Source organism: Notamacropus eugenii, chromosome Y, assembly GCF_028372415.1.
Source record: "Notamacropus eugenii isolate mMacEug1 chromosome Y, mMacEug1.pri_v2, whole genome shotgun sequence".
Lineage (NCBI taxonomy): Eukaryota > Metazoa > Chordata > Mammalia > Diprotodontia > Macropodidae > Notamacropus > Notamacropus eugenii.
Window position 1 is genome coordinate 7,797,748 of NC_092880.1, and position 59,072 is coordinate 7,856,819.

The window sequence follows — 59,072 nt, forward strand, 5'->3', positions numbered from 1 at the left end:
GAGCGGTAAAGAGCTGAGTCATACAGCTATTATAGGAGATGGATTTTTGCTTGGCAATTAAGTCCCTGAGCAGCCTGGGAACCACGGTGGAAGTATAAGCAAGATCCATGTAGGATAAATGACAGAGAAAATAGTACATAGGTTGTTGGATTAAATGACTGCATAAAATAGTGATGAAGATAATAATGTTCCCAAAGAAGATGGCAAAATAACAGAGCAAGAAGATTATAAAACATATCATCTTAACTTTTGGCTTCTTGAACAGTCCCAAGAGAACAAATTCTGTGACATTGTTCTGATTTTCCATGTATTTCAAGTAGCGGGCAGTTTTCTAGAAGAATTTTAATTCACCTGGAATTAAATCAAATGTAACAAATCAGTAACAGTATTGAGTTTGTAGATATTTTTGAATGGATGTCTCATTAGCTGATTATGAATACAATTTTAATCCTACTATTTGGCTTCTTTTCCACACATTTAAATGAAAATTTTAAAAAAAATGTTTGTCTTAAATCCATACAGAAGATGGGTATCCTAAAAATTAAATATCTATCCAGTAGAATTTATCGTGCTATGAAAATCTATTTATGCCTATAAATTAAAAATATATCATAACTTTAAAAGATCTGATAAGATCTCAAAATCCATTTTAATGGACTTCTTAATCATGAAGAAAATCTTTTCTGTGAGGACTCATCCTGTATCATGTACTTCTCAACATAATTAAATTGAGTTGTTTAAACAAAGGAAATTTCAAACTTTTTTATAAAAATACAGTAAATGATACAGTTTTAGGGAAATTTAAAAAATACTAAATATAGATAATAATGTCAGTTAAAAAAAACTTTTAAATTTCTTTTGGAAATCTAGGATAAAAAATAATACTGAAAAAATATTTTTCCACTCTCTTGATTCATTTTACTTAGCCAATTAGCAGTCACTGAGAAATCATAGACCTTCAAAAAATAGATTCAATGACTAAACAAGGAGAACATGACAGATGAGGTTCAGCTCCCCAACTGAATGAATTAAAAATATAATGAGGAATATTTGACAATGGACTAAGAAACTACTGATATGGATTTTATTTCCATTCCTGAAAGAAAAGTGTGTCTTAATGACTCAGTGAGTAGGTCCCTTTGATTATCACAACTACAAAGATTAAAGCAACAAGTAGTACAAAGGAGGAAAGAAAGAGATTAAGTGGAGTAATGATATTTACTGTGACAGTTTTAAAAGATCATGGTGTTTTTTATTTTTACAACTTTTGTGGCAGCTGAAGATGTAATAAAGGCTTAATATTGATCTTAGATTTGGGGGAAACATTGAACTCTCTTTATTTCTCTCTCCCTTTGTTTTCTGAATGTATCACCATGTTTCTGATTTTCTTGAATGAAAATATCTCACTCCCCTTACTCCTTCTCCCTTTCTTCATTTTCCCTTCTCTTGTCCCCCATCATGTCTTCCTCCTTCTGCTTTTGATCTCCAATCTTCAAAAATGACTTACAGTACTCCTTGGATAAAAGTCATAGATTGTCATCTGTCCCTTCAATCAAATCCTCAAGCTTGGAAGCATGTACCAGAATTTTCCCCACCACACTTCCTTTCTGGCACAAACTTGTAGAACCCAGGGCCACTGTCATTGTTGTGTGTTTTAAATAAATCTGTATGCTTGTTTAGTTTTGGAGAAGGATGGGAGGGACCATATATGCAATAGCGATGACAACAAACTTTCCAGTATCAATTAATCTGGACCAATTATACTCGCATTCTAATATTTATTTCCCAGATGTTCTAAAAGAATATGCATGCATAAGAGAACAGTGAACAGATATTAAAAACAAAGATAGATGTTAAAAACAAAGATAGATATTTAAAAAACAACTGAATCAGATGAATAATTAACATAATTATAAGGGAAATCAGGCATTAATTTATAAGGTATCTGAGAATAAGAAAGAATGTTCAATCATTTCAATTGTGTCTGTATCTTTGTGAATAAATTTGGAGTTTTCTTGGCAAAGATACTAGAGTGTTTTGTCATTTCCTTCACTAGAAGAAACACACTAGACACATTTAAAAAAACACTATTTGTGCAAAGGAGAGGAACAGGAAATATAATGTTTTTGCTGTATGGAACTTCCAAGTGAGAAAATTCCCTCTGCAAGTTGAGGTTAGCATCTTTTGTTTGAATAGCATTTTTGGAGAGTTTCCTAGAATACTGAGAAGTTAAGTGAATTTCCAAGATTTAGAGAAACAACATATATATTTTTTTCAGATAGAGGACCTTGGCAAATATAAGAATATCAACAGTTACTGATCTATATGCCTAATTTCACACACACACACACACAGTGATTAATTATAATTTACGCTTTAAGGACATTCTTCATACTTTCATTCATAAACAACAGGCAGGTTCACATGTGTTATACAACAGTCATTTTCTTTTGCTGTCATATAGGTTACTGAAAAGTATAGAATGTCCAACTATTTCATGTTTGCTGCAAAAAAAACCCAAAGCAATCAAAAGGCATTTGTTAAGTACCTAGTATACTGCTTGGCAATTGGATAGCTTTTGATGTGGTACAGCTAGCTTCTAACTTAATGGTCTCCCAGCAGTGTCTATCATGCATACATCCAAATTATTCAAGGCTACTTGATGAATAAAACTTCCAAGATGCCCTCTGATCATTAATATCAAGTAAGCCATAAAATAAGGAGACATACACTCATCCATTTCTGGTCACCATTTTGTTGAAGGATAACCAGAATTGAAACCAAGGTGCACCTTTTAGGTGCCGAGGTCTTACCCATGTTCTTTTTGCTGACTGGCAAAGCATTCCTTGCATCAACCCCCACAGCACTTTAAAACTTTCTGGGTAAGATACGTAATCAACTTTTAAAATTTATCTAACCATATAAATAGAATTGGAAATAAGCAAGGAAGCACACAAACAACAATAACAGCAACAAAGAAGGTGCATAGGAAAATGTTTCTTTTAGACTATGACATGAATTGAAAAGAATTTCCTGGACAATGTAAACATCTTCCTATCTACTTACATTTTTCACTGTATTTAGATTAATCTTTATTGTCAACACAAATGCACACATACACTGGAAAGCACTGCATTGCCTTTTGGAAATTTAATGCCTTTAATTTCTTCAAACTTCTACAAACAAAGATCTATCTTATTAATATTATTTTCAAAATGCAGTTTATCACTGGCTTTATTGCCCCTTTGACATAAGCTTCATCTTTGTAATCCAAACGGGAAAAGAAAAAAAAGTTAAATGTCATAAAGAATACCACATTTGATTAAGGAGAATCATTGAACATGTTGCCTAGAACCAAAAGGAATGTCAGTTAGCATCTAGTGTAAACCTTCGCCCCCACCCCCTATTTTACTGAGAGAAAATGATGGTCAAAACCAAAATGGCCTACTTAATGTCACACAGAAAACAAAACAGCACAAAAACAAACACAGAAAACTGAATAGGAATTAAAATCTTAGTTTGGTCATTAAGAGTCCCTTCACCAGAAGTTTGGATTTAAACTTAAGAGGAAACAGTTCAGTGTGCCTAAGGTCACAATTTAGGGAGTGGGTAAGCTGGTAAAAAGAAGATGTTTGAATTCCTAGGATTGACTCTGTATAGAACAGAAAATTAAACATGGATATACATAGAAGGAAAGTGACAGTAACAAATATGGAGGGACAAAGAAAAGTGACAGTGACAAAAACAGGGAGAAATAGACATAGAGAACCAGACAGAGACAGATTAAAACAGACATGGCAAGAGAAAGAGAAATTCAGCTAAGGAAATCTAAGGCATATGAGGTATCAAATAACACATACCTAAAAGCAAAAACAACTTATTAAACAATTCAGTTAAATCCAAACCAATTTATTTCGTCTACCCTCTTGATAGGAAATATAATACAATGAAAATTGTGGAGAATTTATGTTATAACCCACATAAACTTGAATACAAACTGTCACAATTACTATTTGTGTATCCATTAAAATACACTTTGTCTCTAACTCTATTTTCTCATCTATAAAATTGAAATAATAAACCTGTTTCCTTTATCTCACTGGATGGGCATAAGAAGCAAAGAATATCACGTATGTAAATGATTTCAACAAAACACTTAAAATTATTTTCAAAGTATAAGGAATTATTAGTCTTTCAATGCCCAACTTAGTTGCTCCCTTCTCCTTGAAGTCTTGACAAAATATCTTAGGCTTTACTTATTTAGACATATATGGTATTTCCTTACATACCCCAAGGCTTCCAATAGAATGTAAGCTTAGTCATTCCTTGAATGCCTGAGTTGAAGGGAACATTAAAAGTAATTTATTCTAACTTGTATCTGAAAAAGGATCCCTCCTAAAATATATCTAGGAATCCATTCATCATTTCTTCAAATGTCCTTCTCCTTCCCAAGGCAACTCAGTTACAACACCTTTTGAACTATTTGGTAATTTTTCCTTATATTGACAATAAATCTGTTTACAATATCCACCACAAACCTCTACATCAATGCTATGCTTCAGAGCCAAATGAAAGGAGTGCAATATATCTTCCATGAGAAACTTACAATTACTTTAAGAAGGCTATTGGCTTACTTCCCTGCGAAAAAATGTCACATGTTATTTAAATGGCTTTTTTAGGTAATACAGTAGTGAAGACATCAGCTCTCCTAGTTATCCTTCTTGGGGCATTCTGTGATCAATTGCACCCCATATGAAACCTAGCATAGAGGACAATACTCTGAATAGGATCTAAACAAGAAAGAGTATAGTAGGACAGTTCCTTTTATAGTCCTAGATTCACGGGTGGGGAACCTGCATCCTTGAGGCTATGGCCCTTTAGGTCCTCAAATGTGACCCTTTGACTGAATCCAAGCTTCACAATACAAATCCCTTTAATAAAATGATTTATTCTGGCAAAGTAGGACTCAATGATAAGGCTGCACTTGTGGACCTAGAGGGCCACACGTGGTCTCAAGGCCACAGGTTTTCCTCCCCATAGAAACTCTACTTCCTTTAAATAAGTGTGAGAATACTTATCCTTTTTTGTCACGTAATATTTTTTATTTACATTTAATTTTCAGTTTGTGGACTGAGCCTGTCTCTTATTTTTTCCTGCCAAGTGAATATCGACATGCCCATTTTGTGTTTGTGAAGTACATTGATTTAAAAACAAATAAAAAGAAAAAAGAAGAGAAACTGATTTTTAAAAAATACTGTGGTCCAAGTGTTTTCAGTCATACTTACTTTGGTTGTTGGTTGAGTCTATAATTCATTGTTGTGGGGAATTCTCAGTGATGATCACTCATTTCCAGTGCATATAGGTAACTGCATTAGACATAGTTTTAGAATTGTCTGATCACCTGAAAGCTCTAGTGAATTCATGGCCCATATCTGCACAATTTGTCACCATTGAGGCTTGATCCCATGTTTTCCTTGTTCTGAGTCCTCCCCCCTCCCCACTTCAGCCCGTTGCCTTTCATCTTGTATACAGTAGGTACTTAATGCAGTGTATACTTAAATATAGTTAGTATCTAATGTTCGATTATCTATACTAACAACTTGGATAAAAAAAGATGATCTGTGGTTTTAAAGATCTTGTATGCTAGTACCAAGAAACTACTCATAGAGTAGTGTTACTAGGAAAACACACTTTAGCTTGGAGATTTATAGGAATAATGAGGAAATCACAGGCTAGTAGAGTGATATCCTTTTTCAATATCAGCGGTTGTATTCATTTTATAATCATTCCAATATCAAGGGGAGAGATCAATACAAATAGATAATAATACTAATAACAATAAATGTTGAAAGGAACGCTTATTTTTGGGTGTTTTTTTGGTGGTTCTAGTTAAAGTACAAGGACTATGCAGTTTAGATAAAACTCCTTGCTTTCCCTCATGATTCAATAACCTGTGTTGTGCTGGAGCCAAGACTGAACTCGGCCTGTTGCCATTTGAGAAAAAGGGTCTAGAAGTCACTTGGAAAGGGCATATCCATAAGTGCTTGAGTTACCACTCGGAATCAATATCTTGCATAATTGTTTTCCACCTTATTTTCAGAGCTTGAAAGCTTTTCCAAATCCTCAGAAAACCTCAGATGGATGGTAGTTGAGGAATAAATTTTAGTGAGTGAAGGCTGTGTTTAGGGCTCTAGCAGTTACAACAAGAATGGACCATTAAATTTTTATATCTTCAAAAATGAATTAAAAATACTGAATGCTTTCCTATGTATCATTTCTGATAGTTTTAGGCATTTCATAAAGGAACAATCTCACAATTGAGAAGCTAATGTCTCTCTCTTTATCTTGCTAGAAACCTGAATTTTGATTCATCGAAATGTGTTGAAATTAAAATTACAAGAGATTTGATGTTTAGCAGAGAATTCAGAAATGATGGTGGATAATCTCCAAATTTTACAAATCTGGAAATGATATTTCCCAGTAAGAAGTGACTTCTTCAGTGTCATACACCTACCAAATGACAGTTGGATTCAATCTCAGGGTTTTAGAGTCCATATACAATGATCTATACTCTGAACAAAAAATGGAATTTATCAAATGCTCTATAGAAAGCAATTAATAAAAATTGTCTTTGTTTTAAATTATGAGGTGCTGTTATTTTTTAATGGATTATGTCTGAGATGTGATTAGTTTTCTTAATAGCATGTTCTCTTTATGTAGACTGTTTAATTGGATACAAATTAAAAATTCCAAAGTACCATGTGTATAAAAATTATGGAGATGTCTAAAAGCTCATTAGGCTAAATACATTTTCCCCTGTAGTTTAGGATTTCTTCGTCTTTTTATGGGCCACGTATTTCCCTGGCCATCTACTATAAATTATGGAACTTTTTGAGGATGCTGTTTGGAAATAATTGAAGGAATTTTTAAAATTGAAGATTAGTTGATATAAAGATGCCTTTTCCCATCCAAGTTTATGGATTCCATGATATTGATCCAATGCCTTTTTTCACTGTATATAGATTCGAGGTTACAAACACCTGCTCCAGTACAATGCCTCTTCAGGGTAGGTAGAAGGAATTGCCACAAATGGAAAAATCTTGAATTCAGGAAGATATCAAAATAATCCTGACTATTGTAAAAGTTCTTTTGTGATCTAACATAACTCTCAATCTCTCTGTGTCTCATTTTCATATCTAAAAATTAGGGGATAAAAATCTTCTCTAAAAAAAAGACAAGATAATCTGGTCAGACAATATATGAGGAAGGGGTTTGAAAAGTGCCAAGTGCTATGTCAAAGTAATCACCCTAACTGAAATCTTGTCAAACAAAAGTCAATCAGTCAATTCCAAGTTTACCCCATAGTTGTTGATGTTAGGGGAGTGGGAATAAATAGAAAAAGTATTTTGGTATATTTTCTGGTTTTAATAGTCAGATATGTGACAGAGGGATAAAATATGGAAGAAAGAAGTGAACAGAATTATAAAATGTGGAGTAAAGGTGAGTGTAGCAGGTAGGATAAAGGGAAATTAAAATAAACTAAAAAGACCTTACATTGCCACAGATAACTAGGTAGATTCATCCCTGATTTGTATTCACTCACGAAAACCAAACTTGGAGTCTGAAAACTTGACTTCTCCGTGGACAGCCACAACACAAGGATGTGAAGTTGTGTGGCGAATCAAAAGATGATCTCATTTCTGTCTTTTATCCCAAGTCATCCCAAGTCTGTTTCTTGTATCACTCGAGGGGCAGTGGTCTTATTCAGGGTGATACTAATTTATTTGAGTTGAAACAGGACTTATCATCTTGAAATCTACCTTCACTCCCAGATGGGATCACAGAGCAACACAAACAGGTACTGAAAGTCCCTAACTCCACATTAAATTTTTAAGCTGGTAAAAAAAGAATCTTCTAAGAAAGTTTGTGTCTAGTACTCTCTGATTTTAAAGGTACATGTGGAACCAGGGAATGTATCCTCCAAGGCATTTTGAAACAGCCAAGCTTTTAGACTACTTACAGCACGGTAGCAAACTTTGGTGTAGGGGGAATTTTTTTCCCCTTTTGCTTCTTGGCTCCTGTCAGGTTTCATTATTATTGTGTATGTCAGAACTCAGACTTTGGACATTCAAACTCCTTGTCTCAAAAATATACTTAACATATTACTTAATATGAACTTATATAATATACTATAATGTTGCACATATATGCAAATATACATATGTGTATATATACATACAGACATATGTATACACACACTATATACATATATGTATGTATGTATATCTCCTAGTTAATAGATTATTTAAAGAATATTTGGACATTCCATGTCACCAGACAAAGCTTTTAATGACATATTATAAAACATACAGAAAATTACAGATCTTGATTTTCTTCTATTTTTTCACAAGTTGTCAATTACAATAACACCTAGGGAGGGACACTCAGTTTTAAAGAAAAATTCATTACAAAATTCATTGTCATTTAGTTTCATTCTCAGTATTCTAAAATTGCTGCTGTCTTGGATACTGTCCATTGTACACTTGTCACAAACCATTCCTCGCATGTCTTCTGCAGCATTTGACAAAAATTGAATTTTTTTCTCCCTCAATATATCTCTGATTTTCTTTCTTTATTCTGTGATACATTAAATTGTCTTGGCTTTCATTCATCTCTTACCACTGTTTGTAACTTTTATTATCTCAGCCAGTCTTCCAGTTCCTGATGCCTTACCATAGATCTCTCTTTCTTTTACCCACTAATAGCCTTTTCTTCCTTGACTTCTTCTTTATTTTCTTCTGTCTAAAATTAAGAATCCCACTTCTGTACATGCTTAGCACAATTTATCTCCAAGACTTACCTATCTCCTGAAGTTCAGATACTCATTTTCAATTGTTCCATATGCATCTCCCTCTGTATGTCTTATGTTTACCTTAAAGAAAACATGTCTCAAACTGAATTTCTATTTATTTTATTTTTGCTTCTGACTTACTTATTTTAGTCAGCTGTGCTCCCATTATCCTTATCTAGAAAGATTAGTGTTAATTGTTGATGTTTCCTAGAGCACTACACTTGAATTCAGAAAGACCTAAGTTCTAATTCCTATTTATATGTTTGCTAGTTGTGTGTTTCAATAAGGTTATAGAAAGATAATTATCTCAAACATGTCTAACCTTCCATTATCCCGTTACGCCCAGGATTCCATCTAATCCAGATGTACCCCCACGTAAACCTAATGAATAGGCATCTACCTGGGTGCCCTAGGAATTCAAATTGTCTCCAGTCCCACTGCAAAGATACTGCTGATCCTGTTGCTTCACCCTGGTTAGGAGAATATGTGTTTAGCATCAAACCTGAATTGAATTGAACTGACTTTAAAATTCCTTACCACCACTATTACTTGTTATCCACATATGGACATATTTATTATTTTTACATGGTGTTCAGAAATAATATTGCAGAATATACTAATACATGCACATATTTTGCGTGTACCAAAATTCAAAGTCTGCACTAAGACTTTTTTTGTTCTTCCTTAGTTGCCAAAGAAGAACATGCCATTAGAGAAATGATGACATGACTTGCACTTGACTTTGTTTTGAGTGAGTGAGGGTTGTGAGAGGTTACCAGCCTCACTTCTCCTCCAGAGCCATCTGAATCTGGTGACCAGATATTCATCTGGATGACCGGAGATGATCCAGGATGCACTAGGAGTGAATACCTATACAGGTACTAGCTTAGGGTGAGGTAACTCCCATTCATTGAATAGGTCTGTTTAAGAAGTAGTCAGAGTATGGCCCCTTTATCCTGCCCTCTGGTGACTGTTTGAAGAAATGGTGTATTCTTTTTTTCTGTAGAAAAGAAAACTTGGGGACGAGCATAATTAGTGTCTTCAAGAATTTGGATGTTTTCTCTTTTTTGTAAATAGCATTTACTTTTTTATAATTACATGCAAATCAATTATCAACATTCATTTTTATAAGATTTTGCGTTCCTTTTTTTCTCTCTCCCTCCCTCTTCTCCCCAATCCGTAAGACAGCAAGCAATCTAAGTTACACTTGTGTAATAATTTTAAAAATATTTCCTCATTAGTCATGTTGTGAAAGAAGAATCAGACCAAAAAGGAAAACCACGAGAAAGAAAAAAAAAAAGAAACAATCAAAGAAACCAAATGTGATAATAGTATACTTCAATCTGCATTCAGACCCCATAGTTCTTTCTCTGGTTATGGATAGCATTTTCCATCATGAGTCTTCTAAAATTGACTTGGATAATTGTATTGCTGAGAAGAGTTAAGTCTATCATAGGTAATCAGAGCACCATCTTGCTTTTACTACGTACGATGTTCCTCTGGTTCTGCTCATTTCATTGAGTATCACTTCATATAAGTCTTTTCAGGGTTTTTTTTCCCCTTAAATCTGCTGGCTCATGATTTCTTCTAGCTGTAATGACAAGGAAAGTAGAATATTTTGTTGTTTTACTTGATTGAGTTTTAACCAGTCAAGTGACTTTGATGGAGTCTTGTCTTTTTTTGGAAACAATATAGAATGGGAGAGACAGTGAGAGAGAGACAGAGACAGAGGCAGGGACAGAGAGAGACAGAGAGAGATAGAAAGAGATGTATATCGTGTGTGTATACATATACATATATACACACGGTATTGTTTGGAGGGAGAAGAGAGAGTAGAGAGAGAAGCAGAGATAAGAGAGAGAGAGAAGTGAGTATGAGTGGAGTAGGGGAACTTGCTTGTGAGGAGGCCTAACAGAAAGAATGTTTTTGATGTAGGTGCTCTTTCTGTTGATCTGTCTTAATTTCTCAGACAATAGTCCTGTCTTGATGGCACTGGTAATCTGTGTAAATATTGTTATAGCCCTGCTAAACTTTTTTTCCAAGAAAAAGAAGCTGTGTGCAGGAACTCCTGGAGCCTGCTTGTCAGGCAGAAGCAGGAAGAATCTGGAGCAGTCCCCATGAGCTGAGACAAGCAGCAGCAGCAGATAGCTTCCTGTGTGGGAGTCCAGACAAGATTTGGGAGTGGTTGGGCCTATGGAGGAGGAAATGTGGGGTTTGGAAATCAGCCTTGAGTAAAGATGAGATAGAACCAATACATAAATAAATCAATAAACTGTGTATTGATTACAGATATTGTTCTTACAGTGACTTAGGAGTGGGTGGTGTGAAATTTACTGCTACTGTTAAAGGATGTGTAATGTTAGGGAAGACCCTAGCCTGGGATCCCCTGACTTTAGGGGTGCAATGGTATATGTTATGCACCGTAACTTATAAGTTATAACCCTAATAAATGAGGGTTATGAGACCCAAATATTTATTATATGATTTAAGGATGTTGCTATGAATGTTATTATTACATTATTGAACCATGTTTATCTTAGTGCTGAATAGAAAATTCAGTATACCATGCTATTAGACCCTTGAAATTATTCATAGCAGGAGTCCTAAGGTGTGCTGCTGTGACTGTAATTACAATAGCACAATAGCATTCCATTATATTCATACACCACAACTTGTTCAGCCATTTCCCAATTAATGAACATTTCCTCAATTTCCAATTCCTTGCGAGCACAAAAACAGCTAATGCAAATATTGTTGCGCGTGAGGGTCATTTTCCCTTTTTTGTGATCTTTTTAGGATACAGAGCTATTAGTATCATTTTTCTCTCAAAAGGAATGTACAGTGTCATACACTTTGTGCATTGTTCCAAATTGCTCTCTAGATGGTTGGATAAGTCCACAAGTCCACCCAACAATGCATTAATGTTGCAATTTTTCCACATATTCTCCAACATTTATCATTTTGGGTTTTTTGGCTCGTTATTCGATCTGAGAAGACCTACGAGATACCTCAGAGTTATTTTAATATTTCTCTAATCAATTGTGATTTACAGCAATTTTTCATTTGACTATAGATTGCTTTAATTTCATCTGAAAACTATCTGTTCATATCATTTGACCACTGATCAATTGAGGAATGACTTTTATTCTTACAAATATGACTCAGTTCTCCATATATTTGAGAAACGAGATCTTTTTGGAGATGTCTGCAAAAATTTTCACAGTTTTGAGAACATTTTCTTAATTAAAAATTTAGACTTTAGTCAAATACTGTAGAACTAGAAAAATGAGCATAAGTTCCAAAGATACAAATTTGGGTTTTCATGACATGAATAAATCCTAATTGAATATAATTAACCGGATATTGAATCTATTACTTGCAGATATAGTGATTTCCTTCTACCCTAAAGTAGGTGTTTAAAGAAAGGCTGAACAATTATTTGTCATGGATATTGTTGAAACCATGATGAATCAAGAATGGACTGAACTAGATTGGACTTTTATTCTCCCTTCTTTATTTGTAATTCTGTGATTCCAATCACCAGGGATCATTGATGTAGCACAACTATTTAACATTTTCCTAGTCTTTGTCCATAATCCAATCAATATCCATATTGAAGTCCAAATTCTTTCCCTGAGCAATACTTTCAAATCTAGTTCTCCCTTCCTAATCCCTCACCAATCCCTTTCATAGAACTCCAGATAAAATGAAAATTTTCAACTATAAGACATTAACACACAGAAACAGATCTACTCAGAAGAGATAAGGAATGAAGCTATATCCTGCTAAAAGGTACCATTGACAATGAAACAATATCATTACTAAACACATATGCTCCAAGTGGTATAGCATCCAAATTCTTAGAGGAGAGGTTTGAGGAGTTGAAGGAAGAAACAGACAGGAAAACTATATTAGTGGGGGACCTCAACCTCCCCATCTCTGAACTTGATAAAACTAACTTCAAAATAAGCGAGAAAGAAGTTAGGGAAGTGAATAAAACTCTGGATAAGATTAGATAAGAGATCTCTGAAGAAAACTGAATGAGGATAGAAAGGAATACATCTTTTTCTCAGCAGTACATGGCACATACAGAGAAACTGACAATATTCTAGGGCATAAAAACCCAACAATTCAGTGTAGAAATGCAGACATAATCAATGCATCCTTGTCAGATCATATAGCAATAAAAATTATATCTAATAGAAGGCCGTGGAAAGGTAAACCAAAAATTAATTGGAAACTAAATAATCTAATTCTAAAGAAGGAATAAGTTAAACAACAGATCATAGAAAGAACAAGCAAATTCATTGAAGAGAATGACCATAATGAGACAACCTACCAAATCTTATGGAATGCTGTAAAAGCAGTTCTCAGGGGCAGTTTCGTACCTTTGAATGCCTACATGAATAATACAGAGAAAGAGGAGCTCAGTGAATTGGGCATACAGCTAAAAAAGCTAGAAAAAGAACAAATTGAAGATCCTCAAGTAAACACCAAATTATAAATACTGAAAATCAAAGGAGAGATTAATAAAATTGAAATTAAGAAAACTATTTAACTAATAAATAAAACTAACAGTTGGTTTTACGAAAAAACTAATAAAATTGATAAAACTTTGGTCAATTTTATTTAAAAAAGAAAGAAGAAACCAAATTATCAATGTCAAAAATAAAAGGGGTCAACTCACCTCCAATTAGGAGGAAATTAAAACAGTTACTAGAAATTATTTGCCCAATTTTATGCCCATAAATTCGACAATCCAAATGAGACTGATGAGTATTTTAAAAAATATAAATTGCCCAGAATAACAGAAGAAGAATTTGAATAATTAACCCCATCTCACAAAAAATAAATTGAAAAGGCCATCAATGAACTCCCTAGGAAAAAATCTCCAGGGCTGGGTGGATTTACAAGTGAATTCTATCAAATATTTAAAGAACAGTTAATTCTAATATTATACAGACTGTTTGGGAAAATTGGGGAAGGAGGAGTCTTCTCAAATTCTTTTTATGATACAAATATGTTTTTGGTGCCAAAACCAGGAAGAGACAAAACAGAGAAAGAAAATTATAGACCAATTACTCTGATGAAGATAGATGCAAAAAATTCAAATAAGATTTTAGTAAAAAGAATACAGCAATTTATCATGAGAATAATACATCATGATGAGGTAGAATTCATGCAGGATGCAAGGCTCATTCAGTATTAGGAAAACTATTAGCATTATCAATCATATCAACAGCAAAACTAACAGAAACCACATGATTATCTCAATAGATGCAGAAAAAGCTTTTGGCAAATACAAGACCCATTCCTATAAAGAACACTGGGGAGCATAGGAATAAAGGGAACTTTCAGTAAATTAATAAGCAGTATCTATTTAAACCTTCAGCAAGAATTACATGCAATGGAGATAATCTATATGCATTTCCAGTAAGATCAGGGGTGAAACAAGGATGCCCATTATCGCTAGTATTACTCAGTATGGTGTTAGAAATGTTAGCTGTAGCAATTACACAAGATAAAGCAATTGAAGGAATTAGAATAGGCAAAGAAGAAACTAAGTTATTACTATTTGCAGATGATATGATGATATACTTAGAGAATCCCAGAGATTCAAGTAAAAAACTACTTGAAATAATAAAAAAACTTTGGCAAATTTGCAGGTTGTGAAATAAACCCATGCAAATTTTCTGCATTCCTATATGTTAGTAACAAAGCTCAACAGCAAGAGATAGAAAGAGAAATCCCATTTAAAGCTAGGTAGACACTATGAAATATTTGGGAGTTTATCTGCCAAAACAAACCCAGGATCTATATGAACACAATTACAGGATACTTTTTATACAAATAAAATCATATCTAAGAAAGTTAAAAAACATAATTTGCTAGTGGGTAGGATGAACCAATATAATAAAAATAACAATTCTACCTAAATTAATTTGCTTATTTAATGCCATACCAATTAAACTATCAGATAATTACTTTCTAGAGCTGGAAAAAATGATATCAAAATTCACCAGGAAGAACAAAAGGTCAGGAATATCAAGGGGAGTAATGAAAAGAAATGCTAGGGAAGGTGGCCTAGAATTACCAGATCTCAAACTGTATTATAAGGCAGCAACTACCAAAAGCATTTGGTGCTGGCTAAAAAGCAGAAGGGTAGACAAGTGTAATACTCTAAGTAGTCAGTGAATATAGCAGTCTACTGTTTGATATACCCAAGGACTCCAGCTTCTGGGATAAAAACTCACTTTTCGAGAAAAATTGCTTGGAAAACTGGATAACAGTGTGGCGGAAACTAGGCATAGACCAATGCTTGACACCGTAAGCAAGAATAAAGTCTAGGGCGGTTGGCGACGAGAGCCGATGCGCTGACAGAGGCCCTCGTGATGGGACGGGCTGCCCCGCCGGCCGTTTGAACCTGGTGGCGGGACATGGCAGCGGAGGCGGACGGGAGATGGATATCATTTCAGAAGCCACGGATGGACTTGAAATCAAGGAGCCTGTTATGGATGGTATTGTTTTAGAAAATAGGTATTTAGTTGAGGAAAAATATTTACTCCACCAAAAACAAGAAGCAGCAGTGGACCCAACCTTCAAGACGCCAGATAAATTTAAGACCCCATTGAACTTTTCTGCTGTAACAGTGGAGCAGTTTGGAATTACACCAGAGAGTTTTGTGAAGAATTCACCAGGAAAATCCTTGCTAAAAAAATCAAGACGCCGTTCTATCACTGGAGCCAGAGGTTCTCCTGAAACAAATCTTCTCATCAGATATGTTGCTCAGCAAAGGAACTTGAGAAATGCGAGTGACTCTCCTTTGGTGGAAGCTTCTCCTTCGATGCAGCAGGCTAGCCCTTTCCGATATAGAAATGGTGATTCATTAAGAGAGCGAATTTCTGCCTTCCAATCTGCTTTTCACCAAGTGAAGGAAAACGAAGAAAAGTCTGGACATTCGGGGCCAGAGGGAGAGTCTCAAGCAGCAGACTGCACTAAGAACAAAAGCCCAAAAAGTTGTGATCAGCCCATACTGTGTGGAGACTTGCCATCCAAGCGTAGGCGAATATCTTACCAGAGGGACGTAAAAGAAAATATAGCTGATGGTGAAAAAAAGTTGACTGACATCCAGATATGCCATATTGCTACTTTTCCTGACACAAACCGAACTTACACCTGTGAAACTTCTACGACAGATCATTCTAAGGAACCTTCTTGTGATCCGTCCATTGTTGCACAGTCTGGATGCCCAGTTTTAGAGGATACTTCGCTGAAACATCTCTCAGGGGCTACAAAGGGGAAGGACATAGCTGGATGCCCAGAGGAAGAAATAAGGTGTAATGCTGCTTCAAGGCATCGGGGGAGGAGAGGCAAAGCTGAGAAAGAACTGATCACAGACCCATTCAGTGAGACCATGCCACCCACTGCACCTGTGTACAAGGGGGACCTTTTCTCGTCTGAGTCCTCCTTCCTTCGCTCTGTGCTGAAGAAGACCCCTGTGAAGCTGCTTCTGGAAAGCTTACAGAAGCACTGTGACACCACTGGGTACGATGGAAAGCAATCATTCTCGTTCTCAGATCTTTCAAAGGGTTGTGAAGAACTGAAAAATGAAAAAGGCAGTCTAAAAGTTCAGAAAACATGGAACAGAAAGAGAGTTACTTTTGGAGAAGAGCTGAGCCCAGAAGTGTTTGACGAATCATTGCCAGCAAATACCCCGCTGCGCAAAGGTGGCACACCTGCTCGACAGCAAGATGTGAGAAGCAGTCAGCCTTCCTTTTTCCCAAGACTGCTCATTTCAGAGGCAATATGTCAACCAAACTTTGAAGAGCCAGACCGGAACCTTGTAAACATGGAACCACTTGAAGTGTCTTTTGCAGTTCTAGGACCTGCTACTAATTCTTCATCGTCTGAAACTCTTGAAGACACTGATGCTATTAATTCTCCACATAAATATGAAAAACCCTCCCCTCTCAAAGCTGATAGGATAACACGATCCTCTAGCAAAAGGAAGCACTCCCTTAATGTTACTGAAGAGGCTGATTGTAGCAACCTAGTTAGCATAGATGTTAAGCATGATACGGAAAAGAAACCCAAAAGGAAGAAAGCCCAAGGAACAAAGAGCATGAACAGAATGGGATCAAAGAAGACGCAAGTGTTAAAAAATTGCACAAGGAGGAAAGGAAAGGGAAAGAGATTGCAGAAACCTTTCTGTGGCCTAAGAGAGGTGGCTTCTAAGAAACCTCTTCTGAGTCCTATTCCTGAGATCCCCGAGAGCCCTTCTACAACAACACCGAATGCACAAAGAATGCCAATTGTGCAGAACTCAGATTGTCTTGACTTGCCAAAAGAGGATTACAGCCATTCCAAAGATGGAGATGAAGATGCCAAGAACACTGGCCTAAGTATACCTTTTGGAAAACCCAGAAATCAATTTTTGCCCCAGAACCCAGAAACCCTGGATCCATCTTACAAAGAAAATGACACCTCTGAATTCTCCAGTTCTAATATAGAAAGTGATTCATCCTGTGGTCCTGTGACTGTTGACCAAGGATCAAATGTTGATGGAAGTGGCCATCTTCAACATGCTGGCAAGCTGGAGCATCAAGATCACACCCACACAAGGACCAAGAACCAAGATGTCTGTCTTCTTTATCCAGTGTTAGCTTTTACAGCAGAAGATGAAATAACTCCAGACTTCCCCCAGTCCAGTTTTTTTGTCTTGCAACCCCTGCAGTGTGCGGCCATTATTCCAAATGTGGAAAGTATTTGTGAATCTGGAGGTGCTGACAACACACAGCAGGTAGGAGAGCTGAGCACATCATGTACAAAGCAAAAAGATGCTTTAATAGCTTCTGAAGAAAGACCAAAGAGTGGTCATTCGGCAGATGCTCCAGAGGAAGAACTGAGTCATCTAGAAAATACTGCCATGAATGACGATGGGGAGCAAATCCAAAGTCCTGGCCCAGGACCAAAACAAAGAAAACCAAAAGCAAACACTGGCATCTCAACTTACAAAAATCTTATAAAGAAACGGAGAAGAAGCTCTATTTATCGTCCAGCTGACCAGAATATCCATTTTGAAGAACCTGGGAATCTGCCACCTGCCTCCTGTTCAGTGGAAGAATTACCTTTGAACAGCTCTGAACTCTTTAACAATTTAACTGAGTCGATCAGACAAGCCTTTAGGAGACTAAACACGAGTGAAACACGAGTGAGACGCAGCACAAGGCTTCGAAGAAGTGTTGAGAGTCAGGGTCTCATTTGGGTTTCACTTCCAGGCGCCTCTTCCTCTCCTCCTCACAAAGCCAAAAGGAGGACAATGAGCTCATCTAATACCAAAGAATTTGAAAATCTGTCCTTCACACAAGGGCCCCATCTCCTATCCTCTATCTCACCCAAAGAAAGCTCTGAGAATGATTCTGGGTCTGCTGCTTCTCGCGGAGCCAGGAGGAAGAGCTTTTGTGTATCTGCTCTTTCAGAGCCCCGAAACACCTCCCGACCTAAGTACTACAGGAGAACAAGCCTTTCTCGTAGGAGTGAGGAAAACTGCTTCAGTGACTTTGAAAACATGGAAGTGTTGGAGAATCCGAACAACATCTGACATTTCCAGCGTTCGTTTTATAAGGGGAAGGTAACTGTTTAAGAGAGGGTTTATTTGCAGTCAGCATTTTCAGAATGCTTCATTGTTCACTAACATTTCTTTTGAAAGGTCAACAAAGTAAACCAGTTAAAAATAGATGTTAAAAGCGTGTCTTCATATTTAACCTTTTTAAAGGAAAATAATCCATTTTTCCCCCTTCTTAAAGGTAAATGATGCTTTAGTGAGACTGAAACCAAGAAAGAATGAAAATTTTAGACCATTAATGTTAAGAATACCCAGTTTTTATTGAGTAAATATCAAAAACTACTTAGGAATTAAGCGGTATTTTTGGAAAAACTCCTTTATATATCTAAATCTGACTGATCTGATAATTAGAAAAAACTGGTAATAATTGATATTCATTATATATAGAGAGAAGGGGCTTTGAGTCAATTGGAGTCAAATTAACCTGAGGATGTAAAAGTAGTAAGAAGGTCTAGTGTTGATTTTTAAAATACTGTAAGAAGACTGAGACAGTTTTTCTAAATATAAAGATAGGTCCTTCATAAAATTTTGCCTAGGAAGTAAAAAACAATTTTTTAGACAGTTGATAAAAGCTAGACTCCACTTTGCTTGCAGTTTTCAAAAGCTTGATAATGTTACATGTATCTCCAATAAAAGTTGTGCATAAAATTACTAAAATCCAATCTGAAATATATACTGTTTTAAATAATTTTTCCATTAACTTGTTTTCAAAAAAAAAATGTACCATTTAGGATATTTTTTTTTAAATGAGCTTGGCAAGAAGGCATTGTTTGCTTTCAACTAAGCTATCTATATCTCTTCAAATAAGTAGGTAGTGGCTTAGATGTGCTGTTTTTTAATTCTTGGTGCCAAAATCACCCAGATAGTTACAGCTAACTCAGAAGCTTATTGAAAATTTTCTTCCCAACCTGAAGTGATGCTATCATGGTTTAATTTGCAATAACAACTTCTAAATGATCTTAATTGGTTGGGCCCAAGAAAAATATTGTGCTGGTGTGTGAATGGCATTAGAGCCAAGCTTGCTCCTTAAAAGCAGTTTCCTTTTCTTGGGAGCTTGGGAGCTTGTGCTGGCACTAGGGGGAGGTAAGCTTTTCTTCCTTGAGCTGGAGTCTCATCAGTCACTAGGTGAATGGGCACAAGGGGGAGTGTAAGACCAAAAGAACCGTGGTATGTCTTGATCTTATTAAAAATCCATATAAATCATTGTGGCATTAAACAGTTTTCTTTGAAGTCCTATTAAAACCTTTCTGCCATAATAGCAGAAACTTGTTAACAAATAGAACTCTTTATAAATAACACAACAAGGAAAAAAACTCCTGCTGTGATGGAGCATTTTTTCTCTTCTGTAAAGAGATTGCGTTACCTTCTTGGCACCAGTAGGTCTGGGACCCCTGCTGCTAAGACTAATGTATTTTACCTTAACACTCAAAGTCATCCCAATTCCTGCTAAATGATGGAGTGTTTCCAAAGCTTGGTTTTTTTCAATGTAAAACATTTAAGGGCTTTTTTTTTCTGTTTATGGTTGATATGGCTATCAAATCAAAAAAGTACTAGATTTCCTGTTTTGTTTTGTTTTCAAACAAATTTAGTCTGTAGCTCTCAATATTTTATGTCTTTTGTTTCTTAATTGTTTAACATGAAGGTAGAACCTCTATGATGTAATCTGTAATGTTTTTCTAGTCTAATGCAGCATCAGATAACTTTTATGTTTTTGAATTAAAATTGAATTTTCTTTGTTGCAATTCCCATCCTTGACTAACAGAGAGGGGAAAATATTTGGTATGTGTTTGTTTCCTTTACCACCTCTAAATGATCTTTCACTGTAAACTTATTTGTCTTTTTATGACTAAAGATGAAAATAAAATGTTATATTGTGTACACACAAAAAAAGAATAAAGTCTAAATGGGTACATGATCTAGGTATAAAGATTTATACTGTGGACAAACTGGTGGAGCAAAGAATAGTGTATTTTTCAGATTAATGGAGAAGAGAATTTTTGACAAAGAAGTGATAGAAAGCATTTTGAAGTGCAAAGTGGATTATTTTGATTACATTAAACTGAAAAGTTTTTGCACAACCAAACCCAATTCAACCAAGATTCTGAGGGGTGCAGAAAACCAGGAAAAAATTTTTGCAGCTAGTGTTTGTGATAAAGGTCTCATTTCTAAAATACGTAGAGAACTGAGTCAAATATACGAAAATACAAGCCATTGCCCAATTGATTAATGGTCAAAGGATATGAACAGGCAGTTTTCAGAGGAAGAAATTAAAGATATCTATAGCCATATAAAAATGCTCTAAATCACTATTGGTTAGAGAGATTCAAACCAAAACCGCTCCGAGATGCCACATCACAACTCTAAGATTGGCATATTGAAAGAAGAGGAAGATGATATATGTTGGATAGGATGTGGAAGAGTTGGAACACTAATTCATTGTTGGTGGAGCTGTGAGCTGATCCAACAATTGTGGAGAGCAATTTAGAACTATGCCCAAAGGGCTGCAAAAATATACAGACCATTTGAACCATCAATATCGCTTCTAGGATTGTATCTCCAAGAAATCATAAAAATGGGAAAGGGTCCCACATGTACGAAAGTATTTATAGCAGCACTCTTTGTGGTGGCCAAAAACAGGAAATGAAGAGTATGCCCATCAATTGAGGAATGGCTGAATAAATTATGGTATATGAAAGAAATGTAATACTATTGTGCTATGAGAAATGATGAACAGGAAGACTTCAGAGAGGTCTGGAAAGACTTATACGATCTGATACTGAGCGAAAGGAGTAGAACCAGGAGAACTTTGTGCACAACAACGACCACAGTGTGTGAGAGTTTTTTTCTGGTAGACTTAGTACTTCATTGCAATGCACAGACTTCAACAATTCTCAGTGGACTTTTAAGGCCAAATGCCTTCCACATCCAGAGAAAGAACTATGGAATTCAATCGCAGAATGTAGCAGATTTATTTTTGTGTGTGTGTATTACGTTTTGGTTTGTTATATGATTTCTCCCATTCATTTTACTTCTTCTACACAACATGACTATGGTGAAAATGTATTTAATAAGAATATATGTGTGGAAACTATATAAAATTCCATGCTATCTCTAGGAGGGAGAGACGAGGGAGGGAAAAAAGTCTAAGTTATGTGGCAGTGATTGTAGAATATTGAAAACAAATAAAATTAATTTAAAAAAACTAAAACAAGAAGCTTTAAAAAATAAATAAAAAACGTATTAAACCCCTTCACCTTTATAGCTCAGTTGAACCCATTCTTGTAACAGTAACATAGAAGGAACCTGCAATGTCCATATGTCCATAGATAGATTCTGTAAGTTGATAGATATTAGTTTTTTTTTTAAAAAAAAGTATAAGCATTATCGACCACATCAACAACAAAGTTAACAAAAACCACATGATTATCTCAATAGATGCAGAAAAAGCTTTTGACAAAATACAACACCCATTCCTACTAAAGACACTGGAGAACGTAGGAATAAAGGGAACTTTCCATAAAATAATAAGCATATAATATCTAAAACCTTCAGCAAGCATTATATGCAATGGGGATAAGCTAGATGCATTCCCAATAAGATCAGGAGTGAAACAAGGATGTCCATTAGCACCACTATTATTCAATATGGTACTAGAAATGTTAGCTGTAGCAATTAGACAAGATAAAGATATTGAAGGAATAAGAATAGCCAAAGAAGAAACTAAGTTATCACTCTTTGCAGATGATATGATGATTTACTTAGAGAATCCCAGAGATTCAAGTAAAAAATTACTTGAAATAATAAACAACTTTGGCAAAGTTGCAGGTTACAAAATAAACCCACACAAATCTTCTGCATTCCTATATGTTAGCAACAAAGTCCAACAGCAAGAGATAGAAAGAGAAATCCCATTTAAAGCTAGGGTAGACAGTACAAAATACTTAGGAGTTTACCTGCCAAAACAAACCCAGGGATTATATGAACACAATTACAAGACACTTTTTGCACAAATAAAGTCAGATTTAAGTAAGTGGAAAAACATTAGTTGCTCATGGGCAGGCCGTGCTAATATAATAAAAATGACAATTCTACCTAAATTAATTTGCTTATTTAGTGCCATACCAATTAAACTATCAGACAATTATTTTCTAGAGCTGGATAAAATAATATCAAAATTCATTTGGAAAAACAAAAGGTCCAGAATATCAAAGGGACTAATGAAAAGAAATGCTTGGGAAGGTGGCCTGGCGCTACCAGACCTCACATTGTACTATAAAGCAGCAATTATCAAAACCCCTTGGTATTGGCTAAGAAACAGAGAGGTAGACAAGTGGAATAGACTTGGCACTCAAGACACAGTAGGCAAGGAATATAGCAACCTTCTGTTTGATAAACCCAAGGACCCCAGCTTCTGGGATAAGAACCCACTGTTTGACAAAAATTGCTGGGAAAACTGGATAACAGTGTGGTGGAAATTAGGCATAGACCCATACCTGACACCGTACACAAGAATAAAGTCCAAATGGGTACATGATTTAGGTATAAAGATTGATACCATGAATAAACTGGAGAAGCAAGGAATAGTGTATTTATCAGATTTATGGAGAAGGGAAGAATTTTTTACTAAAGAAGAGATAGAAAGCATTATGAAATGCAAAATGGATAATTTTGATTACATTAAACTGAGAAGTTTTTGCACAACCAAACCCAATGCAACCAAAATCCGGAGGGATGTACTAAATTGGGAAAGAATTTTTACAGCTAAGCTCGGGGATAAAGGCCTCATTTCTAGAATATATAGAGAACTGACTCAAATGTATAATTATGCAAGTCATTCCCCAAATGATAAATGGTCAAAGGATATGAACAGGCAATTTTCGGAAGAAGAAATTAAAGATATCTATAATCATATGAAAAAATGCTCTAAATCACTATCGATTAGAGAGATGCAAATCAAAACAACTCTGAGGTACCACATCACACCTATAAGATTGGAAAACATGACAGAACAAGAAAATGATAAATGCTGGAGAGGATGTGGGAGAGTTGGAACACTAATTCATTGTTGGTGGAGCTGCGAACGCATCCAACCATTCTGGAGAGCAATTTGGAGCTATGCCCAAAGGGCTACAAAAATGTGCATACCCTTTGACCCAGCAATATCGCTACTAGGACTGTATCCCCAAGAGATCATAAAAATGGGAAAGGGTCCAACATGTACAAAAATATTTATAGCAGCACTGTTTGTAATTGCCAAAAACTGGAAGTCAAGGGGATGTCCATCAGTTGGGGAATGGCTGAATAAATTATGGTATGCGAATGTAATGGAATACTATTGTGCCATAAGAAATGATGAACAAGAAGACTTCAGAGAGGTCTGGAAGGACTTATATGACCTGATGCTGAGTGAAAGGAGCAGAACCAGGAGAACTTTGTGGGCAGCAATGACCACAGTGTGCGAGAGTTTTTTCTGGTAGACTTGCAATTTTGTAATAACTCAAGAACTTCTTAAAAAAAAATCCCAGTGGTGGTTTTCTAAGGCAAAATGCCTTCCACACTCAGAGAAAGAAATATGGAAGTCATTCGCAGAATGTAGCAGATCATGTTTGTGTATGTCTATGTTTTTGTGATCATGTTTTGATTTGTTATATGATTTCTTCCATTTATTTTAGTCCGACTACATAGCATGACTATAGTGAAAATGTACTCAATAGGAAAGTATATGTAGAACCTATACAGAATTGCATGCAGTCGTGGGGAAGGAGGGGGTAGTGGGGAGTAGGTGTGGGGGGGATAAAATCTCAATTGTATGGCAGTGATTGTCAAACGTTAAAAAAATAATAATAATTAAAAAAACGAAGAACACATTTAAAGCAATTAACATTTATATGACCAGGTGGCACAAAGGATAGAGTGCCGTATTTACACTCAGGAAGACCTGAGTGCAAATCCAGCCTCAGACACTAACTGTGTGACCCTGGGCAAGTCACTTGACTTCTGCCTGTCTAAGTTTTCTCCTCTATAAAATGAGAATCATACTGATAACACCCGCATCCCAGCATTGTTGCTAGAATAAAATAAATATTTTAAATGCTTTGCAAACAGTAGAGTCCTACATAAATACCAGCTACATAATACCAATGTTAATTGTAAAATGCTGGAAGTGTTGTGTGGAAACAGGCACATTAATTCTCTGTTTGTGGATCTGTGAATTGGTCTGCCCATTCTGGAAAAAATCATTTGGGATTATTCAAGAAAATGACTAAAGCTTTTGTATCCTTTGACCCAGAGATTTCATTCCTAAGTAGATACTCCAGAGAGAAGGAAGTGAGACAGCAGATAGAAGGTTAAATCTGAAATCAGGAAAACCTGAGTTCAAAGACTGCTTCAAACATTTACTTTCTGTGTAACTCTGGGCAAGTCACTTAACCTGACTCAGTTTGCTTACTTGTAAAATAAGGATAAAAACAGCATCTACTTCACAGAGCTGTGAGGATAAAATAAATTTAACATACATAAAGCACTTTGTAAACCTCAAAGAGCTACAAGAAGGTTAGCTATTATTATTTAATCTAAAGGTCTCATGTAAACCAAAATATTCCCAGCAGCACTATTTTTGTGGTGGAAAAGAACTGTATTCAGAATGAGTGCACATTGATAGAGGAAAGGCTGAATAAATTATGGTATGTGAATTAACAGAACAAATAAAGCACACGAAAAATTCACACACACACACACACACACACACACAAAGTATAGATCTGGATTTCCCCTCAATGTCTGAGTGTGCATTTGGCAGGAGGCCGTTAGCGCAATCTGTTTCTAGAGCTTGTGAAATCTGGCTTCCAAGATTTTCTTTGGCCTCCCAATTGCCAAATTACTTTTCTTACCCCTCATGATCTTCAATCTTCCTGTTACTTTTGACAATAACACCCTTTTTTCTGTGCAATATTATCCTACTAATTCAGAAAATCAAACAGTATTTTGCATGAACTGATGTTGAGTAAAATAAAGGGTTCAGAATAAAAATATAAGCATTGAAGATAATAAAAAATTAAAGATAATTGCAAAACCATTTATCTCTGATTAATTGGCCAGCTTTTAATCACTCCCCAGGTAACACATAAGAAATATCATGATTCAATTCCATAAGAAAGTATAAAAAGAAATGAATAAGGATATACATATCACCTATTCTGTAGCAGGACCAATACTAAGTGCTTTTTACAAATACTAACTCATTTAAATCTCCCAAGAGCTTAATAGTATGTTCTATTATTATTTCCATTTTATAGTTGTGGAAACCAAAGCCAAGAAGTCCTCCCCTTTTCTGTGAGACAGTTTGTTTCTATCTTTACTAAACACAATGTGAAATGTAGAGGAACTCAGTCTCTAATGTGCTCCCTCTTAAATCTTAAAATCTTTATGATAATATTAGATTATTCATCTCATTGAAGGCTGAGGGATTTTATGGATCCAGTTCTATAACTATAGATATTTTATATCTCCTTTTTTCTCTAAGTGTTACCTAGGTCCCTAAGGAAGGGTAGTGACAACTTCTAAAACAGAGTGACATGAATTATTCACTTTACTTCATAATTGCCAACACATTTTCCCCCAAAATCATAGGAACAAGTTAGTAAACTAAAAAGAATACATTGAAATTAGAAAGTAAGGAGAAGAGTGTTTATTAACCCAATGCTATCTGCATTGATTATAAAAATGGTAATCAATTTTATTCTCAGATTTGAAGTCATAATTTTATCTCTACAAAATATTATTAAATTTGAATTTAGTCAGATATGAAAAAGTCAAAAATCTCTCAGTTTGAAAGAATGTTGGCATACAATCTCTACTTTTGATTGAAATAGTCAACTCTTGCAAGGCTTTTAACATTTTGAGGGTATTTTCCAAATCTATATACAAGGGTCAAATGAACTTTGAGTGACAATGCAGATAGGCTAATAATTGGGTATACTCTTAATGACTATTTAACTCCACAGATGTCAAAGTATTGAAGCTGAACTCTTAAAGAAGATATAACATTTCTGTAGTGGTATGTTAACTGCATTATATGGCTGAAATTATATGCAGGTGGTTGTTTGGTTAGTTGTTTTTCTTCATGCTTGATGAGGAATAAAATTACATCACTCTGCTGAGGTCAAGGCACAGTGTGCCTAATTATAGCTGATCAGAGAAACTCAAAATATTCTATCACAGGTCAGACAAAAATAGTCCATACGAATATTTGGAGTGGATATGCATCTAAATTTTACCATATACTTCTTTTGACTTACTGAAAGATTGCTTTGGTCAAAGAGCACAGTACCTAATGTAATGGATACATGCCATGCTAGGCGGTCCTTTGCCAGTGTCTCCCATGTCTCCTAGGTCTCCCTTGGCTGCAGAAATACAAATGACTGCTTTATCACTGGTGATGGCATGTGTCTCACAGTTTATTTATTTTTTTTCTTTTTAATTAATTTTATTTATTTTCAGTATTCTAAAATCGCTACCATAAAATTTTTCCCCTCCCTCCCCCTCTTCTCCCTGAGACAGCATACAATTTTATATAGGTTTCATACATACATTCTTATTCCCTTTCCCTCCCCAATAGAGTTTTCACTTTTGACTACCACCTCATGCAGCCTTCCCTTCCTTCTATTAGCCTCCCTCTCTTTTACTCCCCTTTAACTTTACTATTTCTTCCGTCCCTTTTAGCTTCCCCTCCCCTTTCTTCCCCCTTCCCCTCCTACTGCCTCTAGAGATAGTTAGGTTTATATACTTAATTAAGTTTAATGTTCCCTCCTTTAACCAAATCAGATTAGAGTACCTCTCAAACAATGCTCATCTCCCTCCCCTCCTTCCCTCTACTCTAATATAATTTCGTACTTCTTCCTGTGATGTAATTGACCATTTTCTGCTTCCTTCTTTTCACATCTCCTGTTACAATCCTTGGCATGCTTAAATCACATTTTTATCATCCCCTCATTTACTTTATTTTTTAAAATTTGTTTATTTTTTTAATGCTCTACAATCACTACCAAAATACTTAGATTTTTACCCTCCACCTACTCCTCACTACCCTCCTCCCTTTCCAAGAGGCCATACAATTCTATATAGGATTTACATACACTTTTCTCTTGAATACGCTTTCACTATAGTCATGCTGTGTAGACGAACTAAAATAAATAGAAGAAATCACATAACAGGGGCGCAGCCAAGATGGTGGAGTAGAAAGACGCACATACACATAGCTCCGAAACCACAGACCATAGAACATCTGTAAAAAGAACTCCCGGCGAATTTTGGAGCAGCAGAGGCCACAGAAAGGTGGAGTGGAGGAGATTTCTGTTCCAGAGAGCCTGAAAACTTCTTGCAAAAGGTCCTTCGCGCTGCGGACATGAAGCCGAGCCCAGCCCTGCCTCAGCAGCACAGCACAGAGAGAAGCAGATTCAAGTGGGATTCAGGGACAGAATCTCCAGCAGCAGCGCAGGTCCCTCCACCCACAGGTGACGGGGGTCTGTGAGAGGGTCTCTTTGACGGGTTGAGAGGGGAGTGGGGTGCCCCCATAACTCAGGTCACCTCGGGAGGCAACAGCAGAGGTGGGAGCAGCCGGGGGCTCCCCAAGCAGGCAGGAGCTCGGATCCATTGTTGAAGGTTTCTGCATAAACCCCCTGAGGGAACTGAGCCTGAGAGGCGGCCCTGCCCCCACCTGAGAACTTGAACTTGATCTCACACTGAATAGCAGCCCCGCCCCTGCCCAAAGTCCTGAGGCTGGGAAGCAGCATTTGAATCTCAGACCACAAGTGCTAGCTGGGAGGATCTGGAGGCAAAGTGGGTGTGAAGAGAATATTCAGAAGTCAAGTCACTGTCTGGGAAAATGCCCAGAAAAGGGAAAAGAAATGAGACTATAGAAGGTTACTTTCTCGGTGAACAGGCATTTCCTCCCTTCCTTTCTGATGAGGAAGAACAATGCTTACCATCAGGGAAAGACACAGAAGTCAAGGCTTCTGTATCCCAGCCCACTCAACGGGCTCAGGCCATGGAAGAGCTCAAAAAGAATTTTGAAAATCAAGTTAGAGAGGTGGAGGAAAAGCTGGGAAGAGAAATGAGAGACATGCAGGTAAAGCATGACCAGCAGGTCAGCACCCTGCTAAAGGAGACCCAAAAAAATGCTGAAGAAAATAACACCTTGAAAAATAGGCTAATTCAATTAGCAAAAGAGGTTCAAAAAGCCAATGAGGAGAAGAATGCTTTCAAAAGCAGAATTAGCCAAATGGAAAAGGAAATTCAAAAGCTCACTGAAGAAAATAGTTCTTTCAAAACTAGAATGGAACAGATGGAGGCTAATGACTTTATGAGAAACCAAGAAATCACAAAACAAAACCAAAAGAATGAAAAAAATGGAAGATAATGTGAAATATCTCATTGGAAAAACAACTGACCTGGAAAATAGATCCAGGAGAGACAATTTAAAAGTTATGAGACTACCTGAAAGCCTTGATCAAAAAAAGACCCTAAACATCATCTTGCATGAAATTATCAAGGAAAACTGCCCTGAGATTCTAGAACCAGGGGGCAAAATAAATATTGAAAGAATCCACCGATCACCTCCTGAAAGAGATACAAAAAGAGAAACTCCTAGGAACATTGTGGCCAAATTTCAGAGTTCCCTGGTCAAGGAGACAATATTTTAAGCAGCTAGAAAGAATCAATTCAAGTATTGTGGAAATACAATCAGGATAACACAAGATCTAGAAGCTTCTACATTAAGGGATCGAAGGGGACATGGAATAGGATATTCCAGAAGTCAAAGGACCTAGGACTAAAACCAAGAATCACCTACCCAGCAAAACTGAGTATAATACTTCAGGGGAAAAATTGGTCTTTTAATGAAATAGAGGACTTTGAAGCATTCTTGATGAAAAGACCAGAGCTGAAAAAACTACCACAACTGAAATACCACAACTTATTCAGCCATTCCCCAATTGATGGGCATCCCCTTGATTTCCAGTTTTTGGCAACTACAAAAAGTGCTGCTATAAATATTTTTGTACATGTGGGACTCTTTCCCATTTTTATGACCTCTTGAGGTTACAGTCCCAGTAGTGATAATGCTGGGTCAAAAGGCATGCACATTTTTGTAGCCCTTTGGGCCCCTCATTTACTTTATATGTGTTCCCTCTATGTATATGCCTTTTATATTTCATAATGGATGTACAATTCTCAAGATTGACAAGTATCATCTCTTATAGGGAGGTAAACATTATTGCCAAATTGAGTAACAAGTTTTTCTTTTTCCCTGTTTACCTAAAAGTCTCTCTTGAGATCTGCATTTGAAGATCAAATTTTCTATTGAGTTCTGTACTTTTTTGTCAGGAAGATCTGAAAATTCCTTATTTCATTGAATGTCCATCTCCTTCCCTCAAATGTTATGCTGAACTTTGCTGGATTATTGATCCTTGGTTGTAGTCTCAGCTCCTTTGTCTTGCAGTATATAATATTACACTTCCTTTGATCTTTTAATGTAGAAACTACTAGGTCCTGCGTGCTCCAGACTGTAGTTCCTCAATATTTGAATGGTTTCTTTCTGCTGCCTGTAGTATTTTCTCCTTCACTTGATAGTTTTGGAATTTTGCAAAAATATTTCTGGGTATTTTTAGTTTGGGATCCCTTTTGGGTGGCGAACAGTGGATTCTTTCGATGACTATTTTTTCCTCTGGATCTAGCACTTCTGGACAGTTTTCCTTGATGGTTTCTTGGAAGATATTTTCCAGACTCTTTTATTCATCATGGCTTTCTGGTTGGCCTATGATTCTTAAATTTTCTCTCTTGGGTCAATTTTCCAGGTCAGTTGTTTTTCCAATTAGATACTTTGCATTTTCTTTTACCTTTCCATTCTTTAGATTTTGACTGATTCTTAATATCTCATAGAATCACTAGTTCCCACTTGCCCAATTCTAATTTTTACCAAATTGTTTTATTCAGTTAACTTTTGCATCTCCTTTTCCATGTGTTCAATTATTCCTTTTAATGAATTATTTTCTCCAGTTAATTTTTGTACTCCTTTTCCCATTTGTCCAGTTTTCCCAGTTAGGTTTTGTGCTTCCTTTTCCATTTATTCAATTTTCCTTTCTAAAGGCTTGTTCTCTTCAAGGAATTCTTTATTCACACGTTTAAAATCATTGGCCAGTTTTTCTTCTGTTTCCTTCTTCAGCTGTTTCAGGAGAGCTGTTTGTGCTTGTGAGCAGTTCATAGACTCTTCTGAAGTTTCAGATGGGAGTACAGTCTCAACACTGACCTCTTTGGTAATTGTGTTTTGGTCCTTGACCCCAAAGAAATATTCTATGTTTTTTCTGCTTTCTTTTTTTCTTCTTGCTCATGATAGTGAGGATTTGTGTGCTGTGGCCTCTGGTTCTTTCAGTTAGAAGCTGGAGAATCTGGAGTTGATTTGACTGGTGTGAAAAGGGTAAGGGCAGGTGCCTTTTCTTCTTTTTTGTGTGTGTTTCCAAGAATCAGTACTGAGGCTAGCTTGTTAAGTGTGGGGGAGGGGTGGGGTGCTCACAGGAGATCTCAGCTGTGCTAGATCAAAGGCAAACTCAGTGTTGGGTGATCCTGGCTGCTCTAATGTCTTCCCATTTCCCCTGAAGCTCTGAGGCATGCTTGGGTCCTACTGAAACATTCCTGCCCTCCCGGGGCTCCTGTACTTCTGGTTCACCTCTACCACACTAAGAGTAATCCCTCTTAGGTATTTTCCTAGCCTCAGGTTATACAAGACTGTTTTCCCCATCAGCTGATCCCACTGATTCAGGATTTTTCTGTGGAAGTATTTTATGGTTCTTTCAGAGGTCAACACGGGGAGGGCGAGAGAGCATTTACCGATCATTCCACCATTTTGGCTCCCAGAAATTCATGTAGGTGACTTACAGATGTTTAATTTGCGGACTGATAGTCTCAGGAGCTGATTCAACTGAAACCTGTTGCTCAACGACTCTCACTCGCTCAGTTCTGCTTGTCTCCCACCCTGGGCTGCCACTCCGCAGTTCTGCTATGCTGCAGCTGTCTCAGGCCACCCCAGGATGTCTTGCTCAGCGGTAGTGGATGCGCAGGGCTGTGTGATGCTGTGGGCTCATGCCCCGAGGAACAGATCCTTTCCATCGACCTTGCAGTCTGTCCTGATCTGTGAATCTATCACAGTATGTCTCCTATTAGATTCTGCACCTCCAAAATTTCATCAGATTCTTTTTGTAGATGTATTGGAAAGAGTTTGTCTATGAGCTTAGGTGACTAATTGCTCTCACTCCACCATCTTTGCTCTGCCCCTGTCTCACAATTTATTACAAAGTTCTTCAGAGTGACCTAAAGAATGCCCTTGTGTTATATACACAGGTATAGCATAATAATATTTACAAATAATCTTTAAAAAAGCAAAATGAGTCAGAAGGAAATTTAATTGATGGTAGATTTTTTTGAAAGAAATTTATTATCTATGCAAAAGTTTCATTCAGAATATATTCCATCATCCTATGATTGTTAAAAACGTTTCTATGGGTAGAAAATGGGCAATGGGTGTTGACATGGTGACTATAAAGACTGAAATTGTTTCCCCATGAGACAGTTGTCACTCTTTATATGGCTGGTTGTGCCATACCTTGTTCTTTAAGTTGGCCTACTAGCCAATATTTCCCAGAGAGGCTCATGATGTTGCTTTTGGGAAAGTGTCAACATATTCAAACCAAATTATGCCAAAATGTTTCTTTCTCTTTCCTTGTAAAGAGAAATATATTGCCAGGCAATAGGCATAAGGCAGTGATAAAGCATTCATTTTTACTGCAGTCAGTAAAGAGTAAAATGGTATTTTTGTTTTGTTTTAAGTAAATTTATCATTTTCTGGAAAAGTTTCCTCCTTTTCCTTCTCTTGTTCTCCTTTCTCCTCCTCCTCCACCTTCCCTTCCACTTTCTTCTTCCAACAACAACAAAGCAGTAGCAGCAACAGCAACAACAGGAAAATAGTATTCGTAGTGATTATAATAATAATCTATATGGAAGGAACATCAAACTACAAGCATTGAAACTGAATGTTGTGAAATTAGAAAGTACAGGCTTAGATCCAAAGAAGAGAGCGCACTTTCCTCTTTTTTATGGAATTTAGTATCCATGGGTGTTAAATGTTGCATGCAATGTTAGATTTCTTTCTCTGACTTTGGTATTCAATTTTTCTCTTTCTTAGTGTTCTATTTGGGTTTTTTTTTTTGATAATGGGTGTCTCTGAAAGAGAAAAGAGAAAGAAAAGAAATTTAAGAAAAGCTATGCCTATCTTTGAATCTATCTAAAAAATAGAACAAATCAGAAAGCAGTGGGTTCTGATAGCTCATAAAGTCAGAATACTGCATTTCCTTTTATAACTTGTCTAGGGTAAGATCGGGTGTTGATAATGGTGATGGTGGTGGCTCTTTTCATTCTTTCAAGTTCTCCCTTTTCAGTTCTCAATCTTTTGTGATGTAGTGGTGGATTAGCAAGCATCCAACATTCTCAGGATGACCTACAGGCACAGATTCGTCGATCTGCTTTATAAAGGAAAGATAGCATCAAAGGAATTAGCAATTAGCAATCCTTCTATAATTACACATATCACTGGTTGAGAGTAAAAGTCAACAAGTTGAACGTGGAGAAGATACAAACTGAAAAAATGCAGGCAGAGAAATTAGTACAAAGATCAACAGACAGGGCTCCAACTATCTGACAAATAATATATCGAATGGGGAAGCACCAACATCTGAATAGTTGGGGGGTTCTTGACAAATGGCTACTCAGAGTCCCATCTAGGGAAACAAGAGGTCCTTCTCTTCAGCAAAATCCCCAAAGCAAAACATCCATCTCCCACTATATATCGTTTTCAAATTTCCATAGGACTCCAGATGCAATGTCAATTCTCTTCTGTAAGACATTTACACTGAGTCACAAGAAGACAGTCATCTTGGTGCAGGAAAATAACCTCCAGTTATGCATCACAATTTTAATCTCTGACATTTGTTTTGATTTTACAAAACCTTCTCCAGGACTTGCCATATATGACACATATTAACCCTCATACTTGCCATTATGTCATTTTAATTTGATTTCCTTAAGTTTTAAAATTGTATCTTCTTCTGGTGTCCCTGAATACCTCTCTCTTCTTGACAGTATAGTAAGTTTATAAGTAGCCAATAGGGTATATGGTGAATTATAGGAAAACTAGACCCTTTTCAGAGCTACTCATTCACCTTTGCCATTCTCACCTGTGGCTCCAAGAACTTATACCATGAGAAGTGGCTGCATGCCAGTAAAACTATTAGTAGACAGGCTAAACCAGGTTGAAGGTACCTGAATTGACTCAAGCTCATGCATGAGATGGGGTTAGGGGTATCTATTCCAAGTATGGGAACACTTCCACTCAGAAGAGACTGCTAAAAACAATTTGTTTCAAAAGCCATGAGGGCAGCTGAAGTAGATACTATGGAACACTTTAGAACTTGTTCAGACTTGGATGCCTCTCTCCTTAACCACCATCTCCCACATTGCTACTTGCTTTCCTTCAGCATCCAATCCCATGTTTCCATTCTGTCTGATTCAGTATGCCTTTCATTATTTGCCTCTGTATTTCTGTGCTATGTGTCCCTACTTCCTCTATGGTTATTAAATTATGATTACAAACCCATTTCCCACTGCCATCATGGTCATTCTCACAGAGTACTCAAAGATTCAATTGTTTTTGCCCACATTTAATAATTTTATTATCTCATATAGTATCAATTCACTTTAAACCTTAAAGGGTTTCACAGGTTAACAAGAAATTAGATGTCAGTTTCTTTTATACTTGCCAACTTGAGATATTATTTACTTAATACAATAAATATTTAATTTGTATAAACTGAGTCTATTTATGTGTATATATGTTAGAGTGTATGCATATATACATACAAACATATAAACATACACAAGTATATACACACACACTTGTTCTTGCTACTGGGTTATGCAAACATTAATAATTCAGACAAGATGAATCCACAGGTTTTTAACGGTCTTCATTGGGATCATTGTTAAGTACTGCTCATGCCAGAAAAGTGGGAAACTTGAAAACAGATTTTGACACCGAGTTGATTGCTACATGTTTTATTTTGATTCCATTATATTTGGCGGTACCAGAGCTTGTGCAGAGCATTCTTCATTTCTGTATTTCTTAGAGTGTAGATAAAAGTTTACAGCATGGATGCAATCACAGCATATAACACAGAGCATTCTATCTCACTATTGTTGTCCCTGGGAGGTGTTGTGTAGGTATAGACAAAGGGCAGAAAGAACAGGACTACAACCATAATGTGGGAGTCAAAGGTGGAGAGAGCTCTGCGCCTACCCTCTCTCAAGTGCATATGAAGATTATACATTATGACTGTGCAAGGATAAGATAACCAACCAAGCAAACCATGGCAGTGTTAGCAATGACGAAGATATTAACAACATGCATGTAGGTGCAGATCAGCTTCAGGAGGGGCTTCGCATCACATATGCAGTGGTCAGTCTGATTACGGCCACAGAAAGGTAACCAACGGATCATGAATATCTGGGCAATGGAATGTCAAAAGGTCACTGTACAAGAAGTCAATATCAGCATATTACACTGGCACCGGTTCCCAAGGACTGTGTAGTGCAAAGGTTTACAGATGGCAACACAGCGATCAAAGGCCATTCAACACCTCCCAGGCAGTGAGCAGCAAAAAGCTGAAAATGAGATGTTTTTGCTTTCTGCAGCTAAATCTCTGATCAGTGTAGGAATGATGGTGGAAGTATAGGCGGGATCTGTGAGGGCCAAGTGACACAAAAAAATAGTACATGGGTTGCTGACTCAGATGGCTACCTGTGGTAGTGATGAAGATGATGAAGTTACCAAGGAAGATTGTAAAATAACAGAGCAAGAAAAATCCAAAATATATTGTCCTCATCTCTTTGGTCATGAAAAGTCCCAAGAGAACAAATTCTGTGACATTGTTCTGATTTTTCATGTAGTTAGAGGAGGTGACAAATATAAAGTAGATTATTAATTAATCTGAAATTGTGTGGAATAGGACAAATCATCATTGGTATCAGTTGTATTTATAGTGCATAAAACCCTCTTTGAGATAATTTTAAAACATATAAGATTGTTTAAATTGTCACACTGATTGTAAAGTTTTAAACTAAAGTGCCCAATTTTAAGTCACATAATTAAAAATAAATTAAATAAATATCTGTTTACTAATACTTTTACAAGGGAAATAAATCCATTTGCATCTACACTTTCAAGGTCATAACTTAAAATAATATAAATATATCTTAAATAATTACCTATATATCTCTATACTCTATCTATCTATTTATATATAAAATTTTAATAAGGAATAGCATAGTTAATTGTCATAATATAAAATTATTATTATAAGGGTAAGTAACCCTACCTACATTTTTTTCTGTGATGGGATGGTGCAAATGACAAGCAAAGTCCAGTCAAAACAAGCAAACCAATCAAGTCATGATATTTGGTATTGGATAAGGGAGGCAAGGAAGAGGAGGAGGAGGAGAGAAGCATAAAAGTAAAGCAAAGTCTTCTTCAAAATAATAATAATGGTATCCCATAGTTCTTTGCGTATCTTTGCAAACTTTTTGAGCAGCAATTTTTCTTCACTTAAGAAGACAAAATTCTCTGTTACTGTGGCTGAAAATGATCTATCACCATAGCATCAACACAACTTATCCTAAACCTTCTCAAACACAGTACGGCTGATCCTTTTGTAGAGTTTACCATGTTGGCCAGAGCTTTCTAGCTTCACCAAACCTGATTGAATATGGATTCTCCAAACATAACTTTGAGAAAATTAAATCATAGTGATTTTCAGGTTTTTCTCCTTCGTGAAGAACGATTCTATGTTCTATAATTTAAATTTTTCAGATCAAGTGGGTTAAATCTTATGCTTCTCTTTCTTCTGTAGCTAACTTTTAACTTTTGCAATTACCTCAATTTGTTTTCTTTTTAAATTTATCGATTCACGTCAATGTTCAGTCACAGGCAGTTCTCAATTCACTGTTTTCCATCTCTCTCACTATGGAAAAAAAAAATTTCCTATCCCCCTCCTGGCCAGATCTGCATTGTAAATTAAGAAAACATTGTCATGTACATAAATAAGGTATTTTAACAGGCATCCTAACATGAATCCTATCTAATCTAAAAAAAGCTTTATCACTGTTTAAATATTATTACTAAAAAATAAAATAAAACACAGATGAGCTGACCTTGATTGATCCAATGAATGATTCAGTAGATTAATTAGATATGTAGGACCAGTGCTCTCTTCCAAAAAGGATGAAAGTATTTCTTATTATTCTTGTTTCTTATGATTTGAAGGTGGGGATGGGAAAAACCACAGAAGCACTACTTGTGGAAAATAATCAAGCTGAATCAACCATATTCACTATTTCTAGTGTGACACTTTTCTGCAGAGAGAAGGGAGGCATCTGTTTTATCATCTGTTCTTTGGAGTTAGTATTGATCCCAGTCCTTTATGTTTGTTAGTTAATCTATCTATACCATATCTCTATCTTTAGTACATTTTAATCTATCCATCCTTCCATTGTATTTTCATAGATTCATTAATATATCATTCTTATCTCTTAATCTATCCATTCATCTGTCCATAATCTATCTATCCATCCATCTATACATCTATATATTTATTTTCCCCCAGTAGTCCCGATAGGAATGTTCCTTTACTCTTGATTTTAACTCAAATAAGTAAATTGTAACATTCAACAACAACAATGGATGGAGAATGACCCAAGAGGAAAGAACAATAATTTCAGCTACTTCATACATTAATTTTCCCAGAGCTTTGCTCATCTAAGCTAACCCTATAGTTACCCAAAAACACAATGCAATGCAAAACATGTACTGTTCTTCTCTGAGAGCAGATTTAAACTCCAAAGGTAAAGAATCTTAACCTGAACTACCTACATAAGAGCTGTGTTTGACAAGTGTGAGGAAAAGGAAATCTTTTCTAAGAAAAGGAAATATTGTTCTAAGATGTAGAGCTGTAAGGTACATTGGGACAGTGAGGTGGCACAGTGGATAGAATTCCAGGCCTGGATGCGGGAAGACGTATGTACCTGGTTTGGAATTCATCTTCAGACACTTATTAGCTGTATGACTCTGACAAGTCACTTAACCTTGTTCAGTGGTGGAGAGAAACCTGCAGCTTTGAGTCCACACACGGCCTTCTAGGTGCTTGGGTGCAGCCTTTTGATTAAGTCCAAGTTTAACAAAACAAATCATTTCACTAAAGGGATTTGTTGTGTGACGTTTGAATTAAGTCAGATGACTGCACTTGAGAACCGAGAGGATGACATGTGGCCTTCAGGCCACAGGTTCTCTACTCCTGACCTTGTTTGTCTCAGTTCCTTCTTTTGTAAAATGAACTGTGAAAGCAAATGGCAGAAAAATCCAGTATCATTGCCAACAAAACAAAACAAAACAAAACACAAAGAAGACCATGAAGAATCTGACCTTACTCACACAATTGACCATCAACAACAAAGGGACTTTAGAGGCAGGATGACTTACAAGAGAGATCATACTGATCTCTCTGAATTGGGAATTACAAGACCTGAGTTCAAATCCACTCTTCTCCCTACCATGTGACCACTAACTTCTCTGTGTTTTTTTTTCTTCATCTGTAAGATGAAAAGATTTACTTGGAAGATTTTAAGTATTTGTTTCAGCTACAAATATATCATCATTCAATTATCAAAGCCTCCTTTTGAAGCTAAATAATTATAGGGATAAAATGATATTTTCAAAGACACTCACTGAGCCATTCAGTAGTTTAGCGGGGATTCAAATTTGAATCTGAAATTCAATGCATTAAAATGCTTTGTCGTTTGCCATATTGCTATTAAGGGTTAATGGTTAGATTCAAGATTCAAACTTCTTGCTTTTCACGGTTTTATTTATTTGCTTTGTAATGTATTCCTTGGCTGTACCCTATCTAGCCCACAAATGCTTGTGATAGTGAAATGACTCAAAAGGAAAAAGAGAAAGAGATTTTTCCACCATCTTTATGATTCTAGAAATGCCTCAACTAAAGTTCTTCATACCAAGAACCTTTTTCTTTAAACCTAGCCTTAAGGAATAATGTTCCATATCCTTACTATTGAAGATATTTAAGCTCAAGCATTTTCTTGGGTGGGAGGAATTAATAAAAAATTTCACTGAAGAATGGTAAGCACATGACATAAGAGCATATGAGTATCTGAAATGAGGAAGTAGGAATCTAGGTTATCTCATATAATAAAACTATTGCTTTTGTAGGGAAAAAATAACTTTCAAAGACTTCCTTTTTTACTTATTTATCTTGTGTATGTAAAAGTATTGAATAAATATTGTTAAAAATTTGATGAGTGATGTTATTAGGGACAATAAAGTCCTACAATCAATGAGTACAAGTGCATACAAGAAAACTTACATTATACCGCAACACAACAAGACAAATTCATTCGCAGGAGATGTAATCCCATTCAAAACCTACCTGGTACCAAGAAGAGAAGACTGACGTCTGGTCAAGCATTACTGGCAAATATGGATTATTTTGGTCTCCCAAGAGGATGGTCTACTATTATCAACAGATGGGGTGGCAGAAGGTAATTTTTTCCAGGCAACTTCAATTTATTCTAAGGAGAGAGGAGTGTTCCCTTCTTTTCTGGAGCTCAGAAGGCAAATGGATTTTCCACATTATTGACTCCATGCAAAATATTTAGTCCATTGACTGCTTTCTGTGAAATCACATAGAAAAGTGATTTTAAAGGTTTGTGAAGCACCCTTGAGACTTGTTCTCCTGCAAACATTTCCAAGCAACTTAGAAAAGCAAAATATCAAAATACAAATACAAATTTCAGGATTAGTCAACAAGTCAGTTGTTCAATCGAGCATTTATTAAACACCTGGATCTACCAGACAAGTCTACACAAGGGAGTAAAAATGACGTGATGCAGTCATTACCTCAGAGTCAGGAAGATCTCAGTTGAAGTTCAGACTTTAGCAGAGATTGCCAGTGTCACTATAATAAAAAGCTTAATCTTTTGATGCCCCGTGGAACACTGCCCTATTACAAAGCAAGTACTTTTCCTCATTGGAGGTAAGATGCCTTTATCAGGTGGCATCAAGGTGATGCGGGGGATAGAGCACCATCCCTGGAGTCAGGAAGACCTGAATTCAGAATGACCTCAGATGCATACTAGCTGTGTGAACTTCGATTCATTTGCCCCTCCAAAAAAAAAGCTTCTTCAGGAGTTCTATACACCAATGTAATTTTGGCTCTATTTCAAAATGAGAAAATAAAATTTAAAAAGTAACAGACTCCATTCAAGATGCTGAGGATATAGCCAAAAATTAAATAATCATTGCCTTTGAGCAGTTTGTGGTTTATTGGGTATAACAGCATGCATATATTTAAGTATATTTCAGTAATATATTAGACTCCTTCACCCTTATTATTCAATTGAACCCATTCATGTAACAGAAACATAGAAGGTACCTGCAATGTCCACTTGCCCACAGATAGATTTTGTAGGTTGATAGATATGGCAGCTGAAAAATAATAGATCTGTATTTCCCCTCAGTATCTGAGTGTGCATTTGACAGGAGTAATCTTTGAACACGAAAATATAATATCAGACACTGTCTCCGCTTTTATTGCATCCATTTGCAAGGAAGTGATGGAACTGGTTGCCACGACGTTTGGCCATTTTTTTTAATGTTAAGTTTCAAGTCAGCTCTTACACTCTCCTCTTTCTCCTTCATCAAGAGATTTTTTTAAAAATTCTTCCCCAATTTCTGCCATCGCAATGGCATATCTGGGATTGCTGATATTTTTCCAAGTAATCTTAATCACAGCTTTTGGTTCATCCAGTCTGTCATTTCACATGATATATGATGCATATTAAATCTAAATAAATAAAGTGACAATATATAGCCTAGTCGTACTTCTTTCCTAATCTTAAATCAATCATTTGTTCCATACTTAGTTGCTTCTTGATCCACATACTGGTTCCTAAAGAGAGAAATAAAATGCTTTGGTACTCCTACCTCTTTGAGAACTTGCTACATTTTGCTATGATCCACACATAGTCTTCAATGTAGTCAGTGAAGCAGAAGTAGACTTGCCCCCTGGAAATCCCTTGTTTTCTGTACAATCCGGCAAATATTGACAATTTGAACTCTAGTTCCTCTGTCTCTCTCAGAATGAGCCTGCTCTTTTGGTAGTTCTTAGTTCACACATTATTAAAAGCAAGTTTGCATATTCTTAAACCTAATCTCGATGACATGTGAAATAAACACAATTGTTCGGTACTTTGAACATTCTTTGGCATTGTCTTTCTTTAGGATTAGGATGAAAACTGAATCCACTAGCTACTTATTCTTTACAAAATGAAGAAATTTTTTGACACCCAAAATACTCCACTTTTCAGGAAAATTACAGTACTCACATAAATATCAGTTTTTAAGTACCATGGCTTTGTTTGCCAGACTCTTTACTCTTAGAATGAAAAATGAAATTAGTGTTCATCTTAATCGTCAATTTCTTCATGAAGTCCTCACTGATCCTACAGAAAAAAGTGCTTTTTTTTTTCTTTCCATCAGACACACTCACATGTCCTCTTTTTCTCCTCAGTCTGACTCTGCCCTTCTGTCCATATCTATCTGATGGTCTTTATACTCTTCTCATCTCTCTCTCTCTCTCTCTCTCTCTCTCTCTCTCTCTCTCACACACACACACACACACACACAAACATACACAGGCACACACACACACATACACCATTTTTTTGTTGTTCAGTCATTTTCCAGATAAGGAAACTGAGACCAACAAGGTTAGATGACTTGCCCAGAGTCACACAACTAGTAAGTATCTGAGGCCAGATTTGAACACAGGAAGATGAGTGTTCCTGATTCCAGGCCTGGCATTCTCGCTACTGCACCATCCAGCTTCTTCAACAGGAATATAATTACATAATCATAGTGAGCTCCTGATAGAGGACGTCCTCTATTTGTTTGGTCTAAAAGTTTTTCTAAAACTTTATATTTTAGAGATGTATCTATGAAACTTGGAGACTAAGGTATTTATCCCCGGTTTCAAACTTCCAATAGTGGTCAGAGTTGTGCTTGAAAAAATGATTTTGCTGACCAAAGTTTTACAAAAATATAATATGATAATTACTTCTAAAATGGTATAGGAATACCAGTAAAGCACAAGTACATATAATGATCCACTTTGACAGGTAGGGCCAAGAAATTGTCTCCTTTTTTCTGAGGCAATGTTTCCATTTTGACTAAACACAAAGTGAGAGTTAGAGGAACTCAGTCTCTAAGTTTCTCCCCCTTTAATCTTAAAATCTTAATTATTAAATTAGATTACTCATTTCAATGAAGGGTGAGGGATTTTGTGGGTCCAGTTCATCTCCCTTCAGTGGGGATGGGAGGGGAGGGAGGAAGGGAGAGAAGTTGGAATTCAAAGTATTAGAATGAATGTTGAGAATTGTTTTTACATACAACTGGTAAATAAAAAATACAAGTAATAGGGTATAGAAATCAATCTCGTCCAACAAGAAAAGAGAGAAGATAGGGATAAAGGAAAGGTGGAGTGTGATGGAAGGGAGCGCATCTTGAGGGAAGGGGTAATCAGAATGCAAAGCATTATGGAATGGGCGGAGTGGAGAGATGGGGAGAAAACTTGGAACTCAAAATTTTGTGAAAATGAATGTCGAAATCTACAAATAAATAAATAAACTTAAAAAAAATAAAAACCAATGTTATTTTCTCAGTTCTCCTTCTTATCCTTTTTTCCCCCAATCTCAACGTACACTCGGAAACCTTCCCAATGAAAATTTGAGCTCATGATTTGTGAAACTGGATTTATAGGTAATCTTTCCCCTTATCTTGCTGCAATGGCAACCAAAATAGGATCCTTTGCTGTTTTTGTTTTAGTATAATCAAGTGCCTCTAGTTGAATGTCGCCTTTATCAATCAAGAGTATTTACAAGTAGCAAAATACAGAAACAAGAGTTTCCTTAACTAGAACCAGTATATGTATTTGTATGGTTAATTATTTTAAGGTGATTAAAGATCTTCCCCATCCAATAATGTGCCTGCCCATTAAGGGAAGTTTAATTAGGGAAGATTTGTGGGAAAGCCTATGCCTTTTGTTAATGGAACACTGGTTCTCAAGTGTTATGATCGTCCTTTGCTCTAAAAAAGGTATAAATATTCTTAGCTGTGATTTTATTGTAAGGTTTACTGACTGGAAGTGTTTGCTTGACCAGATAAGGACTCTGGGAAGCTTTTAACGGACTTCTCTGGCTTTGAAAACCCAGATGCTGATGCTTCCATGTCTGGTAACTATGGTCAGGCAGTTGGTCCTGTTTGTTGAATTCAGGCGGAGGAAGCCATGCCAGTTGATCTTCTATTTCTCTGCATTTTCTTTGAAGTTCAGTGTGCTGTCTCCCCTGAACTAGATGAATGATCTATGTGCTTGGTTAAAGAAATGATACATATGCTAGATTAAAGTGATTTTTAACAACTCAAAAGTTGCCTTTCCTTTTATGAACGCAGATCTAAGAACTTGTGATAGCAGGTCCCCCTGTATATGTTGGGGTTCTTATTATTAAACTTGTATTAAAGTGTCCCCCCAAGTACTTTTCTGGCCATTTCGAAGCCATGAACCCTCTCCATTACATGTTCTGCTTCCCCATTAGAATATAACCTCTTTGGGGCATGAGATTATTTTTTTTGTTTGAATGTGAATCCTCAACAATTAGCACTTTGCCTGGCACATAGTCAACATGTCAAAATAACCAGGATTTATTGAACACCCACTATGTGACAGTATTATTCTAAGCATGATATATATATATATATATATATATATATATATATATATATATATATATATATATATATATATATATATGTGTGTGTGTGTGTGTGTGTGTGTGTGTGTGTGTAATTTTAAAAAAACAGATCTTGTTCTCAAGGTGCGTGCAGTCTGAAGGATTTGGGGACAAGATGCACATACATATTGCATATATAAACAGCAAATGGAAGATAATGTCAGAGTGAAGGCACTAAAATAAAAGAGGAATGACAAGGCTTCATATAGAAGGTGAGATTTTAGCTGATACTTGAGAAGGAGGCAAGGAGGAGAAAGCACATTCTTAGCATAGTAGACAGCCATGAAATATGGCCAGATTCTAAAAATAAAGGGTAGTCCTCAAGGAAAAATAAGGAAGCCAGAAATATTATTTCAAAAATTATGTGGAAGTATATGTAAAGCAATAAGTGGGAAGGGGGTATATTCGAAACTTTAAAGGCCAGAAAACAGGATTTTATACAGTAAGGACTTCATATTCATTTCATGTTCTCTGTCTCTTTTTCTCTGTCTCTGTCTTCTCTGTCTCCTCTCTCTCTCTCTCTCTCTCTCTCTCTCTCTCTCTCTCTCTCTCTCTCTCTCTCTCTCTCTCTCTCTCTCTCTCTCTCTCCTCTTCTGTATCTTTTGGCAGTTGTGATTACTGACTCAGTCTGAGTATTACATCTTCCCTTTGCTTTCATGACATTCCTCTTTGTTCTCCTCCTACCTGCCTAACTCTTCACTGTCTTAAGTAATGTATGTCCATTATGTCTATCACAGGCTCCTGTCCTGAAACTACTTTTCTCTATATCCTCCTCTTGATTAATACCATCAGCATTCTTGGTTTTGATGATTGTCCACATTAAGAAGATCTTCAGATTTATACATTTAACCCTCTTCCTGCTTCTGAGCTCAAATCTCATATCAGAAACCACATCTTAGATTCTCCACAAGTTTCTAACACTTGGATATCAAATTGAATACCTCAAAAATGAAATTCATTAGCTCCCTATTTTTCATGTTTTGTTAATTTTACCACCACTCTATCTCTTGTATCCACCACCTACTTTCTACTCCCATGACAATCATAGTAGTTGAAGTCTTTATCACATCACACTCAAATTATTACAATCTCTTCCTAACTGACATACTGATATTAGAATTTCTTTCACGAAGATATATGCTAAAACATCTGCATAATTGACCTATGTTACACCATTGCCTAAGAAGTTTCAAGATTTCTCTGTTGCTTCTAGGACCTAAATAAAAACTCTCACAATTGTTTTTTATAATTTTGATAACCTCGTTATAACATACATTTTCTGATTGTAGCACATTTCCCATCTCTTTCACAATGTTCTAGAAAAACTGAATTCCTATACATATAAAATTCCACTTGTCCCAATTTTAATCTGCATAGCTTTTTTCTTTTTTTGATAGTACTTTTTATTTTTAGCTTTCAATATTTACTTTATAAGATTTTGAATTCTAAATTTCCCTCCCTCCCCAAGATGGCCTCTAAACTGATAGAAGCCATACATGCATGATAGTATTAAAAGTATTTCTACGTTAATCATGTTGTTAAAGAAGAATGAGAACAAAAGGGGAAAAACCATAACAAAGAAAAAAGAGAAAATAGCATGCTTCTATCTGCATTAATACTACACAGTCCTTTGTCTGGATGTGAAGAAGAGCATATTCTATCATGAGTCTTCAGGAACTGTCTTAGATAATAGCATTGCTCAGATCAGCTAAGTATAACAAAGTCGGTCTTAACATAATGTTTCCATTCCTGTGTACAATGCTCCCCTCACTGCCTTTCCTCTTCTTCTAGAATGCTGTCTCTTTAATTCAAACTTTTGCATTCCCTAATCACTTTCAAGCTTCATCTCATGTCATTTCTTCTAAAAATTCTATTATGATTGTCCCGCTTGTTAGTGACCATACAACATGTTGTTTTAAAAAATTTTCTGTGTACACAGCTCATATTTGTTAGTGAACCTGCTGCAGCTCACCACGACACTTCATTTTTAATATATTATTTATTTATTTTTCAGTTCTCAACATTCACTTTTTTTTGTCTTTTATCCTCGGGAAGGAAAGGGAGCTCCCATGGGGAGAACTTGCCCTGCATGCTGATATGTAACTTGTATCCGGAATAAAGCCTACACCTATGTCTGACTCTGGAGGTCTTTTCTCTAATATGTTTATCCGGCTAGCCACCGAAGACGTTAGATAGGTAAGAGGACCCGGCAGCCCACAGCATTAGGCTGGACACATTACTGCCCCTTCTTCCATCCTACTTCTCCCTATTTTCCTGTTGGGTAAAATAGATTTTTATACCCCATTGTCTGTACATCTTATTTTCCAATAGCATGCTAAATTTTTTAACATCATTAATAACGCTTTGAGTTCTATATTCTCTCTCTTCCTCCCTCCCCAATCACCCTCATTGAAAAAACAAGCACTTTAATATAGGTTATGCATGTGTAGCCATGCAAAACACTTGTATAATTGTTAGATTGTAAAAGAGTAACCACATTTCCATCTGTCCTATCCTGCCCTCCATTTATTCCATTCTCACCTTTGACCTGTCCTCCCAGAATAATGTTTGCTTCTAATTATCCCTTTCCTCAATTTGCTGTCACTTCAATTATCTTCCCTCTCTTATCCCCCTTACCCCTCCCTTCCTGCAGGGTAAAACAGATTTCAATATCCAATTAAGTGTGTGTTATTTCATCTTTATGCTAAATCCCATGAGAGTAAGGCTCACTTATTTCCTTTCATCTGCCCCTCTTCCACTCCATTGTAGAAGCTCTTTCTTGTGTCATTTCAGATGATGTCCTGCATTCTACATCTTCCTTTCTCATAAGCCTAGTACCTTCCAGTCAACAGTAAATTTTATTTTTTAGATATTCTCCCTTCGTATTGAGCTCACCTACTGCCGTGTATTTGTACACACACACACATGCATATTAATGTATACTTATAAATACAAGCATATATACATAGGTACATATGTGTATCTATGTGCATATATGCGTATACATGTGTATGTGCATATATGCATAAATATATACATATATGTGTAAACACATACACCCATGTACATATACATGCCTACACATACATAATATACACATACCTACATTCCTAAAGACACTTACTCACGTGCATTTATATGTATTCATGTGTGTACGTTTTTATGTATTTATGTGTGTGTATCTACGTACACACACACACACATATATATACATATGTATTGTGTGTGTATAAATGTGTGTATATGTATGTGTGTGTGTGTGTGTGTATGCATATTCCCTTTTACTATTCTAAATCTGAAAAAGGTCTCATGTAGGAATGTAAACAGTTTAACGTTAATGAGTTCCTGAACGGTTCTCTTTCTTGTTTACCTTTTCATGTTTCTCTTGATTCTTGTATTTGAAAGTCAAGTTTTTTATACAGCTGTGGTCTTTTCAACAAGAATGCTTGGTAGTCCTCTATTTCACTGAAATTTTATTTTTCCCCTGATGTATTATACTAAGTTTTGCTGGGGAGGTGATTCTTGGTTTTAATCCTATCGCCTTTTACCGCTGGAATATCATATTCCAAGCCCTTCAATACCTTAGTATAGAAACTCGTTAATTCGGTGTTATCCTGATTGTATTTCCACAATATTTCAATTGTTTTTTTTTCTAGCTGTTTGAAATATGTAACCCTTGACCTGGAAATTCTGGAATTTGTCTACAATATTCCTAGGAGTTTGCCTTATGAAAACTCTTTCAGGAGGTTATTGGTGAATTCTTTCCATTTCTATTTTGCCCTCTGGTTCTAGAATATTAAGGCACCTTTTCTTGATAATTTCTTGGAAGATGGAGTCTAGGGTCTTTGTTTCACCGTGATTTTCAGGTAGACCAATAATGTTCAAATAATTTCTCCTGGATCTAATTTACAGGTCAGTTGTTTTTCCAGAGTGATATTTTGCATAGTTTTCTATTTTTTTTCATTTTTATTTTGTTTTATAATGTATTGGTTTCTCAAAAAATCATTAGCTTCCATTTGTTCCATTCTAATTTTGAAAGAACCATTTTCTTCAGGGAGATTTTGAACCTCCTTTTCCATTTGACTAATTCTGTTTTTCAAAGCATTCTTCTCCTCATTGGCTTTCTGAGCCTTTTTAGTCATTTGGGTTAGTCTATTTTCAAAGGTGTTATTTTTTTCAGCATTTTTTGGGGTCTCCTCTAGCAAGATGTTGAATGGCTTTTCATGATTTTCTTTCATTGCTCTCATTTCCCTTCCCAATTTTTCCTCCACCTCCCTTACTTAATTTTCAAAATCCTGTTTGAGATCTCTATGGCATGAGACCATCGAAAAGTTTTTGGAGGCTTTCCATGCAGAAGCCTTGCCTTTGCTGTCTTCTTCTGATTGTAAATTTTGCTCTTCCTCTTCTGAAAGTATGGAAGAAAATATCTTTTTCACCAAGAAAGTAACGTTTGGTAGTCTTATTTTTTTTTTCTCTTTTGAGGCATTTTCCCAACCAAGTGCTTGACTTTTGAGTCCTTTGTCAAGTGGAAGGTATACCCCCCTAACCTTCAGAGGTTTCGTGCAGCTGCTCTGTGAGATATCTCTAGGTACCTGTAAGGTCTTTGTTCCTCCAAGAGGGTGCAATCAAGGGAGAGGACTGCACTCCTTTCCTGGTGTGCCTTCTGGTGTGTGAGCAACTAAAAGCACTTTTTCTCTGCCCTGGAATTGAGAGTAGGATTTTCTCTCCACTGGTGTTGGGGTCCCCTAGACCTTTTACGGGAACCCCTGACCCCGACCCAAGGCTCTTGTCCGGCAAGAGGCCTTGATCTCGTGAGTAATGAAATGGGGCAGGAGACAAAGGTGGTGAAGACTCCGTTTAATTCCTCTAAATCACATGCATATATAGTCTTAACTACGTACATTCCTAAGCCTTACGTGGAACCTATCACCTATCACCTTTCACGTTGAACCTATCACCTATCACCTTTCCTTATATGGGTGTCTTCTCCACTGGACATCCGGAGCCAGGACAAAGAACTGCCACGTTGCAAACAAAGACGAGACCCTTCCTCCTGAAATCCATCTAGTTCCACCCCTACTGACAAGCCCCTAGGTTATCTAGGCAGGCTCTCAGTGTGGCGTCCTGAAATGGATAGGGGTCGGCTCTAACTCGTCCCATTACAACTCCCCCTTTTTGTTTTGGTACAGTTGTTCTTTCATAGCCAACATGGTATGTTTAGTGGAGAAGAAGGAATTACGGATTGTTAACAATATCTGTTTTAATAATATTGGTATAATAGCAACTAATATAAGCAACGTTAATACTCCTGATCCTAATGAAATTAGCCAAGTTTTTAGTGAGTGCCAGGGATCAGCATGTTGGAAAAAATCTAAGATATTTTGAGCAGTTTTATGTGGAAGTAGGTCTTCATGGGAAGCCTGATTGATCTTTTCTGCCAATTGAATCAATTGCTGGAGCTCTAAGGTCATATTATCACTGATTACACCTTGTAATTGAGCCCAAATCTTTTCCCATGCCATTTCAGTTGCATCATATTGTTTTGGAGTAAGACAAAAAGTATTGTACCTATAATCACATTGCAACTTTGATTGTAATTCTAGATATTCAACTTCATGTCCCAAGAACAGTACTGCTTTCTGTAAAGCTCGAATAGCATTGTAAAATTCCTTATCCATTTGAGCCTGACGTTGAAATCCTTCTGAGACATTGCGCATGAGATCATGAAGAGCATTTGCTTCCTGGACACTATTCTGTGTGTTAGAAACAGACATTGCGAGAGCAGTAGAACTAACAATTAGCTCAACTAATAAGGTTATACCTAAGACTACACATGAGATACATCTTTTGAATCGCATCATACTTGTTATCTTTTGATCTAATACTGACATAATATTGTCAGCTGGAGTGCGATACCATCCTTGTGTTTTCACTACTGTGAGTGCATACTTTGGCCTAGCAATGATGTAAAGCCTTCCTTTATCAAATTGTGGCCCCATGCATTCATGTACCGAACAATTCGGACAAGTTAAATTGAATATCCCTGTCATATTCATATGTGGCACGAGTGTAGACTGACTTGCACGATCCCACATAAAGGCATGAGATGATCCTAAACACACTCGCGCCGTAAGACTAATATGGTTTGTAGTTATTTTACCATTGGGTCTTACAACAATAAATGGTCCTACAAAACTTTGTACTGTCTGCCCCCCAATAGCGGCAATCACCCGTTCAATCCCTGCTGTATCAGAATCCTTGTTAGTAACATATCTAGGACTAGGATATTCTGAGACATAGCGATCTGGCCTAAAATGTGATAGGTTGTGACATGAGGTAAGACTCTCATTATAATGCTCTAAGAATAACACAGTCTGTTGACATTGATGTGACTGACAATCTTCAAATGATACAAAACCTGAATAATTACGATAAGTGGAGACATAAGGATCATTTCTCTTGCTACATTGTGGTCCAGATCTAGAAATCACTTCTCGTTTTTGTCCCGTGTCTTGCGCCCCATTCATTTTTGTACAATATGGTCTATGTCTCAAACCTATTTCTCATTTTTTATCCATATCTTGTCCCTCAATGACCCAAGTCCATTGGCGAAAAAGTCTAGAGTCCCCTCGATAAGCTAAAGTCTCATGTCCCAGAGTTATATTTGCACACCATGTCGTATTGGCCACTACATTATTAAAAACCCATGTAGTACCAGTCCATCGTCCAACAACCTTCTTTTGAAGACAGAGTGGTAGTCCTGCGATCAATCCAGTAAAGTTCATCCTTGGCTGTGAACTATTTGATTTACCTATAGATTTAAAACCTGTACCCCTAAACATGAGTGATAAACTGCCATGTAATACTAGTGTTGGTATCTTTTCACCCCATCTTATGGCCCTCACCCACAGAGGATTCGGGATGAACGCCCAGTGATGTGCATCTTCACTTGTCTCCTGGGTCAGAGTTGGACTTTCTCCGACCCCAAGAGTCACTAAGAGAAACAGAATCAACTTCCTCATTTTGAAGACAAAGACTTCTTATTTATTCTTCCAGCTTCTTTCTCCGCTTTGCTGCTCTCAGTCTCTTGCCCTGTGATTTTCTTCCCGTTGTCTCTCTCTTCTATCAGCTGAAGCCTGCATACTGGTACCCACTGTTCTTTCTCTTTTCCTGTGGAAACACAAGCATAACCCTTTCCCCATATGATTATTTTTCCTGGACCATGCCATAGTCCTTCTGCATCACGCCACATGGCCTGTTTTCCTTCATTCTCTATTTGTGTTTTTTCTAGAAGTGAAGTTCCTTTTGATGTTTTTATAGCAATAGCATATTTCATGGCTGCTGAAAGATTCTTATCATCGAATTTTAAATAATTTTATGTATATAAGGCTAAATTGAGAGATGCCTGAGGGCCTTGTGTAATTCTCCCTTTTTGTTTTTGCAAGTAAACCTTGAGGGAACGATTTGCCCTTTCAACAATGGCTTTACCTGTAGGGTTATAAGGAATGCCAGTAACATGATAGATGGAAAATTCATAGCAGAATTTTTTAAATGTAGCTGACATATAGGCTGGGCCATTATCTGTTTTTAAACATTTTGGCACTCCATGATTAGCAAAACATGCTAGCAAGTGAGTTGTCACATCTTTGACTGCTTCACCGCAGCGAGCAGTTGCCATAAGAAAGCCTGAAAAAGTATCTACACATACATGTATATATTGAGAACGTCCAAATGACGAATAGAGAGTGACATCCATCTGCCAAATATCATTTGGGCAGTCACCTATAGGATTTTTTGGGTGTATAGGTGGTGGTGAGAGAAACGGAGCACATTGGGTGCACGCCTTTACAATCTGCCTTGCTTCCCTTTTTGTTATGCCAAATAAATGTCTAAGAGATCGTGCAGACAAATGAAATTTAGAATGAGCTAATATTGGAGATGACTCCACATGAAAAACTTGCAAGGCTTCATCAGCAATTGCATTGCCTTCAGTCAAGGGGCCTGGTAAATTAGAATGTGATCAAATATGCAAAACATGGAATTTATTAAATGTACCTCTAATAGCCTTTTGTGTTTCTAAGGTAAGATGTGTGATAGAATCCTGACGTGTGAGAATATAGGCAGTCTCTAAATTGGGTATTAACCCTGGTACATACTTACTATCTGAGATAATATTAATAGGGACATCAATTATAAGAGCTTGAAGCACAGCAAACAGTTCATTTTGTTGAGCAGAGGCAAATGATGTCTCAAACACTTGTAACCTCTTTTCAGATGGTATGTATAAAGATGCTCGTTGATGTTTTGTGGCATCTGTAAAAACATTGATCCCTACTACAGGCTACTCAGAATGCTTGTCTGACCAAGACCATGGCCATGCAGTGAGTTGATCAGCAAATGGCACAGGATTGCCATAAAGATAATCCTGTCCAATTATAATTTGCCAATCTGCATCTTCCATAAAACATTTTTCCAATTGTTGAGAGGTAGAAGAAGTAAAAATACTTGCAGGATCCATACCACTAAGAGCTCTCGCTCTCTGTATGCCTTTCCAAATAACCTTAGCCACTAGCATTGTATAAGGAGAACATGTTCTGTTCTTTACTTGTGGTAAATGAATCCACTCAAGGATTCCTAACTGCTGATGTAAAACCCCAGTTGGTAAGTTTGGAGTGAAAAGTATAGTTAAATTTATTTTCTCTCCCTTGTCATATCTTTGAGTGGTTTGTTGTATGAGAGTATTTTGAATATTCTTAATACATTTAAGAGCTTCAGGGGTCCAATCCCTACTTGAATTAAGGTCAGGAGAGCCTTTCAATAATTCATATAGTGGTGCTAATGCAGAGGTAGAGATACCAAGCCTTGGCCTGCATCACTGAATCTCTCCTATCAGTTTTTGGAAATCATTCAGAGTTTTGACCTTTTGTGTATCAAAATTTGGAAACTTAACTTGAATCTCTCTGTCTGATAACTTATACCCTAAGTAATCAATTGGTAGTGCCTTCTGTATTTTTTCTGGTGCTACCTGTAGCCCATGCTTGCTAAGAGTTTGTATCCCTTCCTGTAACATTTTTTCTAGCAGTTCACCATCTCTATGTGCTGCCAAAATATCATCCAGGTAATGTATTATTATGGCCTCCTTATATTTCTCTCTCATGGATTGAAGTACTTTATGCACATACCATTGGCACAATGTAGGACTATTCTTCATACCTTGTGGCAGTACTTTCCATTGATACCTCATATAGGGTTCCTGCAAATTAATGGAAGGTATGGAGAAAGCAAATCTCTGCCGATCCAAAGGATGAATGATAAAGCTGTAAAAACAATCTTTAATGTCTATAACCCATATTTTATAATCTTTTGGTATCATATTTGGTGAAGGAAGTCCTGGTTGTAATGAACCCATAGTAAGCATGGATGCATTAACTTTTCTTAGGTCTGTTAACATTCTCCATTTGTCTGATCTCTTTTTAATAGCAAACACAGGTGAATTCCAAGCACTGAAAGATTCCTCTATATGTCCTAAACTAAGTTGTTCTTTGACAATCTCCTTTAAGGCTGCTATTTTATCATCAGTCAAGGCCCACTGGTCAACCCAAATTGGTTCATCATTGATCCATTGTAATTGTGGAACAGGTATGGGTTGTGCAGCCATTCCAGGGAGCCCCAATAAAAGTTTTCTATTGTAGATATGGTAAGGCCTATTTGTGACAACAGATCTCGACTCCATAAAATGATTGGAGTCCTGGTAATACATGTGGCCAAACCTTTCCTATTTTTCCTTCAAATTCCCATCTCAATGGCCGTTTTGCTTCGACCGCTGCCTGAACACCCCCTATACCATATAAATTTTGTGCTTGCCCTAAACGCCACCCAGAATTCCACTGCTCTAAGGGAAAGACTGTACGATCAGCCCCAGTGTCCATGAGGCCTGTACATCTCCTCCCTTCTATAATGACTGTAAGTTGTGGCCTCTCCAGAGTAATTTGCTGTGTCAAGAATACTTGAGAATCTGCTATTTTTGGAAATAGTAATAACACTGCTATTTTTTGTCCTGCATCTAATAAACTCTCCATATTAGTAGTATTCATCATTGGAATATATTGAAATTCCATATCAGGTGGAAACATATGTATTATGGGTATCATGCCTGTATATTCATGAGCTGCGGGTGCTAACAGTATTCCTATGCTATCTGGTTTGAGCTTGATTTTTTCCTGTATGGGAACCATGACTGTAGTCATTGGATTAATAGAAAAATATCCAGCACTATGTAGGTCCTCTATTTGAAAGGACACATTTCTGCCAATTCCTGATATCTCTGGCGTAGTGCCATTGTGCTGGCATTGGGATTGTCCTGCCATTGGTCGGCAGAGGGCGGTAGAAAGTCCAATCCTTCCCTTTGTTCCTGGGCTGGGGAGAGGCCCGTTAGGGTGTTTAAATATTGCTGAGGCAGGCCACTACGACATTCTGATGCCCAATGCCCCGGTTTTCTACATTTTGGGCAAGGTGTCTTGGGTCTGGCTCCCCCACTTTGTGTCGGCCTTACTTTTCAATCCTTTTTGAAATACCCAAACTTGCCACATTGAAAGCATTTTTTGTCTGGTTTTTTAGTCGGCCTATTTTCATGATATGCCTGGGCTCAAACTTGTGCAGCATAGACCTCACTACCCACTATCTCACATCTTTGTAACATTTCTTCCACTCCAGCATCCCTTTTCAATCGTATCATGGCCTTTTTGCAGTCTGTATTACAACTGTTTCTCAAGATATCCTTGATTACAACTACAGTCCCTTCTACTTCCCCCATGATCTTTGTCACAGCATCTTGAACTCTTGCACAAAAGTCAGAAAAAGGCTCATCGGGTTTTTGCTTTAAAGCACTCAATGAAGTTTTACTTTCTCCTTTAACTGGCAACTTGTCATAAGCCCTCTCTACACATTGTGCTAGCCGCTCATATAATTCCACAGGGTGCTGAATTTGTGCCCTATCTGTGCTATACTGTCCACCAACGAATAGCATCTCATAATATCTTTGAACATTTTGAGGGTTATCAGGATTATGGCGTACTGCCATTAATCTACATTCTTCAGAAAACATCCCTAACCATACTACTATCTCTCCTGGCGTGAGGATGGCCCTCATAACAAGCTTCCAATCACTGGGAGTAAGTATATGTGAGGACAATACTTTAATCCTGACTTTAACAAATGGTGATTTAAGTCCATAGTCTGTTATGGCTCTTTTGAGCTCTTTTAACAGATATGGAGATACCATACAGTGTGTCCTTTGTGCTGGATTATTATCATTTCTAGGTGTTTCTAATACAGGGAAAACATTTTGAAAGCCAAGATACTCTAGAACCTCGTCTTTACCTTCCTTTTGTAATTTCCTTATCGCCTGTTGTAATGGAGAAAAATATTCACTAGGGGTTTCCTCGTATTCCTTCAAAAAATTCTTTTTCTGTAATACCTCTATTTGTCCATCAGATATCTCTATTCCTTTAACCAGAATTTTTTCCTTTTGCAATGTCTCTACCTGTCCACTAGGTGTCTCCCTTGCACTCTCTCTCCCTGGAGACCATGCCAGTTCCCTTTGTTTCCCACTCACTTTTGCTCTTTTCTTTGTTTCAGGGTCCTCCCGTTTGGCGGGAACGTTCACTTCCCCTTTGAACTTAACCGATTTTTTCTTTTCCACTTCTAAGTCCCGTAATCTACTCTTTAGCTCATCTATCTCCTGTTGCATTCTTTCTTTCTCCTCCTCCCTCTGACTCTGCTCCTGAAGCTGTACTAAATTAGGATAAATTGAAGGTGGACTGGGAGAACTCGGAGGGGATGGTTCAGGGGAGGAATCTGGTGAAACGGAAGGCGTTGTTTGTGTGGAGGCTGGGAATTGCCTGGGTTGTCGATCACAAAAGCCATCGGCAGCCTGAAGGGCCGCTTTTACTATATTATACATAAAGAAACTTGTTAGCTCCAGATCCCCAGGATTTTCAGAGTCATAGTTAGTTAACTGTTCCCCTACAACTTTCCACAAGCTTATAGAGACCGGAGGTCTCTGCTTTGTCCAGGGACAAATTCTTTCTGCTTCGTTTAAGAACTCCCTGATCGCTTTATTTTGAATGACGACCCCCTGTGTCTTAGCTGATCTGTAAATTATCTTAACAAAAGTTTCTCTATCGGCAGTCTCCACTGATTCAACTAGCCCCAGAGTAAGATTAGTCTTACTTCATTGCTCCCGAAGCAGGTTACTCACAAAACTGGTGTCTTCCTTTTCTTCCTGAGGCTGAGTGCACCGAATTCTTCTCAGATTGGTCAGTCTGAGGCACCCCAGGGCACACAGGTACGTCTTCACCCCCGCTAAAGGACTACGCTTTTGGCCCCGTGCTGTGTTCCGTGGATTTTTTCTTTTCTTTTTCTTTTTCTGCCCCGCGAAATGGGCTCCAGAATGTTGGGGTCCCCTAGACCATTTACGGGAACCCTTGACCCCGACCCAAGGCTCTTGTCCGGCAAGAGGCCTTGATCTCGTGAGTAATGAAATGGGGCAGGAGACAAAGGTGGTGAAGACTCCGTTTAATTCCTCTAAATCACATGCATATATAGTCTTAACTACGTACATTCCTAAGCCTTACGTGGAACCTATCACCTATCACCTTTCACGTTGAACCTATCACCTATCACCTTTCCTTATATGGGTGTCTTCTCCACTGGACATCCGGAGCCAGGACAAAGAACTGCCACGTTGCAAACAAAGACGAGACCCTTCCTCCTGAAATCCATCTAGTTCCACCCCTACTGACAAGCCCCTAGGTTATCTAGGCAGGCTCTCAGTGTGGAGTCATGAAATGGATAGGGGTCAGCTCTAACTCGTCCCGTTACACACTGGGCTGCCCATACATTTTTGGCATGTGCCTTCACTCAGCTCTCACCTGTGACACCAAAAAGATTTAACCTGCAGTGGACACACTCTTTCAAATCACCTTTGCAAACAGGGGAAACAAAATTGAGGTTGACTAGCAGCCCACAAATCTGTTGATGAGTTAGCGGATGTCTGTCCCAATCATGTGATGATTTTGTCCAGAGGAATGGGAAGATGAGAACATTTTTTTCCAGTGGCCAGGAAGGCAGCTGAAATATGTGAGTGGATCACATAGAGCTTGTACAGGCATCGAAGAGAGCAAGGTCATTTATTGCATCCCGAGCCATTAGTAGCCATCTTGAATTTTGTCCTGCCACTGGATTTCAATGATTCAAGAAGAGTGTGTCTGATGACTTTGTGTAACTGTCTCACTTAAGTCTAATTTACTCACAAGTCAAGACATCAACCATAATGTCACTGATCTTCTTGAAAAAAGAAAGATTAACAACAATGTGTATATACTTGCACACATACATATGTATATGTGTATGCATATTTGTTATGTTGGTTATGTGTATTAATGTAATTGTATATGTAGGAATATATGTGTCTTTCATATTATATATTCTCTTCTCTATGTATTGTGCAGATCTTTTTTGCTTCCAAATACTCTGCATGTCACTCTTCATTTTGGCATTGTACAATATGACAATGAGACGATTCAGTAGGGGTGTAACTACACGATAAAATATTTTTTTCTCCTAATCAGTAATACTGGCGCTAGGTGGGACTCTATAAATGCAAATTAGAACACAAAGATCAGGACTACTTCCATGATGTGGGAGTTGCAGGTGGAGAAGGTTTTGTATTAAAACTCTGCTAAATATTTTTAATATTATATATTATGACAATGCAACATACTAACAAAATCATAAAGATAACCTTGGTAAACACTCCAGAATTTTGCAAGAACTAATTTTCTGGCAGTACGTGTATTTACACAAAGAAATTTCAGGAGAGACTTCACATCACACATATAATATTCAATCTGTTTAGGACCATTAAAAGTAACATGGAGGACCATGAACAGTTGGCCAAAAGAATGACAAAATGCCACCTCTTTCCAAGCAACCACAATCAACATAAGACATCCTTGACAGGTCACAATTACCATGTAATGCAGAAGGTTGAAATAACAATGTAATAAGTCAAGATCATGGAGACCAGTATGAACTATTCAATCCCATCCAGCAAATGAACAATTAAGAGCTGAGTCATACAGGTATGTAAGGGGATGGTTTTTCTCTTGGCTGTTAAGTTCCTTTCTAGTCCAGGACTATGGTAGATACATAGTACAAATCCAAAGGGGATATATGGCAGAGAAAATAGTACATGAGCTGCTAGATCAGATGGCTACATGTGTTAGCAGGGAAGTTAAAATTCCCCATGAAGATTGCACCATAATAGAAAATGAAGATGATACAACTCATTATCTGCTTTGTTAAATTCATCAGGAGTCTCAATAAAAGGAATTCAATACCATTATTTTCAATCACCATATATTTAGAATAAGGGATTTATAGACAGAAGAATCTTAATAATTTTGAAAGAATATAGCAGACATAAATTCATCAATTATATTACATTGTCAGTTCCCTGTTAATATTAACTCATCTGCAGGTAATTATAGAAAACATAATTTTGTTAATAGACATGTTCATTTTCAACTGCTTAATCAGGAGATGCCAGGTTTTGTTAATATAATTCTTTTCATGGAATATTCTCTAAAATTAAACGTCTTTCTCACTGCCCTTGCCACTCAGTTACTATCCGTTGATAGTTTCACTTTCAAAAATGTAAAATAATTATAGAGGTGATGACACCCAAAAAGTCCATTAAATTTAATGTGTTTTAATCAAAGTTTTATTAGAGTAAACCTTTTAATAGAAAATTGGATAGGCAAGTGGGAAAAATCTTTTTTTCTAAAAAATGCTTATAATATAATTATGCAATTTCTGCAGAGAGCTGCAATAAAAAAAATACAGTCGCATTGAATGCAGCCATTGAAAGATCAAAAAATATTAAACTTTCGAAGGATAATTTTTTAAAGATTAGTAAAATATGGATACTGAAGATAAGTTTTCGGGAAATATTTTTCTAAAAATAGCAATTTCCTTTAGCATGTGTGTGTGTTCGTCCTTCGTTGCTACGGAAGATCATGCCATCAGAGAAATAATGACACGACTTGTATTTGACTTTCTTTGAGTGAAGGAGGACTGTGCAGGTCAACAGTCCCACTTCTCCTGCAGAACCATCTGAATCCAGTGACCGGATATTCATCAAGATGACTGGAGATTACCCAGCATGAGGCAATTAGACTTAAGTGACTTGCCCAAGGTCACGCAGCTAGTGAGTGTCAAGTGCCTGAAGTGAGATTTGAACTCAGGTCCTCCTGACACCTCCAGTGGTGCTCTATCCACTGCACCACCTACCAGCCCCTTCCTTTAGTCAAAGAATCAATTGTGGTATTAAAGACTTTCAAAAACAAATTAAATAAAAATAAAAGTTCAAGAGAAAACGAAATTCCCTAAAGGCTGGAAATGCAGGGGTACATGTAGATAATATGCAATGTAAACAACAACAACAACAAATTTGAAAAGTACTATAACTAGCTTTCAACCCATTAAAACAAATAAATGGTACTTTGCATGCTTCAAAAG

General features: G+C 36.8%; 1 protein-coding gene and 2 pseudogenes across 1 annotated transcript; 1 reads left to right on the plus strand and 2 right to left on the minus strand.

The window, feature by feature from the left end:
- LOC140516719 (olfactory receptor 4P4-like) overlaps positions 1-307 on the minus strand; it is a 929-nt pseudogene extending 622 nt beyond the window's left edge.
- A 14,956-nt stretch (positions 308-15,263) lies between these two features.
- On the plus strand, positions 15,264-19,138 carry LOC140516835 (cell division cycle-associated protein 2-like). Its single transcript, XM_072627722.1, has one exon. The coding sequence runs from the start codon at positions 15,312-15,314 to the stop codon at positions 18,450-18,452; it is 3,141 nt and encodes a 1,046-aa protein (XP_072483823.1). The 5' UTR covers positions 15,264-15,311; the 3' UTR covers positions 18,453-19,138.
- A 15,510-nt stretch (positions 19,139-34,648) lies between these two features.
- LOC140516613 (olfactory receptor 4P4-like) lies at positions 34,649-35,521 on the minus strand (annotated as a pseudogene).
- Positions 35,522-59,072: the final 23,551 nt, after the last annotated feature.

What these genes read in the sequence shown, in the direction of transcription:
- LOC140516835 (XM_072627722.1), top strand. Translation starts at nt 15,312, where the DNA reads ATGGATATCATTTCAGAAGCCACGGATGGACTTGAAATCAAGGAGCCT.